The sequence below is a fragment of the Miscanthus floridulus genome, chromosome 18 (assembly GCF_019320115.1).
Source record: "Miscanthus floridulus cultivar M001 chromosome 18, ASM1932011v1, whole genome shotgun sequence".
Lineage (NCBI taxonomy): Eukaryota > Viridiplantae > Streptophyta > Magnoliopsida > Poales > Poaceae > Miscanthus > Miscanthus floridulus.
In genome coordinates, this window is record NC_089597.1 from 114,531,455 (window position 1) to 114,603,543 (window position 72,089).

General features: G+C 44.5%; 1 long non-coding RNA gene and 3 pseudogenes across 1 annotated transcript; 2 read left to right on the top strand and 2 right to left on the bottom strand.

Moving 5' to 3' along the window:
- LOC136524414 (uncharacterized) overlaps positions 1-2,429 on the bottom strand; it is a 2,558-nt pseudogene extending 129 nt beyond the window's left edge.
- A 30,422-nt stretch (positions 2,430-32,851) lies between these two features.
- LOC136520179 (uncharacterized) lies at positions 32,852-33,374 on the bottom strand. The gene is made up of 3 exons (XR_010775182.1): positions 33,128-33,374; positions 32,986-33,048; positions 32,852-32,867 (listed from the first exon to the last, which is right to left on the bottom strand). It is a non-coding gene; the product is annotated as an uncharacterized lncRNA (long non-coding RNA).
- Positions 33,375-34,912: 1,538 nt separating this feature from the next.
- LOC136524415 (poly(ADP-ribose) glycohydrolase 1-like) lies at positions 34,913-37,355 on the top strand (annotated as a pseudogene).
- A 635-nt stretch (positions 37,356-37,990) lies between these two features.
- On the top strand, positions 37,991-41,573 carry LOC136522629 (transmembrane E3 ubiquitin-protein ligase FLY2-like; annotated as a pseudogene).
- The last annotated feature ends 30,516 nt before the right edge of the window (positions 41,574-72,089 follow it).

The following is a 72,089-nucleotide window of genomic DNA, read 5'->3' on the forward strand; positions in this document are numbered from 1 at the left end:
CTGTGAGTACCCAGGGCGGTCCATAACATAGCCATAAAGATCTTGATGCACCTCATTGAGCTGTGGAGTCTTGAGGGCATCTCCTACAGACTCCACAGCCTTGATCATTCCATTCATGAGGTCTATTTCCTCTAGGGCAAGCTTCCTTCTTTTGCCACCCCTTTTCTCCTGGCCCTTGGCATCAGAACCCTTAGAGCCTTCCATACTAGAAGGAGTTCCCTTTCTAGAATCAGCCTTTGTGCCACCTAAGTCAGTGATGTCCTCAACGGTATCAATATCACCTTGGTCAATGTCTGTTGGAGTACCCAGAGGCTCATTTGAGCCCATTGCATACCTACCTGTGGCATGGTTACCACCAAAGATGGCCTCCATCTAAACATAGTTCTCTATTGGTGTGTTCAAGAACTTAGCATCAGCAGGATGGTCCTAGTTAGTGAAACATATGTAACTATTAGACATAGGGGAGCAAAAGAAAAGAAAAGAGATAGCTGAGGTGTTATCCAAATAGTTTCTAACCTTGGTGTGGCCAAGAAGGTGTTCATCATCAAGTACTATCATATGGTGGTCATCATCCCACATAGCACCACTCAAATCCTTGAGCCTAACAATCTTAACCCACCTTTGCCTCCACTTTCTTAGGTGATTGTAAATCTGCTGGGTGCTCACATTGACCCCAGCAAACTCAGAGACCATGAGTGCAACCTGCCTAACATGTACCTCCTTGAACCCTTTCTCAGTTTTGACCCCCTGCCCCACCAAATCATGGAACCTCCTAAGCATGAACCCAGACTGGATAGGACTCCAGTGCATAGGGCCATTGGGCTGAGGGGCTGCTTGGTTACCATCAGCAGCAGCAGCAACTACCCCACCCTGTTCCACCACCAATGTTAACAACCTGGTCAGGCATATTGTCCATTTCTTATCCACAACCAGTATGTAAGGAAAACAAATTGCATGATATGAAATACAAGTTCAACAGATCAAATAGGCAGAAAAGGAATAGGTACTACATCATTGCAAAGTGCCATAGGTCTCAGTTAAAATACAAGTTTCTCCAATGCTACTAAATAGTACACACACCATGCCACTACACCCTAGAATTCCCCATGTTTTGCCACATCTGTGCAGCCCATGCCTCCCTCTATTATGCCCAGGTACCATTGTCAGGGACATGATCTGGTTGTGAGGCATTGCCATTGATGTTAGGAGTCCATGTGGATTCAGCAGGCACATGCTCGTCCTGCCCATGCTTGAGGATCCAATTGTGAAGAATACAAAAAGCAAGAACAAGCTTAACTTGGGTCTTGTATGGGTGGAAAGGTTTGTTGTCCAATATCCTGAATCTATTCTTTAGAGCCCCAAAAGCTCTCTCAACTGTTACTCTAAGAGATGAATGCCTTAGATTAAAAAGCTCTCTTTGATTTTGAGGTCGGTTTGAACCAAACTCCCTCAAATGGTACCTTGTGGCACGAAATGGTGACAAGAAACAAGGCCTCACTGCATAGCCAGCATCGACAAGATAGAATTTGCCTAAAAATTAGCAGATAGGAATATGTTTTAGTAGTTTCATTTAGGATTAAGCAAAGTGTCAAATGTTTTTTTGTTGTTTGGATGATACCTGGTGGCACTCTAAGGCCATCAACTCTTTCAAGAGCATCAGACAAGATAAGAGCATCATGTGCAGATCCCTCCCAACCAGCAAGCACATAGGTGAATCTGAGGTCAAAGTCCACGGCTGCCAACACATTTTGTGTGATGGTGTGCTTCCTGCCTCTAAAGGCAGCTTGCATCTTCATAGGCACTCTAGCTAATACATGAGTACCATCAATTGCTCCTATGCAGTCCTAATTCAACAAAACATAAGTGCAAGTGAACATTGACACTAAACTGATAATGCATGAGACCTATGTATGACAAGTTATGGGTACCAACCTTAAAATAGGGGTACCACCTTCTACTCCCAAGGATCCTAGGATGGACATTGGTAGCAGGAGGGACAATCAATTCATTCCTCAGCTCTCCTACCGCATATAACACCTTCTAGAAGAACCTACTAATTGTCTCTGCAGACCTCCGGAAGGTGAGGTCAACTACCCTAAACCTCTCATTGTGACCAACAACATGCAAGACCATGGCTACTTGTTCTTCAACAGATGCATGTATGCTGTCAGTGACTAGCTCTCTACTACGAAAAAGGTCACAAAGTTGAAAAAAGGGGCCCTCTTCATTCTAAGAAGGTTGACACAGTGCACATCATCAGATTCATAGATGTATCTAAGGTTGTTCGTCCTCTATTTATCCCTCTCAGCCAAGGGACCATAGGTGACTGAGCGCAAATCTTCAACTCTTCTCCTAAACCACATGAAAAACCAAGCAGCCACTGCAACAACCACAGCAGCGGCAGCCCTTCGCCTAGCTTCAAATGCCATGTCTACCAACAGGATGGAGGGCAACATTAGAAAGGGAGCATGCAACATGGGTGTGTACTGCTTAGCAAGCAAAAAATCAGACAAAATGAACTATGAAAGACGCGGCTACCACACCAAAGGGTGCTCCTCCAGCGTATACTGTTACACAATCAATATCACTGACCTCTAGGCACTTTGCTCAGTGTGTACAACAAAATAGGCATCAACATGTACAAGATCTACACAAAACATGAGGTATAAACCAAATACGAAGCTTCATGTACAGATCTGAGCTAGGAACAGGTAAATCAGGTATAGCATCGTACAGATCTGAGGATGTCGTACCAAGCACCCTAATTTCTTGGCATTTTAAGCAAAATTCACCAACAAATCAACAAAATCGACAATGAAGAAAGAGGAGGGGAAGAGCGCAGGTGGCATATATACCGTCCAAGCGCCGGAGGACCGAGAGAAATCCACCGGCGAGGGTCGCCTCGGTAGGGCTACCGAGGTCGAGGGGGAGCAATACGGGAGTTCGCACCGGAGCTATGGCTGAAGGAGAGGCGAAGAGTGAGGGCGGTAACCCTAGCTGAGACACGCGCGCGCTTTTATTGCCTGGACGGCCTCATCTCCCGCGCTCGGCGCGAAGGTTCCCGCCAAGCACCGAGCGAGCCTGCACCGAGAGGGAAGTGGGGATCGAGAAAACGGCACCGTCCAGGATGGAGGAGGGAATCTGCACGGGAGGAAGCAGGAGAAAGATGCGAGTAGGGCAACCAAACACAGACGAATGCACCAAAGGATGCGGGATGGGCCAAATGACGGTCCGGTTCGGGCAACCAATCATGCCCTATATATATATATATATATATATATATATATATATATATAGTAAACAACACGCGCGGGTCATTGGATCCACCGGTCAGTGAAGCAAAGGATCCTGAATCCCTACGCTCCAGCTCAGATGGTTTCCGTGCATACTAACAAGATGGTACTCGACTTATCAAGCCCGTATACATGACAGTGATAAATATGAATGGATGCTAAAATGCGAGAAAGGGTTTGTCGTCCGAGAGCTTCCTCGCCGACGAGGAGCCATCGTCGCCGGACGACCTTCTCAACGAACCCAAGACGCCGTCGTGGCTAGACGACCTGCTCCAGTATATTGCATAGCTCGAGAGAAGAGTTCAGCCCTTACAGGTAATCCTTTTTTCGCGAAACCAACCATATTAGTCGTTTGTTGCATGAGTTAGAAACCTAAACATCCTATATAATTCTTAAATTTTTATGATTGCAGACAGATGGGATAGAAGTAACTGCTTAAATGGATTTTCTCGGACATCAAAATATCATGTTAGACTTAGAAAATAAAGCCTTGAAGCAACTGCTTGAGAGTCTGTCTCACGAGCATTTCATTAAACACTGTAAGTATTCCACTTTCTTTCCCAGAGTTTCTTTGGTGACAGATGTCTTCTGTACTTAGGAATTATGATAGCAGTTAGGTTTCTGATCTCTGAGTTTGGTGAATGGATGTTATATGTTAAAATTTTATTTTGAAAATGATTCTTGTGATGGAGCTGTAGATATGTTAGGAACCTGTAAAAAAATGCTTTTTGTTGTAAACTAAGTGCCAACTATATGTCTACAGTTCACATGTTCTTATAATGTTTTAGTTCTAGCTAAAAACAGAGAGGATTACCATATTTCATCATTTTCATGTTTCTGTCATAGGTTGTCAATCTTTTTTAATTTACTGAAGTTATGATAAAATATACTGGGGACCTATTCAAACAATATAGCTGTTAACTACCTAATATATTTTTAATGACAAATTATAGTACAGATGTAGCATATAAAATATACAGGGGACCTATTCATACATCACTGGTATACCAAGGCCACCCTTCTTCATATTTTAGATAATAACATGCCTTCAACCATACGCCGTGACCCACCGTGACTGCGATTTAACGCTCGAAGCCAATCATCACCGAATAAAAAAACGCGTTCAAAACCTTCCGGGGCGCCACCGCGCCGTTCGACGTTGAAACATTCCGATCGCCCGCGCCCACGCCCACACCCTTCGTGGAGAGGAGGAGGAAGCCACGGTGCCCGTACGCGCCCACGCCCTTCGCGGAGGGGAGGAGGAAGCCGCAGTGCCCGTATGTCGTGGCGCGGCGCCGCCGATCGCCCGCGCCCACACCCTTCGCGGAGGGGAGGAGGAAGCCGCGGTGCCTAGTGAGCTGGGTCTGAACGACGGCGAGATCCATGTGACCGTCGGCAACATTGCCCAGGTACTTAATTATAAGTGCAAATCTCTCAGATATGCCATGAATCTTAGTCACTGCAATTTGCAATAGCATCTTGCTACTCAGAGCGCCGACCTTGTGTCGTCGCACAATATCTGCCTGAACGACGGCACGCTTTCACTGTTGTATTGCCTCAGTTTGCCGGACGTGGTGAGGAAACCCTGCTGCCCGTCGCTACTGTCGGCCGGCCGGCCATAACCCCGGCGCCGCGACGAACGCGCAGCAGGCCACTAAACTCGGGCGGCCCGGCTGCATCTATGGACTAGCCGGCAGAAGATCTGGCCGGCCACATCTCATTATCATCGTAGGTACTTCACAATGTCTACTATCAGTATCATAGGGACTTTGAAGTCTAATCATGAACGATTTCCAATGTGACAAATACTTTGCATTTGTTCTAAAAACTCTGGGAGTGAAAACTTGCAAAAAAATAGCAGCGAACCAAAGGAGCTTGATGGCTTGACCCTGGCAGCCTGGCCTGCAGTTAACACACTATGTTACTACTAAAAAAACTAGAAAACATGTGCTCTGTCTGGTTTCAGTTTCAGTTTTAGTCATGTGCTAGAATCTGATAATATGCAAAAAAAAAATTGCATTGAGTTCAAATAAAGTATCTTCGTAAATATGGAGCCTTTTTCTTTCTCAAGTTTTTTCATATCAGAAGTCACTTCTTTTTTCCACCATCTAATGGATTAGATGTCAACAATATTTTTTCATTCTAGATCAATATGTACCAGTGCCAGTGTGCAACACTGCAACTTGACTGATATAAAAAATACTAAATAATATTCATGTGTTGCAAATATCAGAATTCCTTTTATTTGTGAATTGAGGTACTATAGAATTCTATATACAACTCAATTTACCGAAACCAAAAGTTCAGTATTCAGATGGGACAAGAGTAATTATCCCATGATCAATAATCCTGGTTTGTTCTAATTGTTCTGAATTTCATTGTATGACTATGATGAATGCTTGAGCTACATATCAGTACTCACTTTTGGGGTCTGTCTATATAAAAGAAAAATAAGTAGAAGGAAAGAGGAAAAAGATATACCTCCCTTGCATGTTTTAATATCCTACTATGTGGTCCTCCTTGACTTTCATGCTTTGAAGTTCCAGTCATGTGCTCTGTCTGATACTCTGGTTACAGATTCTGTCTTAGAGTTTAGCTATAAACAATTGCTAATACTAATCTAATCATTAAACACTACTGAAAAACGATTTTTAGATTGGTCCATAATTTTTAGGACTACACTACTTGATTTATGGTGGAGGCGGTCGCCTGCTGGATGCCCGACGTGCAGCACCAGGATCGCCGCTGCCATTGCTTGCTCTTTGCGAGTTTTACTGATGGGTACGATTTATGAATGGCAGATGTCATGAACGGTTACGACGAGGAAATTAATAATTTAGCTTATTATCTGCCATGTACAGCTATCAACTTCACAGAGGATGAAATTCTTGGCGGACATTTTGAAGAGCCGTGCAAACGAATGTTTTGACAGCTTCCCTGAAGATCTTCGAGTCATGATTAAGGACTTAGGCAGAATGTAACTTAGATGGTTAATATGAGAAATAACTTTACTGTCTTCTTATGCAAAAGTGTTTCTCAGATTGTAAACATGCTCAAATACAATTATGTAAAAGTTGAACTATGAAAAAAAATCATTAGTTATTTTCATGTGAATCCTCAAGATAAAACTGTAGCGTTAACACGGGCATTATACTGGTACGTATACACCAGAGAACAACGGAGCCGGCCCATTCGGCGCAAAGCTAAAGGTCCTACATATATTAAGGTGGACGTGCATGCATATGCATGTATGTCGATGTCAACTAATACGACAAACAAGGAGCTGATGATTAGCTGCATGCAGTGCATGTGGTTTTCAATCGGCAGAGTACATCGTGCACCCAATCGATGAGCGCCGAACTGAGAGAGTTCACGCAAAAGAAGCCAAAGATTCTTGCTCGGCCGGGAGCACGCAGTAGCTACCTAGTGAGCCTAGCTTGGTTTCTCCTTTTCCCAGCTGCTTGCTTGCTTCTGCTTTGATCATGTAGTCCCCGATCGAATATATCCTCATTGCCCTGTTGCTCCCACCTCTATAGGAGTAGAGCCTAACGATTTTTAGCAACGGTTCGATTTTTTTTGTAGGAGCGGCTGGTGATGGAGCCGTCCCTACAGTAGCGTGCTCGGGTGCCCCTACAGTAGCGTGCTCACCAGCCGTCCCTATAAATGAAACAGCAGGGGGGCTGGTGTTACGAGCCGCCTCTACAAATGGGGTCTAATTTGTAGGGGCGGCTGGTGATTGAGCCGCCCCTACAAATGGCTCCGTATTTATAGCTCCGATTTGTAGGGGCTCAATTACCAGTCGCCCCTACAAATGCCCCTCATATAAAACAGATGCAGCACATTCTTCCTCCTCGGGTCACTCACTCCAACCCGTGAAAGAAAGGTGGGGAGGCATTGGGCACCTTCCAAAAATTGCTCTACTAAGGGGGAAAGGTTTTGGTCTCAAATCCTTTGGTGGAGAGGTTGTAGAAGGTAAAAAAATACTATTCCACACTTTTTTTTAAGTTTTAATGGTTGGTTAGTGAGTAATTAGAGTTTTGTTTTTCTCTCTCTTCTATGGTGCTTGAGCTATTTATGAGCAAATTAGACCCAACTTTTAAATGTACTAGGGTAAATTAGGGAAGGGAACAAGATCATACCCTTATTTGGTCCATGTTTCTTGATTTTAGTGAACAATTAGTTAGTTTTATGGATGTTTCATGTGCATGTGATCTAGATCTAGGGTTTGATTTTTTTTATTAATTTCATTTTTGTAAATTTATGTTTGATAAAATTGGACTAGGGTTTGTATGAAAGATATTGGGTAAAGTATAATTATTGCTAATTGTTGTCTTTGAAATTGTTTATTGTAATCAATAAATATGTATTTTAATTATTTATGGATAAATGGGCCATTAATTAATTTTCCTCTACCCTGGTGTGTTTGTATGCTTCATGTAATTATATTAGATTTATATTCATATATATCTGAAGTATATACAATTATTCTCAAATAATTATTACTTTGATTCATTTTTATATATATCTGAATAAGTAGTCCTTTAATGTTTGTTTTGTTGTTGTTGTAAAAGATGGAGTACATGAACTCTTGGATGTATGGTTCGTTAAGGTTCAAGGCAGGTTTCCGTGAAGAGGTGGATAAATTTATTGAAGCCGCAACGAAGCATGCAACGACATTGAAAGAGAATAAGGATACAATTATTTGCACCTGTAAAGATTGCAAGAACCGTATGGCATGGACAGATGTGACTATCATCATATCACATTTGATTATGCGAGGATTTGTTGAGGACTACACAGTGTGGATTTATCATGGTGAAACTGTTATTGTTAACGACGAGGATGAGGAGGAATATGACGACAAAACCATAGAATCCATGTCCCAATATTCGGCAGAGCTTGATGCACGAATGGATTTCAAGTTTGGTAATGAATAAGGTGGTGATGCTGGTGGTTGGGATGGTAACGACGAAGGTGGTGCCAATAATGATGGTGGAGCACGTGTTGGAGATGAAGATGATTTAGAGGACATGATTCGTACCCTTGGACCAGAGATTTTACTAAATAGCCCAAAAGGTCTAGAAAATTTAGAAAGAGTGACAAAAGCATCGAAGGAGACTATGTATGGTGTTGAAAAGGGCTGTCCGACACATTGGACATTGCTACGTTTCGTGCTTGAGCTGCTCATCCTAAAGGCTAAGTACGGCTGGTCAGAATGTAGTTTCAATGATCTATTGCATCTCCTGTCATGGGTGCTGCCACAACCAAACTCAGTTCCCGCCAACACATATCAAGCGAAGAAGGTCATAAGTCCATTGACAATGGGGGTTGAAAAAATACATGCATGCCCCAACCACTGTATACTTTTTCGTGGCGAAACGTTCAAGTCACTGGATAAATGTCCCCGGTGTGGGGGTAGCCGGTACAAAAACAATGACCTTTACGGTGGGGACGAACCCTCCACGGGGAAAAAGAGGAATAAGAAGGGTACAAAAAAGGTGGTACAAGAATCTCAGCCCCTAGAGGACACTCCATTAGGCAACGATGCAAAGTAGAGAAGAATTCCTGCCCTGGTAATGTGGTACCTACCAGTGACCGACCGCTTGAGACGTATGTTCCTAAACCCTAAAGAAGCCGCACTCATGACATGGTGGGATGATGAGCGCAAGGTGAATGATGATAAGATTGCATACCCGGCTGATTGTAGTTAGTGGCAAAGGTTTGATGAGAAGCACAAAGAATTCAGCGATGACCTAAGGAATGTACGGTTTGGCCTGAGCACCAATGGAATGAATCCCTTCAATGAGAGCATGAGCAACCACGGCACATGGCCAGTGATCTTGACCATGTACAACATCCCAACATGGTTGTGTCAGAAGAGAAAGTACCTTCTCCTCACTATTCTTATTTCTGGCCCTAAACAACCAGGCATTGATATAGATGTGTTCCTCGAGCCCTTGATGCAAGAAATGGAGAGGCTATGGAGGCATGGGGAGCAGATGTATGATGCGTTCCGAAAGGAGGACTTCATATGTAGAGCAATAATATTTGTTGCTACCAATGATTACTCCGCGCTGTTTGCTTTGTCTGGACAGATCAAAGGGAAGACGGGATGCTTGGTTTGCTTGGATGGTACTACATGGGTGTACCTAGATGCATCCAAGAAGATAGTTTACCTAAGGAACTGGCGCTTCTTAAAGACAAGTCACAAGTACCGCAGCAAATTGTTCTTTAGATTTTATGACAACGCCCCGGAGATTGAACCCCCTCCGGAGAGACGTCATAACGGAGAACATGTGTACAGAATGGTGAAAAACATACGCGTCGTCTATGGAAAGAAGAATCCGGATGGGACGAACAGAGATAGAAGCACACCTCCTGTCAAAGGCGTACCTTTCAAGAAACAATCGATCTTTTTTCAGTATCTGCCTTATTGGCCAGACTTGGAGGTCCCCCATGCCATTGATGCTATGCACGTGCAGAAGAATGTCTTTGAGAGTCTCATTGCTACCTTGATGGACACGGGCAAGTCAAAGGATGGTCTGAAAGCACGGAAAGGCATGGTGCAGCTAAACATGATGCCACAGCTTCACCCGGTACCTGAGGCTAATGAAAATACACTCTGCCCGGGGCGTGCTTCAACCTAACACCAGACGAGAAGAGAGCTATATGCACTTTCCTAAGGGGGATCAAAGTCCCGACTGGGTTTTCAGCAAATGTGGAGAAGCTAGTGTCGATGAAGGACTTGTCAATAACACACTGCAAGGCTCACGATTGCCATGTGATGCTGACAGTGTTTCTACCTATTGCAATCAGGGCTATAAGGCTAGAGTTCTTGAAAATAGCCATCACCCGCATGTGCTACTTCTTTTCGAAGATCTCACAGAAGACGATTGGCAAGGAAGAGCTGAGTGACCTACATGAATTTGTGGTGGAGACACAAAACCAACTGGAGATGTGTTTACCTCCTGTTTTTTTTTTATATAATGCCACATCTCATGATTCACATGGTTCATCAGATACAGGCGCTTGGCCCTTGCTACTTGCATGAAATGTGGTCCTATGAGCGGTTCATGTCGGTTTTAAGTCGATACGTGCATAATCGAGCATACACAGAGGGCTCCATGATAGAGGGTTACAGTACTGAAGAAGTCGTCGAGTGCTGTCAAGAGTACCTAAAAGTACAGAAAGGGATTGGTAAACCTGATTCTCGTCACAAGGGTAGGCTGGCTGGGAAGGGCACTAGTGGTAGAAAAGTGTTCATCGACCATGATTACAAAGAGGTGAGTCGGGCGCATTACAGTGTCTTGCAGAGTACACAACTGATGCAACCGTATATTGATGAACACTTGGCTATCATTATGGCAGAGAGAAATGGCCATTCGGATGATTGGGTCATGAAACAGCACAAGCAACGACTAACTACATAGTTGAAGGACCAAAACATACCGTCTGGAGAAACCATAGACTCTATTACCATCAGTAGGTTGGCGGAGGGGCAATCGAGACAAGTAACATCTTGGAATGCTTATGACATCAATGGGTATACGTACTATACCCACGTAAAGGATAGTAAATATGTGAACCAAAACAGCGGCGTTCGAATAGAGGCTCTCGATGGATTAGGGCGAAAGATCCAATACTTTGGCATCATTGAAGAGATATGGGAACTTGACTATGGAAGGGATATAACGGTGGCCCTGTTTCGATGCCGCTGGATCAAACAACACCAACTGAACGAGATCGGATTGAGAGTCCTGGACCTCCAGAATCTAGGCTACCAAGATGACCCTTGGGTGCTCCCTTCATGTGTCGCACAAGTTTTTTATATGTCTGACCCACAAAGTAACCTCCCTCCGAAGAAGAAGACAAAGCACGTGGTTGCCTTCGGGAAATAACACATTATTGGAGTTGATGGCGTGGACGATGTTGAAGCTTACAATAACTACGATGAGATGCCGCTATTCACAGACTTTCCTAAGAAGATTAGTGTTGTCGAAAAGAACCTCCCCAAAGACATAATGCCATGGGAACGAAAAGGTGTCAAGGGGAAAGTCGTTACAGCGGGCTAGCTAGTTGTTGAACGTGGAGTGTTTGTGTAAGTGTGTGTTTGTAAGACTTCATTTATGCATGCGTGCGAGACTATATATTTATATACGTGTGTAAGACTACATATTTTTGTATGTGTGTGAGACTACATTTTATGCATGTGTGTGAGAATACCCTTTGCAACATCCAGATGACTCTATTTGAACATCCACTCTATTTTCATTTATTACAACATTTTCATTTTATTTCATTTAATGTCATAAAATTGTAGTCAAAGTTTTAAAATTAAAATTTTTAATTTTTGTTTTCTATATTGTTTTGACTACAATTGTTTATATATATATTTATTCAAATATAGAATAATACAAAATATTATATTTGTGCATATACACAATTTTTTTTATATTACTTTGTGTTTTTATGATATAAAAATATAGAATTTATAATTTAAAAAATAGAAACTATTTGTAGGGGCGGTTGGATCAGGAACTGCCCCAACAAATGTATTTGTAGGGGCGGCTGGATCAGGAACCACCCCTACAAATATATTTCTAGGGGCGGCTGGATCAGGAACCGCCCCTAGAAATAGGAGGGAGTATTAATAGGACGGCGCACGGGAGTGATGTCGTCTGGGCGCTGTCTTCTTCCACCGACGACGCCGTCAGGCTGCCCGCGCGCCTAGGGTTTCCGTCGCCGCCCCGCCGCTGGTCTCGCGCCCGCCCGCCCACACCCAACCCCCGGCGTCTCGCACCCGGCCCCCGGCGCCCGCCCCTGCGCGCCTAGGGTTTTCGCCGCTGGCCACGCCGCCGGTCCCGCGCCCGCACCCGGCCCCAGGCGCCCGGCCCCCCACGTCCCACACCTGACCCCCTGCGCCCGCCCCTGTGCACCTAGGGTTTCCGCCGCCGGTCCAGCGCCCGCACCCGGCCCCAGGCGCCCGGCCCCCGGCGTCCCGCACCGGCCCCCGACGCCCGCCCCTGCACGCCTAGGGTTTCCGTCGCCGACCACGCCGCTGGTCCCACGCCCGCACCCGGCCCTAGGCGCCCGGCCCCCGGCGTCCCGCACCTAGCCCCCGGCGCCCGCCCCTGCGCGCCTAGGGTTTCGGCCGCCGGCCACGCCGCCGGTCCCGCGCCCGTACCCGGCCCTAGGTGCCCAGCCCCCGGCGCCCCGCCCCCGCACGCCGACGACGCACGCTCCCGGCGCCCCACGCCCGGCCCCCTGCCCCCACGCACCGACGACACATGTATGTTCCTCCTCTCCCTTTCTCTGTTGTCCATCCCCATCTTGAACAGAGGCTGAAGAATCCTCGCAATTCTATTTGCTCTTCTTAATTGTATTGCTTATGCAATTCTATGCCTTCGCCTTCAGACTTGTCGTAAGTTAGTATGCTTGTGTTTGCTTCAATTAGTATGAGATTTGTCGTAATGAGATGTGCTAGATTGCTTGTCAAAATATTGCTGCATTGTTCTAGCATGCTGGCTTGACTGTATTTTTTTATGAAAACTTGTGCTACTTGCTGGACTATGATAGTAAAGTTGTATTACTTGCTGGACTATGATACTTGCTTGACTGTATTAGTTGACAGTTTCGATTTAGGTGATTGTCGTCCACACCTAGCATGTCAAAATCAAGAACTAGACGCACAAGCAAAAGCCAACTCCTAATATAAATAATACAAAATGCTACTTATCATGTTTGACATAGAAGCTGGAGGATATTTTGTTCTATGTTTTGTGTTTGGTTTTGATTGGGCTCCATGGCACTTACACTGCAGACTTTCAACTGTCTTGATGCTTACTACTTTGTTATCTGGACTGCATGCTCTTTGTTATACGTATACTGCCACTGGCCAGGTGCTTCTTGCTCCTCCTAGCTTTGTCGTTCCTTTTTTGTTATAGGATGACTAGTCTATACCCATGATGAACAAACAATAGGACCATTGCAATGAAGTACATGCTTCATCTCACTCAAACTTCATTGCAATGGCCAGCACTATTGGGCAAGTTTGTAGTGTTTACAAGAAGTTTTTATTCTCGTTTGCACAATAATAGCAATACCTCATTGGGATGGGCGCATTGTGCACCCAACCGAAAATTGCTAATATCTACTAGTTCTTAATAAATGATTGATGAGCCATTTTTTGTGTGCCTTTTCCCCAACTTGTGGTGGTAGTTATTGATGGTAAGATCCTTAATCTCTGCCCTTTTGAGGCATAGCCAACATGATCTTGTGTCAGCATTCTCATTTCTTCTTGCAACTGGGAATGCAGACCCTCTGTCATGAGAAGAGTTGCTTCAATTTGCATACGACTATGGCATTCATCTTGCAGCTTGAAATGGACACTGTCCGCTTCTTCTTTCTTCTTTTCAAGATCTTGTGTCAGCAATTGTACTTTCTGCTCAGTCTCATCTAGCTCTGACTACAGCTTTGAAAACTGAGATTCGAGTACCGAAACCTGCTCCACAGATTGCTGGTGTTGAAGCACAGCTGCATTCTTCTCAGTGTTTAGCTGTCAAATGATGCTCTTAAGGCTTTGTATTTCACTGTGAAGTTCATTCTTTGAATCCTTGAGTGTATTTATCTCGTCACCAAGTTTCTGTATAAGCACCTCAGAGGACTGGTTTTGTTCTGTAAGGCGCTCAACATCCTTCTTCAGCTCATAAACAGTGTCCTCAAGGACCTCCTTGGTTTGCTTGAGCTCATTCAACTTTTCATTCGCTGCCTTTATTTCTATAGCCAACCTCTATACTTCTTCATGAGATTGAGCAAGTTCCTTCCCCTAGGAAAGTAGAGCACTTTTAGCCTACATGTGCTTTTCATGCTCCTCCTGGAAGCTTGAGCGGAAACTCTCCAATTCCTTAAGCTTTTGTTCTAGTTCTTGTTGCTGCATCTTCATCTTCTGATCCAAACCCTCAGCCTCAGACTGTATTGTGCAAGTACAGCAGCCTGCTGTCTAGTACAGATGGTGTAGTTATTCAAATATGTCCTTTCTCTACTCTACTTCAATGCTGTAAAAGAGGTTTGCAGTATGCCACTGAAGTATTTGTAGTAAAATAAAATGCAAATAATATTTGTCTGACTTAGAATCTTCCTAGCTTATGTGCACGGTAAGCTCGAATGGCCCCCTACTTATAAGTAGCTGTTGTTTTTTGCCACCTTTCCTATCCTCTATGTTTGGGAAGCAGCTGCTGCTTTTTTTTACACATTTTCCTCTCTATGTTTGTTAAGCAGCTGTTGCTTTTTTTTGCCAAATCTCCCCTCTCCTCTCCTCTTCTTTGTTTTGCCGATGATGAAATTGTCCAAGTCCATACATTATATGGAATATGAGCAGATGATCAAGAACTTGTGAGGAACTTGGCATCATTAGCAGCCGCCCCTACATTACCTTCTCCTCTCTTCTCTGTTATGATGCTTTGATGCTCCAAGTTCAAGATCAAATGATGATTGATATGTTTCTGAGGCCTCTACTACTGCTACTACTAGTTTTTTTTTGATATATTGTTGTTTTATAGGACTACTTTGGTTTATAGCCCTTTTTTATTTCTTATACCTTCTCGCGTACCTAAAGCACACTTTCTTGCATCTTTTAGAACAAAGCGTGAAATAATGTCGCGGACAACAGATAGTGTAGCTCAATGCCCCGAGCATGATGAGCAGCCAACCCTTAAGGAGCAAGCACTAGAGGACCAGCTTACTCAGGAACAGTTCGATAACGAGGTAGAAAAGGATCTAGAAGTGATGCTTACTCAGGAGGAGTGTGACGAGGAGGAAGGCCCTGAAGGAGAGGCTGCTGAAGGCGAAGAAGAAGAGGATGATGCGTCAGAAGAGGGATATGAAAGTCCCAAGGATCCTTTCCCACCTGAAGCAAGAAGGAGGCCAATGGAGGAATATTTGGACAAGGATTTTGACCCGAACGAGGAGGTAGGGAAGAAGCCTTAGCTTGTAAATTTTGCTAAAGCTTTGGCTGTGTTACCTCTGCTAACACTTTGATCTGTCCTATATACAGGTCCCTCCTGAAACTCAGAAAAGACGATGTCGACGTCCGTGACATCTCGCTAGACAAGACGGAGTAGAGGAAAGGAGAGCAGAGGCAACAGCCACAAAGACGAATCACGATGCCTCTGCTCCACAAACTCAAGACACAACCACGACTACCAAGCCTAAGAGGAAACGAGAGGATAGAAAAGGAAATCTATATCCAGATAAGGCTTGCTATGTGATAACGGAGGTCGGGCCAGTAGGGGAGATCCTTGAGTCAAAGGAATTAAGAGGACGATTCTGTAATGCGATCGGGGCCCTAGTAAGAGATAAATTGAACCCAGCAATCCCTAACTAGAAAGAGGTACCAGAGAACATAAAGAATGCACTATGGGATAGGCAACTGAAGGTCAATTTTAGATTTCGGGAGGGTAAGCACGAATTGGTAAAAAAAATGCTATCAGGATGATGGGAGAGTCATTCCGACATTGGAGGTCGGAGCTCAACACGAAGTATATCCAAAAGGGGTTAACTCCCTTCAACGAGTTCGGTAAAATAACTCCTAGTCAATGGGAGGAGCTCGTGGCTCAGAAGACTTCACCGGAGGCATTGGAGCTCAGTGCCCGTAACACCGAGCTAGTGAAGAGGAACAAACACCACCATCATCTAGGCCCCGGTGGCTACTATGCCAAGGAAGAGCAGTTTAGGAAGATGGATGAAGAGGCCACAGCTACTGGGAATATCGATGTGACGAACTTGAAGGTATGCTCAAGGAACTAGATATATGCGAGGAGTACATAACCATCCGGTAGTAATCTTAAGTTTGAGAAGCCGGAGACCCAAGAGGCGGTATCAAGGATACTGAAATATGCTGAAGATAAAGAGACGGGCTCATTCAATCCTTCCAGAGAGAGGGATGAGCTTAGCCTTGGCTTGGGAAACAAGGAGCACACAGGCCGCACCAGGGGGCTAGGGAAAAGGATGACCTGGAAGCAAGGATTCAAAGAGGACAGGCATATGTACAAGAAACATGGCCGAGACCGGGAGACTAGTCTTGAGCTCCAAGTGAAGGCTCTAGTTGCGAAGGTGCTGGAGGAGCAAGGACTATCTACGGAGCCACAGATATTAGTGACGCCGCCGGGAGAACTGTCATTAGTTGGCAGCCCTCCGAAAGTTCCTAGCAGCCAAGATTCCACTGCAGCCACAACCCCAGTCGATCGCATACAGGAACCAACTAGTTGCACCTTGGTGTTTCTCAGCGGCCAGCAGAACACTATGATGGAGGTGGCAACGGGTGTGGCACATCCTCCCGGTGGCTTACACCACAATAATAAGATACCGTCAGATTACACTAGGGTCGAGGTGCATACAGTGAAGCCTGAGTTCATGCAGTGGAGGATAGACTACACAACTCCCGAGGGGCTGGTGTTACTCGAAGACGTTATGGGGTAGTGAATCCTCTGGCACAAACAGGACATTATATTGACTGCTTCTTCGCTGCCTCCCCTCTCCCAAATTTGGAGCGAGTTGTTGAGGTCGGGGAGATATTTTCACCGTCTCGTGACCCCCACATTCCTGAGATGCCACATTCTTCCCCGCCTCCTATCGAGCATGTGCCTGATGTGATGCCACAACCTTCTCTAGCTCGTACCAAGCAAGTGCATCATGAAATGCCACAGTCTTCTCAATAAGCACAACCGATACATGAACAACGAGTGCCTCCTGAAGAAGGTGATGCACAAGAAGATGAGCACGTGCCTGAATGGGAACTCCGAAAGAAGATTCCAATTAGCATAAGGCCAGTTTATGTTCTGATCAAAGACGTCTCGTCGGTGTCCAAGTGGTATTCCCATGACCAGTTCAAGCCTAAAAACCAAGTTAAAAAGTCCCATCACGGGGTTCTGAGGAGGCCGTCAGTAGCAAACTCCACCAAATTGCAAAGCAGTATCCAAATGTTGATGCCATCGAATAGTCAAAGGATTGCCCGAAAACATATGAAAGAGGCAAGCCCTTCCTACCAAACCAGGACATCCAGCGCCTGGAATGAGAAAGTTCCATGATTGGTACTTGTGTGTTCTCCCAACGAGCATAGATATCATACAAGCATGCTTTCCCATCGGCACATTTGGAAGCCCAGCCGGGAAAATTGTGTTTGACTTCAATGACATGCACACATGCTTTCACCTGGGAGAAATGGAGATGAATCTAATTCGCACGTGGTGCTTGTAAGTCCTTGTCCTCCCGATATGATATGAATGCAATCTTTGAATTTTGTTGTAACTAACCCACGCCGTGATTTGTAGAATATAAGTGCACATTGTCAAACAAATGCCAAGTGTGAAAGCCGGGTATGTAGACCCTCAAGCTATAGCCCAAACAAATTTTAATTACCCTAAACGGTGGACACTGTATGCCAAAGAGCTAGCAGCTGCAAAAACTCTTTGGGAGAAAGAGCGCATCCATAGTGCGAAGCTAAGGGAAGAGTCCCTTGAGGTTGCGGCATACATTGCCTTGGCTTTCAAAAATCTCCAACGCCACTCTACTATATGGCTACCATACAACTTCGAGTAAGCTCAACTCTGTACTTAAAGCTTTGTTCGATATATTTTATTCGATGCAAAATGGCTTATCTAGTTCTATGATTAAATCCCTGCAGCAACCACTGGATTTGTATAGCCGTCGATGTCGGGAGGAGCATGGCATGGGTCTTTGATTCATTAGATAAGGACACGGTGACATACAAAGACTTCATATCGATTCTCAAGACGTATACATATCGACAATCCTCATTAGCTTATATGTTTGTATACATACTTGTAACGTTCACTTTTGGATACTAACAAGTTGTATTTGCTAAAATAATTCGAACAGGGCATTTAGGTTCTATGTCACTAATCATCATGGAAGGCATGATCCAGCAAGGAAGGAAAAGCTGGCTATAAAAACACTATGTGCGGTAAGTGTAACTTACTTCTTTAGTACTCCGTTACATGGCTGTCAAAAGCATTACTTAACATTTTCATATGCAAAACACACAGTGCCCCAAGCAGAAGCCTGGGAGTGCACATTGTGGATACTATATATGTTCTATAATGGGTAACACCGGTGCCTACAGGAGACACCCCTTAAGGGTAAGTTTGAACCTCTTCACTCGTAGTATAAAAACTTCATAAATGGTATGAAATACTAAACCGAAACTTGTTTTCTTGTAGTGGAGAGAAGAGAAAGGAATGAAAAGAGACCCATACAAGGATGACCAACTCTTAGAGCTCGTCGGCGACCTTTGCAACTTCATATTAGACCAGAGTGTACACGTCAGAGGCGCCTACCATGACCGAGAGTCTGAGTTAGGTACAAATCCTCAGTACCAACACCTTCGTGAGACTGAAAGGCTAGCTCTAGGACGTTGATAACAATGTGTATGGAATTTGTATATTTAATGATGGATTGTATATATTCTTGTGAATTGGACTTGTAATTGTAGTTTATAGAATACTCTTATGCTTGTAGTCGCGGTCGCGGGGTGTTCGGCAACGCGAACGCGGTTCGAAACGTTGGTCGCGGGGCGTTCGGCAACGCGAACGCGGTTCGGAATGTTGGTCGCGGGGCGTTCGGCAACGCGAATGCAGTTCGGAACGTTGGTCGTGGGACGTTCGGCAACGCGATTTTGAATTGTAAATTTGAATTTTTTTTTGCGGAAAACATACTATAGGGGCGGTTCTAGATTGAACCGCCCCTACAAATACCTGTTTGTAGGGGCGGCTGGTACTACAGCCGCCCCTACAAATCGATTTGTAGGGGCGGCTGGTGTTTCCATCCGCCCCTACAAATTGATTTGTAGGGGCGGCTTGGGAACCGCCCCTACAAATGCATGATTTGTAGAGACCCTTGCGTAGGGGCGGCTGGGCAAACCGTCCCTACAAAGGGTTACCAGCCGTCCCTAGAAATGCTTTTTGTAGTAGTGTAGATCAGGCCCCTACAGGCTACCGGAAAGTGCTCATGTTCGTCCTTCCAAACTACGATGCACTAGGTTTCAGAGAATCTGAACCTTAGAGTGCTTGCCTTTGCTAAAACAACGGACGAAAAAGTTGATCAGGCAAGACAATGACGATACATACATACAGCATTATACATAAATTCTCAAGATCCATTGTTTCTTTTAAAAAGTGATAAAGAAAATACCAAAAGCACATAGCAACAAGAGCAACACACTGGCCTAGGAGGCTAGAACAAAGTATGAACAATGGGACAAGAATAATCCCAAAAAGGGACCTCTCATGCAAATTAATTAAAGGAAGGAGCTTTTCGAAAGGTTGATGTGGAACTAGTTCCGCGGGAGGAACCTGGAAACATTCTTGCACATCCATCTCTCTCTGCACCTGTTTTGATGCATTGATGCACTTCAAGATGAACCTTGGGAAAGTTGAAGTGGTGTGGTAATATACTACCCCTTCACCTACTTGGAACAGGCTTTCTCGATCATTGCAAATAGATCGATCTCTTGAACAGAATGCTGAATCATCAAGTAATTAATTTGACCATATCATTCTTGTGTGAGAGAGAGATTGTTGGCACATTTTCGATCATCAGACTCATTAATCAGATATCTAGCAAAGTGAAGTTGATTTTCTATCCACAACAATACAATAGTTTTGAGTGCCACTATTTTACTTGCTCCTATCTATATGACCAAATAAGGATAATATCATACTCCATCGATCTGTGCCTCCGTCACAAATTATAAGTCATTCCAGCTTTCTTAATCAAAGTATCTCAAGTTTGACCAAACTTATATAATGAAATAATAATATTTGTGATAGCAAAAAAGTATTATTAGATTATTCATTAATAATATTTTTATATTATACATATTTGATGTCATAAATATTTGCAATTCACCCTATAATTTTGGCCAAACTTGAGGTATTTTGACTCTTCAAGAAAGTAGGAATGACTTATAATTTAGAATGAAGAGAGTAGTACATATTGGTGAATTGAGAATGTTGGGTGTCTCAGTGCTCCAATTGAATGACAGAGTAAAGGAAGCAAACAAAGACACAAAGTACACCTGGTTAATTAAGTGAAGAAAGGCATCAAACAATTAATTAGAGGATGATATAGAATATTCGGATTAAGTTTTGGCAAGAAGCTCAAATTATTAATGGTGATATAGTACGTGTATGTAGGACAAAAGTTGAAGAGAATATAGTGTCAGAAAATATTATTTTTCCATTCACAAAGAAAAGAAAAGATTATTTTTTTTAGTAAATGTTTGGCACAAACCCTGAAGGATATGCATGTTTCGTTATCCTCGTGGTCATCACTAATTAGTGTTTTCTAACTATTTCTGTTCCTCCTTTATCTATTCTTCTCCTTTTATGTGCAGTGGAAGTGTTAATTTGATGGAAACTACTCCATTGTTAACATAAGCATATATATTCTCTTTTTCTTGTAACTAGACAACCTTAACTAAAATGCTTGTTTCCTCGTGAGTTTTTAGAGAACTCGGCCAGGAAAGAGCACCACATGATATTGTTTAGAAGAATAAACATCGGCCTTTAACCGACCAAGAAACCTTTCAACTTGACATTGCACGCGCTGTATATAGTCGTATTGATATGGGCTTGGCGGCATGCATACAAGTTGCCTTAAATCTCTTCCCCATCTTTTTGAAGTTGGCTCCGGGGTTTTCAGAAGGATCTTTAACCAATAATTATGTTGGGCGCAACAGCTACTTATTGGTTGATTTAGTTATGAATAAATGATTTGCTCTTAGAAAAAAAAAACTTGTTTATTCTCCCTTGCATGTGTTTTTTCGGTAATCCGTTATCTTTGTACATGGGTTATCCTCCAAAAGCCCTACACACGGTCTTTGGTGTTGAAGGCATCACAACAATTGATGCAAGCGGCTACCATGTTTTTCTTCCGGGCACATATGTGACAATCTAGTCTTAGAATTGATAGCCATTAGTGTCGGGCTTTTTTCTATTAGGCTTTGTGTTTAGGTAGAAGCCAGAAGTGAATTCACTTTTATTGTATCATCTCGATGTAATAACTGTGAATTAATAAAATCCTTCCTTCATAAAAAAAAATATAGTGCCACATGTTAACCTAGGCTAGCACCATAGCCATTTGATTCAACGCCCTATCACTACCCTGAAGTAGGATCACACCGCTCGCATAGGCCGATTGCAACTACCACGGTTAGAGCATCTCCAAGAGTACCCAAAAAATTCTTTCCAAAATCCTTAAGTTTTCTAAGTCGCCAAAAATAATTGGGAGCAACAAAGAAGGTCTCTCCAACATTTTCCAAAAAGTAACTCCTAAAATATAAAAAAAATAGAGAAACATTGCAAACAGGTCCTTCTTCTTCCTTTGGGGTCGCGGGGGTGGCTCTGGCCGAGGATGGGGCGGCAGCTCTGGCTGGTTTACTGGCGACGACCGCGGCACCCGCGCTGGGCGCTCGTGAGCCTGCACTAGGGCCAGGCTTGGTGCCACGCGTGTAAACACAAGGGGTGGCAGCGTGGCTCGCTGTGCGGGTAGAGGCGGCGGTGGCGTTGCTCTGCAGCTTTCACGGTGGCTGGAACCAGGGGGCCCGCATGCGGCCAGCGAAGCCGGATATGCACGATTGGGAGGTGGGAGTCCGCGCATTTATCTGTGCATTGGGTCATTTTTTCCCCAAGTGTCAAAAGATTGGTAGGTGATATTGAGAGTTCTTGGAGATGTGTTTTCTCAATCTTGCCAAAAATCAAAGGATTGGGAGAGTGTTTTGTAAACTCTTGGAGATGCTCTTACCATCACTATTAAAAACCACTACTAAAAAGACAACTTAGGAGACAACCTATTTGATTAATAGAGTCGAGCAAAAAAATATTCATATTTCTGAAAATACCCAATGATTTTTAGAGACGATGTCTCATTTATAGAGACAGTCCTACCTATAAAAATAAATGCTATTATCAGAGGTGGACTTTTTAAGAAAGCCCATCTCTTTGGTCTGGCCGCTCTAAAACCCTGCCTCAATGCGCGGTCTCTGATTTTGAAGGCCCCCAGTTATCAGGGAACTAAAATCTGACACAAATACTAGTCCAAAAGGCTAACGCAACGGATTTATCTTGAAGACGTACATGAAAACAACCAATATTTTTTTTCATAGTTCAACTTTTACACAATATCTTTGAGCATGTATACAATCCAGGAAACTAAAAAGTCATAGTAAAGTTTTTTCTCATATAACCATTTAAGTTACATTTTATTTAAATCCTTAATCATGACTTGGAGATCTTCAGGAAAGTTGTCAAAACATTCGTTTGCATGGCTCTTAAGAATGTCCTCCAAAAATTCCATCCTTAATGAATTTGATAGCTGTGCATGGTAGATATAATAAGTTAAGTTATTAATTTTGTCTGTAGTATACGAAATATAGTTAGATAATATATGCTTATAGTGTTGATCGGTGGCAATCTTACACCATCCCATGACTTCATAAAATTGTATACAAGGAAGCCTCCTAATTTCCTGGAGATGAGCATTTGTTTGATTTATTGTACATAAATCAAATAACTATTTTATGATAATAAGAAAGATGAAACATATTATAGGTGATTACCAGTCTTTATGTTTTGGAACTTTTGTAACACATGCAGGGAATATTCGCTTCCAGTAATAAATATTGTCGTCCCACTTAGAATTTATTAGTTTCATAGCGAGACTGAACCTTTTAGCAATAGTGTGAAATATAGCTATATATGGCATGATTTGATCATAACCCTTGTAACATACATCATCTGGGATTGGATCCATAATATGCACATTTTTCTTTTGCATGTCCATTATGAACAAAGTATATAGTCCATCTCGATAATATGGCAGTAGAATCTAAAAACATAGACATAGAATATAAGTGTTTAAAAAAACTATAATATATATAAATAAAATATAAAGGAGTACACTGAACATATCTTACATTGCTGCAATCTTTAATTTTGTATTCCATGTCAGGCCAGCACTCGAGCACTTTTGCCAGTTTCTTGTGGTCTAGTTTGCCACAACATCGCGGATCTCGTCCAAACTGGGTTATGGACTGTGATTTTGCAAAATTTATAAGTATTTGATTAATTATAGAATTAACAATTAGATGAACTTACATCAAACTGGAGATCCATAAAGTGGTATTTTTGTATTGATTCTTCATCAACAAGAATTTGTTCTGCGCAGCCATCCGAATTGCTATATTGAAGCAATCATGATCCATCTCTTTGTTCCCATCTAAAATATCTCTAATGTTTCTCGCACTTAAAGAAATTGGATATGGTCGTGTGCTTCGGATCCATTCTTTGCTAAAAAAACAAGAACAAGCAACAAAATGCTTATTCTAGCAATTCTTTCACGGGCAATGGAAATATCCAAATTAGAACAAAACAATTTTTTTTAGAATGACTTACTCCAAGTTTGAAACTGCAGTATCATCTAGACAGTAGGGTTATTATCTCATAGATTAAACTGTAATAGTGCAGCAGTAAGCCATGTAGACTGGTTTTTTTGGTCTTTATTTGTTTTTCAGTCTCAGAGCGTATTTCTTGTACATTCCTAAGTTTGTGTATGCCCACTCAGCAGCCATGAAATTTGATAGAAAGATAGAAAGAGAAGGAAACAGCAAAAAAACACTGAGTGTAAATATCAAATAATGTCATATACTGCTAACTCATTAGTAAATAAAATAAAATATTATGCTCGGCAAGAGTATTCAATAGAAACGATTCTATATCTTGCACTTCAGCAAAGCTTATCGACCATAGCATAAAAAGATCTACAGCTTAAGATGGAAGAAAGCATATATGTATCTTTGCCAGTAATGCATCTGCAGTCCTTGAGCCAGCAGATTTTTCCAGTCCTTGAGCCGGCAATGGCAGAACCACATCTGCAGTTGCCTATCTGTGAGCCCCAACTGCACGGACAGCTCGACCTGCATCATCTCATTTGGATATGAATCCTCTGCACCAACACAACGCAAACAAAATCCCCATGAAAACCACATGGCAATCAAATACTCGCAAAACAAACCCGAAAGATTCCGAATGATCAAAAGTGTATTCCGAATGATCAAATACTTTGTTAACAGACTCTGTCAAAGCATTGTAAACATGTCTCTGAGTGGTCTTACAATTGCGATATTCAAGTTCACATAACTGATAAAAACATATTTTGAACTATGTTAAAAGACCCGGAAACAATTAGAAGAGAAAGTAAACCTTTTCATGCAGCTGCTATGTTATTGCAACTTTATAATATGGAAGATTCTCTAAGAAAAGTAAACCTGCAATTAATTTTAGTGCCCTCTCCACCCTATCAGATAATTATTGCATCAGAGAACCATTCATTCAACACAAGCAACCAATATTTTTCTATGATGGGCAAATAGTATGTCATGAAATATGAGCACATTAATTGCTTAACTCATGGAAGGAAAATAATATGAGGTTGACTCAAACCTGTAGTTGCCTCTTGTATCCTTGTGCCTGCAGCCACCATCCATGCGTACGTGTAGTCTCCCTTGTAGTGCCGAAATTGAATACAGCACATTGGCATCATCAACATGCTAAAATCGGATGAAGAAGCCCAACAACCCTAACCCAAATGGGCATAACAGCAATCTATATCCAAACAACCTGATTGTACAGGCCTGCAGCTGGTTCCAGCGCTGGATCCTTTCCCAACCTTAACGCAATGAGAAAATTTAAAAAAAAAATGAAATTGAATATATCAATCAATAATCAAACATATGGAATCATCTAACCTGAGCAGTGACAAGTACATGAACCTTACAAAATATATGCTGTAAAAAGATTCATCTCAGTCCATAGCTTCTTTTCACCAATTTTGTACCGATCTGAGGGGTTTGAATTTACCTAGCAGAGAAGCAGTGTATCATGATACAGACGGTCGAAAGCCTTTCCCCCGAGTAGGCAGTAGCAAATGAATTATTAGCATCTTCCATCACTGAGAAATCAATACCGAAATTAATGTAATAAATAAAAATAATAAAACAAGATCACAAGTCAATCGGAAGGGACAAAAAAAGAGAAGCCTGGCTGGCTGCGCGCTGGATCAACTTCGGTGGTGGACGTATAGGGACAGACCATAGGTGGGGGACGTACTGAGCCGGACCGCCATCGCCAAAACCGCGTACGCCTCCTCCTGGGGCCATGGGCCGCCACCACCGTCCGTCGCAGATCTCGGTGGGGTAGGGGCGCCGCATACTACGGAGCGGAGATGAGGGGAGGATCACTGGCGCTGGTGCGGGTGACAGCGAGGCTGCGGGTGCTGGCGCCGGTGGCGCGCGGCCAGGGCTGTGGCAGCCCACGTCGGCGAAGGATCCCATGCGCGAAGTGATACCGGCGGCATCAACAGAGGCGGCCCGACGTTTCTTTTTTTCGCGAAAGAGAAGAAAATAGGGGCACGGGGATGGGAATCGAATCCTCGCCGCCTGAGCGCCGCGCCGTGCGGGTGCGGGTGCGGGTACGGGGAGGAGCGTTTCCGTGTTGAAGTGCGAGCAGGGCGCGGGGGTGAGAATGCGGGGTGAGAAGCCCGACACCCACATCGAATTGTGGCCATCGGATTTGGTTAAGGTATTTGATTAATCTTTGATTTTAATGATGCTGACGCATAGTCTGTATTAATCTCTATCTGTTTGTGATAAATTTATCGGTTACAATATATGTATTTTATCATTTAAGATTGTACCTTTGTGAGTTTTTAATACCTTGCTCTGGAGGAGACCAGGAGAACACGTTTTTTTTTTCCTGTTTAGTTCCCAAAATTTTGTAAATTTTTTCAAGATTTCCCGTCATATCGAATCTTTGGACGCATGCATGAAGCATTAAATATAAATAAAAAATAAAACTAATTACACAGTTTAGACGAAATTCACGAGATGGATCTTTTAAGCCTAATTAGACTATGATTGGACACTAATTGCCAAATAACAACGAACGTGCTACAGTATCATTTTCTAAAAAAATTCGCCAGCTAAACAAGGCCTTTGTGTGTGTGTTTGGGGTGTGTGTGTGGGAGTTGGGGGGGGGGGGGGGGGGGGGGGGGGGTGTGGCTGGCATAGACGGGTTTGATGGCAGGATGCTGGAGCGTTAGGTTGACAAGCTAGTTCAGCCCGTCAAACCGTCACATCACATGGAGGTTCACATCAGGTTCAGACCATCTCAAAGCTTTCAAGAGTGTGGCCGTTCAGGCACGAAATGCTTTGTCTATGCCATTAATTTTATACTATTATTACTGCTCCAGCGCTACTCCGGTGGTACTTTTCAACGAAGAAATAATGTTTTTTCTCGTAACAAATTTTAGCGAGAAACGAAAAGGGCAAACACTACTGCTGCTGCTTATGCTGATTTGTGGTGAGAGAAAACACTATTTCTTCACTGAAAAGTAGAGTAGTGTTGCAGAACAGGGCGATCAACTTCGTTCCTTGTTGGCCAACCCATCCATCCATGGATTCCATTTGGCACGAGTACACCTCATCAGTAATCACTCATCTCCTCCTACTAACCGCTATGATCTCCTTATTTTTTGCTTCACCTTTCCTCTAGCTTAGCCTCCTTTCCTGCTAACGGCGTCTGGCCCATGCCGCGTAGGCACACACAGAAAAACTCAGTCGTACTCCTAGAAGCCAGCGACACTACTTGCAAGTTGCAAAGACATAGCTTCTGAAATCTTGCAACAACATTACAGAATCCATAATTCCAAACACTGACTCCGTTTTCTCTCTAGAGAAAAGAGGTGGCCGAAGTCAGTGACTTGGCCTCTTTCATTGCGCTGCCGTCTGACTGTTGACTGCTTTGACTAGTACGCAATAACCTTTTTAAGGTTGTGTTAATAGTGTACTTGTTTTCTTTCTAAATTGTGTTATTTTATTTTTTCTATATATATAGTAAAAACTACTGTACTTGGAAATGCCAAAACGATTCACAATTCGAGATAGAGGGAGCATTAAGTTAAGTGTCCACCTCTTTTAATGTTACCAATTAGGAACCTCTAACTGCATTATACACATTATTCTCATGAGACGCGCTAAGAGAAAATGTCAAGTTTTAGAAATTATCAAATAATTAGAAATATATGACATTTCATTTGGTACAATCTAATCATTCTTGCAAGGAAAATCTTGCTATGCATCTATTTTATTTTCTAAAAAATTATTCACATTTGCTATTATTTAAAATACACAAAATGACTCTAACTTTACATCCTAAATGGTACCACCTCTACCACTATGAAACATATTATAAAGTAACCCTTTTTAAGGTACTCATCTCTCTTATTATGACATAATATAAATTAAACCCTTAATTTGCACATAAATTTTGCACATAAATTATACACCTCTGTCATTATATAGTATAAATTAAAACATCTCTCAAATCTACACCTAATTTATAATATAAGTTATTATAGAAAATGATTAAATAGTCATAAAGTGTGCTAATATGTTTCTAAATTAACAGCATCTACCGGTGTTAAATTCAAAGAAAATAAAATGTTATGGGTGCCACTATATTCGATTGAGCCTCGACATGAAACCCCACAAGATGCGCTAGAAAAAAGATAGACACTCTCAAAATAATATGAATCATCCTAACCGTTTACTCCCTCCATCCCAAAAAGAAAGACGTTATGGGATGCGTGCAAGCCAAACTTTCTCAACTTTGATTAGATTTATAAAAATACGTGCAACATTTTTATCTCCAAATAAGTTTATTATGAAAGTACATTCAACGATCTATCTAATGATACTAATTATGTATTATAAATTTAATATTCTTTTATATATAATTGGTCAAAGTTAAAAAAAGTAGACTTCTCGAGAAGCGAGAATGACTTCAATTTTGAGACAGAGGGAGTAGTTTAGTAGATTCTTAGTCACTATTGTAATAAAAGGTCCTCAGTGGAGGCTCTGTGGTAATCCTCATGACACGTATTAGGAGGAAAAGGTAAATTTTAGAAATTCTTGCCATAGTGAAAAATATGTAGCATTTTATTTGGTAAAAATTTAGTCATCATCGCAAATAATAGTTGTTGGATCTAGTTTGTTTTTATTAAAAATATTGCCCTCTATTATTGTGAAAAAATACATGAAGTGGCCCAAAATATCTCAAAAATACTCTATATATTTCTAACTTACACATGACCGAAGTCAGGCGATTTAGTTTATTTAGCAGTCAAACATGTGGATATGCGATCTACTGTATCTTGTTTAGTGGCAGCGCTCAAGTCATATCAGCAACAACCCTGCATTCTTGGCATGGAATAGATTATGGCTTTCCTAGCGCCTGGATGTCTGGCGCGCAGATGCGTCCGGACGCCGCTCCCGTTCGTAAACCCGCTCGCCCCATCACGTAAAATCGAATAGAATTGCATCCACCGCACCCCTGTCCCCGTTCCCCCACCGTGCCCTGTTTCCCCACCGCGGTCCTGTCCCAAAGAGCACGAAACACTTCAAGTGCAACATCGCAAATTATGTAAACTATGTAGTACAACATTAGAATATAAATACTACAACATCGCAAAACTATATAGTGCAACATCGAAAATTCTGTGCTACAACATCGAAAACTATGTACTGCAACATCGAAAACTATGTACTGCAACATCGAAAACTATGTGCTGCAACCTCTCAAACTGTAGTACTGCAACATCGCAAAATCATCCATAAAACATGGGAATGGAAACATCTCAAACTCCTTTTAGTGCTGCAACATTTGATAAAGGTAATTTCAACAATTAAAATCGCTTGCCACAACACGTAGAAAAAAGTTAAAACTCACAAGTTGAAACATTAGGGGAAAAATATAATCCAAACATTGTAACTTCCTTTCTGCAACACATGAATCACATATTTGCAACATTCCAAAATCATCTGTCACGGAAAAAACAACAAGGCGTACAGAGGTGCAGGATGCTCCAGCCCCTAGCCCATCACCTTTGAGCTCACTGGAGGGATGAGGGAATAGGACCCCAGAGCTCGCCGGAACCGTAGCCGCCGCCGCGTCCCTCAGATCCAGAGGAGGGGGAGGAGGAGGGCTCAGATCTAGAGGAGGAGGATGAGAGCTCAGATCCAGAGGACGACCGACCTACCTCGTCAGAGCCGCCGCTGTCGTCCTCGTCTCCGGTGGGGCGAGCGAGAGTCGGGTCGCTGGGGGCGCGGGGTAACAATGGAGGTCGTGGAGGGGGGAGGGAGGGAGGGAGGGAGCGCGGGCGGGCGGGGCGGCAGCGAGCTGGGCACGGGTGCGGCGTCCGTCCAGGTGGCGCTAGCTGGCCCGGAGCGCGGTGCGGGCGCGGCGACAGTGAGTTGGGCGCAGGCGTGGCGTAGAATGGGAGAGGCGCAAGCGCTGCCGGAGTGAGCGGTTGAGGAAAGGATAAAGCGGAGTGCGGCACGGGTGGGTTGGATTCTGGCGGGTCAGGCCCGTCCGTCCGTCCGGACGCCCGCTGTGTATCGTTATCGAATGGATTAGCCTTAGCCTAAAAAAAGACAAACATGTCGTTATCCGCTAGTGCTGGTCCTAGCTTGCATCCTAAGCAGGAGGTGTAATGGGCCTTGTTCTCGTAATTATAGTCTCCACGAGGTTTGGGCGTTTGCCGGTTTGCCCCTGACTGAATTCTGCTGCTTCAGTAGAGAACTAGAGGCCTAGAGCTGCAACTTGTCCTGGTTGTGACGTTAAGAGAGATTCTTCTTGACAGTTTGTTTTGTTCATGAAAGAAAGAACTAAGAAAGTTACATTTTTTATGGTAAACTAAGAAAGCTGGATTGTCAAATCCGGCAACTCGCATGTACAGCTCACTGTAGATTTGGAATTTGAGTGCTGCAGCACATTTTTTACGCAAAACCCTTAAAATGCTGTCTTGCCCAGCGATTTCCCAAGTCAATTTTACAGCGGAATGAACGGAGACTGTAAGTCTGTAACAGAGTCGGAGTGTAACCTCGGAACTCGGAAAATGCACAAACCCAAAGAAATTTGATAGACAGGCCAAATCCATTTTTTTTTTTGGAGGTCAAAGACCGGGAGGATCACAGATCCTCACATGATATATTGCCATCCACTGATGCCGGCGAATTCAACAGGCCAAATTCACAAATAGGAAACCTGTGATAGTGCGCCCAAACCACAAGGTGCGCGCGCCAATGGAAGCAGAGGGAAACAGAGCAACACATTGCAACACAGCGCAAACCATACATACTAACGGCTCTTAATAATTGAGTAATTTTATTGCTACAACGGCGCACCACAAGGTGCGCAGCGCGCATCAGACCATGGAGCTAGCTAGTTCGGCGGCGCGAAGAAGTAGAAGAGGACGGCGTTGGCCACGGCGGCGCCGGCCCTGATGCACCTGGGAACTGGTTGGCCACCGGCGAAATTGTGATGAGGAACACGCCGAGTAGGAGAAACGCGAGCCCGACGAGCGCGTGCTCAGCGTTCGCGGAGCGGTTGCTGATGGTCATGGTGTAGGTGAGGACGAGCCAGCCGCCGGTCACAAGGATGCGGCCGGCGTAGAGGAGGCGGCGCTGAACGTGATCGACGGGCACGGCGTGGCGCGCGATCAGCTCGGGCTCGTCGACCTGAGGCGCGGTAGGCGGCCATTGTGTGCGTACGTAGGAGTAGGGCACTTCACGTAGTTTTGTTGAGTGTGTATGACTGGATGCTTGTGCTGTGTTCCTGTACTGTATTGGAGCAGACGAGTAAAGAGGATCATCATCATCAGCGTTTTAAAAAGGCAGGAAAACGGCAGAAAAGCCTACACGAGCTAGGGGAAACAGGCCGAAAAGCGAACGAGGGGAATTCGGGGGGAAAAAAACTACTGAAAAATACGGAATGATCAATGCTGAGGCATGCTGCGTCGTCGACTACTGAAATACAGTATCTTGGTGGAAAATGGAACAAGGGGAAAACATTAGGTGGCGGGGTTATGCGTGTAAAGGATTCGAGAGGAAGAAGAGGGTGGGAGAGGAGAACAGACCAGCGCTGCGCCTGATTTTGCTGGCGGCGGTTGCTCTTGTTTGGATGGATGGATCGCCGGCTGCGGCGGTGGTGTGGCGGGTGGGGGCGTTAGCCCGGCGCTATATATATATATATATATATATATATATATATATATATATATATATATATATATATATATATATATATATATATATATATATATATAGAAAGAGAGAGAGAAAGAGAAAATTTCTTATTTGACACCGAAAAAATGAGTCGTTTCTTTTTTTTTGGCTCTGAAATCTTTTTCATTCCTTATTTGACACTCATTTCAACTTTGGTCCCTAATATGACACCGCAGTCAAATCCACTAGCTAACGGTGTTAAGTGGCTGTTAAAAAGACATTTTTGCCCTTAGGCGCATGCAGACGCTGGGCCCTAGGGGCCTGTTTGGATAGAGACCTGGGTGACTTGCCTGGCAAAAAGTGGAGGCAGGCTGTATGAGTTTTGCCTGGTGAGGCAATGTGAGAGAAAGTCTGTTTGGTTGGATGCCTGTGCCCGAGAATGCTTATGCGAGTGAAATTTTACTTTTTTATTGTTTGTATATGATTAATGAACACTACTATGGTGTGTTTACTAGAATAATAACTTAGGTTAATTATCTCTTCTTTGCTAAAAAAAATAATTTAAATTAATTTTTCTAATGAAAGATCTCTATATGTATTTAATTAAAGAGTAGAAAGCTTCAGAATACAAACTATGTTAGCGTTTACATGGAAAAAGGAGAGGAAAAATCTGTTGTAATCATGGTCTTATGGACTTAATCAAGTGACCATTAACGTCAATTAAGAATAGAATACTTTATTGCGTCCAGGCAAACTACGGAGCCTCAGCCAGGCGGACGTTTTCCATCGCCTGGGCGTGCGCACGGCTGCCTGGGTCAGTCAAGCTCTCAGGGCTTCATCCAAACACTGCACAGGCAGTTTCCAGGCGAGCTCCTAGCCAGACATCTTGCGTCCAGGTTCGTATTCAAACAGGCCCTAGGTGCATGCATGCAGCGTATGTGGCTGCTGGCTGCCCTCTTCTTTTTTTCTCAATTTTGCTAGACACGCCCCTTGCAGGCTGGCGGCTGTTTTTTTTTCTCTCTTTTTGCTGGTCGCCGGTGTGCAGACGCTGGGATGCCGTTTTTTCTCTTTTTTTTTCAACATGATACAACAACATGATTTGTAAGACGTTTATACAACATTTTTTTCAACATTTACACAGCATGATAATGACACATGATATAGCAAGTGCATATGAACAAGGGGGTTAATTCTCTTGTGTTACAAATTAGTTTGCCAAAAGCTAAGTAAAATAAAGAATAAATAAAGGGACAAAAAAGGGGGTTAATTCTCCTATAATCAGTTTGCAGCTAACTGTAACTGTCCCTTGATCTGTTTCTCTGGGGCAAAATGTCTTCGTTGTCTTCTGCCTCTCTCTTGTGGCTGTTGCTGTCGTTTGTGAGGTTACTGCATTCGTTGCTGTTGCTGTTGCTTTGCTGGTGTTGTTCCTGGTAGTGCTCCTGCAAGTGTAAAGCAGAAGGTGAACAACCACTGGCAGTGTGAATTTGACAGCTAAATGGCATTCATTTGCATCATGAGTACTCAAAAGCGCAAAAAGAGCAAAGGAACTCTACTTACATGCCTGCAAGGTGATTACCTTCAGCGAGTTGCCTGTGCTTAGCATCTGTAGGCCATCATCGTCTGTAAACAAGCAGCAGACCATTGTTATGTCCTCCAACTTCTCGAGAGTGGAGAGTGATATAAGGGATTCATTGCTCACCTGCAAAACCTGGGCGCGGCTTTGCCGCGCCATCTTGATCACCGATGTTATTTTATTGCGCTATAGTTAAACAATAGAGTATTGGAGCTCAATAAGGAGGTCTAAGGTGTTTGATATCTTCTCTCGTTTTGTTTGGCTGCTGTGCTCTCATTCTGTAGTTCAGCAATGTCACCCTACAAAAGCAGTGTTGACAATAAGTAATCAGTATCTGTCAACACTAACTTGGGAACACCTCCCTATCGCCAGAGCAGAGATGCATTTGACCCCTTCCTGCAGAGATGCATTTGACCCCTTCCTGCATGTTGTTTTTCCTCCAACAAATCTGAGTGTATCCAGCTTTTATACGTCTCTTTGGCTTATGAGTGGCCAATGATAATACCTACAACTTTGAAACCATGAACTGAGACCAAGGAAAACACAGTGTCTAATAGTACCAAGATAAATGTGATGGAATTCCTTAGCTCTAGCTGTAATTCTTAACATGACTTCTGCAGGCTAAACTAGCACATTAAAGATATGAAGGCACGCCGAATCGGCGGCTTTCTAGACTGTCCACGTCAGTTCTTTTTATTTGGTGTGTTCGATCGAGATTCCACGGCTCAGATGAACCGCGTTACAGCCAGCCTTCGTCCATGTGTTCCGATGGCTTTGTCAGCACGCATGCGAGTACGCGTGCTGGGAAAGCGCGGGTGGTCGGCACCGTCCATTCCATGAATTCTCGGCATGCATTCAATGAACTGGGAGCATGCGTACTATTTGGGTGACTTCACACTTATCCTCTTTCTCTCTCGTGTAAATGGCAGGCGGCAGCAGCTGCTTGCTCCTCTACTCCCTCCCTCACTCTCAGCAGCGGCGCAGGAGCTCTGGCGCGGCCAGGCGGTTCCGGCGCAGCGGCCACCGGCATAGGAGGACCCCAGCGCGGGCGAGGCCTCGCTCACGCTGCCGGCGTGCGCCCTCGCCTAGGGCGGGCCCCACGCGGCGGTGGCGCGGGGGGAGCGCGCAGCGGGCGTGGCGGCGCAGCGCCGCTGTCCGAGCGGGGCTCCCACGCGGAGGCGGAGGCGGCGTTGCTGCTGCGGCGCGCGGCGAGCAGCTGTTCTAGGCGCTGGCAGCCGCGGGCGGGCGGGTCTTCTCCGCGCACCAGGACGGTCGCGTCCGCGTCTGGCGCGTCTCCCGCCGCTCCCGCTCCGAGAACGCCTTCAAGCTCGTCGCCGCGCTGCCCACCACCAGGGACTACCTGGGCCGGGTGTTCCGCTAGCCCAGCTACGTGCAGACGACGGCGCGGCGCAGCCACCGGCGCCTCTGGATCGAACGCGCCAACAACATCTCCTGCCTCGCCGTCGCCGCCACCGTGCACAACGCCGCGTCCTCCTCCGACTGAGATCACTGCGCGTGCCGCCGGCGCCATGGCCACGCCACCGCCATCGCCAGCCAAAATCCACTAGCAGCGCGTCGCATCGCGGGTGCACCTGCGGCCGATCTAGGTTCGTGCGCGCTGCCACTTCCCTCGCTTTCTGCTCCCGCCGGTGTGATCTTGTAGCTCCAGATTGCATCTCCCTCTCCTCGTTCTTTCGGCTCGGGCGGAATGCTTCTTTCCTTGCTCGCAGGCTGCGGTTTATGCTCAAAAGCGCGATCTTTACGCTCGGAATAGCTTCGTTGCAGGAGGCAGGGATTTCTTCTCGCCCTTTTCCTCGCCTGGCGCTGTGGAATACGGGCCTGGATTTGCTCGTGAGTGAGAGGACGGGTAATAGAGTGAAGGAGGCGCACGGGGAGAAGATGGCTGCGGAAATGGTGAAGGCGGCGACGAGCGACAAGCTCAAGGAGATGGATTGGGCAAAGAACATCGAAATCTGCGAGCTCGTGGCGCAGGATCCTGGGTATGCTTGCCATTCCCCCCTTTATGTTACCTTTCTCCCCCTGTTTTCCCCTTTCGGAACCATTGGTTACCAAGTAGCATTGGAACTTTGCTGGTTGAAGGCTGTGACGATGAATTAGATATTGTACTCTCTTATTATTGTTGTTTCTTTGAGTGTACGGTGAATTGATCTGGAAGCGCTACCAGTTTTTCGTTGCCAGTTGGCTATGTTTTTTTTTTTGCATATAAGTGGTGGTTCATGGGTTGCCATTTGGAAAGGGTGTTTTTTGTTTACTTGAATGATGTGTTAATTTTCTGTTCCCTGTTACTGTCACCAGGAATGCCTCGAGTACATCCGCGCCCACGACGACGCGGGGTACCTATGTTCATGTTCTGTTCACTGATTGCAGGGCGCTGATTCACCGATCACAAAGCCAGGAGCACAAAGTGAGGTGCCTTGCTGTTTCGAGATGGTGACTGATTCTACACCGACTGGTTTCGTTTCGTTTGAGCGCAAAGTTCTTCCCCACCGAGGCCTCTCTGATAGCATTCCCTACCCTGACATCCATGCGTGGTTGGCATCTAGTGCACCCCTCTGCCAATTCCAGGTAAGAGACCACTGTATACTGATTTACTGATACTGAGTAATATGTTTGTGTTGTAATGGTTATAAAATTGCTTTCAGGTTATAAATTTTTCTGATTATCTGGTTCCTTTTCATTAGTAGGTATTTTCCTCAGGTTTTATAGAAGATGAGGAACAAGAAGCTCTTCAAGTTGACTTTGCAAATAAATATTTGGGAGGAGGTGCCCTTTCCAGGGGTTGTGTGCAGGTACCTTTCTTTTGATTGGCAGATTTTTAGTTTACCCAATCTTCGATTTCGTAGCAACTACTTTGGTTAGGGTCTGTGTGATCATGTGATGCTGTTCATTTCTAAGCAGTTTTCAGATGAATTTGTGCATCAGCACAGTATGAATTGCAATTTATCCACCATTTCCTATTTGTGCTTAAAAAAGTCCTTCGCGTTCTGCTGTGAATTGAAAACTTTTCAAATAGATTACATATGTTACAATGCTCTCTTGTGGTTTTGTGTAACCACTCTGTGTTTTCCTCTATGGTACAGGAAGAGATCCGCTTCATGATAAACCCCGAATTGATTGTGGGTATGCTATTCATGGCTTCTATGGAAGATAATGAGGCTATAGAAATTTTTGGTGCACAACGGTTCTCACAGTATATGGGGTTAGTGAAAACCCTATCCACCTTTTGCTTAATTTAGTTCATAGATTCGATGAAGTGACTGATATGATCCTTGTATGATTTTCCTTGTGTGATACTATGAATTCAGTACCTGTTTCTCCTTGCAGTTATGGTTCCTCCTTCCACTTTGTCGATGACTATTTAGATATCGAACCCTTTGATTCAATGGGGAGACGGAGAACTAGGATAGTGGCAATTGATGCTTTGGATTGTCCAGCTAGGTTACACTATGAATCTGGTTGTCTCCTAAGGTAATAAGTTACTTTTTTTGAATGTCACAGTTGTCAGTGATGATATCCTTTGTAAGCAGATAATATTTATGGTTCCACTGTTTCTAACTATCCTTTGTTCAGGGAAGTGAACAAGGCTTTTTTGTGGATTTTTCGTTCAATCAAAGACCAGCTTTATGTGAAGCTTTTCCAGGTTGTTTAACTAATCACTCCATTGAGTTTCACTCAACAACGCTTTCCTTTTATTTTTGCAGCCAATATGGCCTTAGTCAACATTGCAACTTTTAGTTTCTTTCTTGTGTTCTGCCAATGATGTAACTAAATGCAGATGAAAAAATGGCACTCTGGTGCTGTAATCTCAAGAAATGCCCAAACATTAAGCCTGTATATGCATAGCATCAGAGGTATGACAGATATGTCATATATTTGCTGATTATGTTTTCCATTTTTAAATATTGTTCAGGATTCACACAACAAGGGTGGCTTTCCAAGTATCAATTCCAATGAGTACATAGGAGTTTCAACAGGAAATTGGGGTTGTGGTGCTTTTGGTGGAAACCCTGAAATCAAGAGCATGATTCAGTGGATTGCTGCATCACAGGTACAGGATACATGTGTTTCCATTTAGATGCAGGTGGTTGATTGATGCATAGGGATCAAATAAATCTATATGCCTCTTTTCTTTTGGGGGTGAAATCTGTATTTTCTTAATCATGTAGGCTCTCCGCCCTTTTGTTAATTACTACACCTTTGAGGATGCATCTTTGGAAAGATTAGAGGCGTACTATACATCCCTTCCACATTTTTTTTTCTTACGCCACATGATTAGAAAGTTAAACTCTTGCTGTACAACTTCTAAAGTTGGTGTACCCTTTATAGAGAGTGAGGATCCTCGTTCGGTACAGTTTAGTGGAGCCTCTCCTAGAGATAACTAACAATTGGGCCTGATACATTTTTAGAAGTGCAGAACAAGTAGCTTGTACGATGCACAACAAAATTTATTTTGAATCAATTACCACGAGCCTCGCTAATTTTTATGATAAAAAGAAGAGTTACAAAGTTTGCTCCCTCCGGTGATGAGGAGGATCCGTTGCAGGGGCGCCGTGGATTGATCCTCTTTGAGCTCCGGCCTTCATCCTCCACCCCATCGATGGCGTCAGCGGCCCTCACGCTGCCGGTGGCGTCTCTGCGTCTGCGTGCCGTGGTTGGTGGCGGCACTGACGGGCGGATCCCCCGGCTTCCCCCGCAGGAGGCCGGACGCATCGGCGACGGGTGGCCAGCGCTCCGAAGCTGCTCCTCCTCTTCTGCGATGGCATGCCCAGGCCCGCACGCTCGGCGTTCCCTGGTGGCGTGGTCTCCTCCGGCGGCGTAGTCATCGAATCGCGTTCTCAACCAGGACGGCATGGCTCCCCGGCGACCGGCAGTGGCCCTGCACGGCTGCACCACAACAGCGATGGCGGCATCGTCCTGGTTCTCCCCCGGTAGCAAGATCCGGCGTCTTGGGTCTCTAGTGGCCAACGGAGGAGCAGATTCTGTCTTTTCTTTTTGCGAATAGCATCTCCCATCCTGGATCTGAAGAGCATCGGCTCTCTCTCTTTCTCTGTCTCTCTCTCAACTGCTACTGATGTGCTTGATTTCAGATATTTTCTTTTCACGATGAATCTGATTGTTTTTTGTGCAAATGTGATGAATCTGATTGTTTTTTGTGCAAATGGCGGGGGAGGAGGAGAGGAAGCGGGTGCTGGTGACCAACACTTGAGCTAACTATGATTATGGATGTTGTTGCAAGATTGATCCTTTTCCTCAGTATGCTGTACTCACTGGTTACTTTCCTTACATGTTCAGGGTTCAATTACATTCCATGATGTCATTGACAATGCCCACGATGGTGGAGTGGCTCAAATAAGGTTAGAAGGAGTGTACATATGGCCTTTTAGACAACTCCGCATGGTAGCAAACAGGTAACTGCCTTATTTTCTCTTTGTAACTGAAGGTCTGTTTGAATTTCATTCTCCCATGGAAAGTTTCTTGTTAAATATAAATATTTTAGACGCCCTCCTTTTGTTGTATGACCTAGTGAAACTTTATTTTGTCCTTTTTACTTTTTAGTGGCACAGATGGTGAACCACTTCAGGAAGAGGATTACTTTTTGTCAAATCCATACCATTTGGTAAGCTCACAAATTTAGCTTGTTTTGTTTTTGATGAGTAGTACATATGGATATTATTTCATAATGTATCGTTCAAAATTCTGTTTTTGCTTCCTGAGTTTTCACAAGCTTCTTGGTATCCATCTTACCTTTGTCTAAGTTGTCTTCAAATCAAATGTGCATTTATCTAGTACCCAGAAGATCTCTTATAATTAATGAGCATGTTTATGAAATATACTTTTACCTGGTTGATTTGTAACGGCTACGGATTTTCTCCTCTCAAGTGTTCCAAGAATCTTCTGAAGAGAAGAGCCAAAGGAAGAATTGTAAGATTCAAATTGTACACTCAAATACTATATATCGCCTCCTGCAATTTTTGATGTGTGTTATTTCCACCTTATCATCTCTCACATATGACATGGAGAAACATTGCAACACAGAAATAGCTGCTAAGGTTGTTCGTGTGTCATCTAACCCAAATGGTATGTAATTCCTTTATTCCACAATCAATTTGTTGTGCTTCATCATAATTTACATGTGGCAATACTAAACTGTTAGTTGGTAATTTCCTCATATTCAGTTACAGCTGAAACAGTATGTGCTTTTGTAAAAACTTTTTGTTTAACTAGATGGAGAACACGAGAAGTACCGGTTGGAGGGTTTGGTGGAGAGTCCAGCTGTCGATGATGATGGGGAATGCTTCTCTCCTATCTTATTGAATGCAACTTCTTTGAATGTTTAAGTTTATTACAACAAAGCAGTTAGCTACACACTGATGGTCACTTTTGTATCCTCTGTGGCTGTTTTTTTTTATGTTGGTTTTATCTTTATTGGTCTGTCCAGTCTGTGAATTCCTTAACTAGGGTATGGTAGATCTCTTTCCTTCAAGTTTTGCTGCTGATTAGACAAATGGAGCATAGCAACACTCAATCCGTAAGCGCTTCTTTTCCCTTTGTGAAACATTTAGTAAAACAAAACCACTTGCATTACATGGCTTCCAAGCTCATTTGCTTGGGTTGCTTATGTATTGCTTACAGGGAGCTGCTAAGGTTTCTATTTTAATGATTGGCCAACAAGCTATCATGGATGCATATCTCTGTCTACTTCACCTGACTGCTGGGATATTGGTTGGTGAGTACTGTGACTTGCATAATTTGTTTGTGCTCTGTTCTCTGACTTGTAACATCTGCTAATAAACTAAAACATGACCAAGTAGGATTTCAGTTTTTTTTTTGTTCAAGAATTTGTGCCTTTGTGGTCTGTATTTGGTTATATTTTCTTCAATGTTCAGTTCCCTTCTGGTCAGTCACTCAATGCATTATTCTAAAAACCTGGTCAAAGTTAGAGAAATTTGGCATAGGACAAAGCTAAAGTGAACTATATTGGGACATGGAGGGAGTATTGGCCTGCTTAACTTTTATTACCACTTCTGCATTGTGATTATAATTTACTCGAATAACACTCTTATGTGTTTAACTTTCTACAGAGTCAATCTTTAACGCCTTCGCAACGGCTGCATTCTTCAAATTTGTTGTATTTTCTATTTTTGAAATGAGGTACCTTCTCGCCATATGTAAAGCAAGTAGGCCTTTAAATAGTGGAGAAGGTTGGGAGATAATGAGGCGAGAGTTGTCTGTACTTTACAGCCGCTTTTGTAAGTAGTAACTATGCTCATTTGGTTTCTTTTCACTAAGAATCACGCCGATTGGAATGAATCCTAATCAACATAGTTTGCATACAGAGTGGTGGCATGCTTCTTGCCATATATTTGTTTCTATTAGAACTTACATGTGCAATCAATCTGACCTTTCCCCTGTTAGCTGGTTCTTGTCTACAGCATACCTTTGTTGCCCCCTTACCTGCTGCATGTAAATCACATTTACCCATGTTTTAGTTGGTAGGTGAAGTACTTGGTGCTTGCTATAAATGGAAACCTGGATATTCTGTTAGAGCTTTTAGAGTGTTCATTTCCTTTGTTAACTTGATACAAGATATCTTAACCCCCCCCCCCCCCCCCCCACCAAGGGAAAAACACTTGAAAGAACTTATAGTAGTATGTCATTATTTCAAGAGATGTGAGCTTGTTTGCATCTTCCACATATGGTACAAATTTTTACCTTTTTCTTATCCAACTTTAAGGTATTCTTTAATTTGCTTTGTGCTCTGCAGATGGCATTCTTTTGGGAGGAATCCTTCTAATGTATGAGCTGCACAATTTCTTACGCCCACTTCTTCTCCTGATGTACTCCTTTTGGGTACCTCAAATTATCACAAGTGTCATCAGGGACACAAGAAAACCTCTGCACCCGCAATATATTTTAGGCATGACAGTTACCCGCCTTGCTATTCCATTGTACATGTTTCTGCTTCAGCACTATCTTGGTTCTCGCTGCTTTATTCCTCGCCAGGTATTAACTATATAAGGTTTACCATCGCGCATGCATTGTGTTCTGCTGTATCATAGATGCATTTTAGTTGCCATTCATGCAGCTAATCTGTTCCTTCGAAGGCTGTTTAGGTTGCCACTGCTGTATTGAGTTGTTCCTTATATTGATGTTTATAGTGTATTTTATTATATCAGTTTTTAGAAGTAATCTATTGTGTCCACTTTCTACTTTTTTCAGATACTGCCTGAGAAATACTGCTACCACAGGAAGGTAGAGGATAGCACGAATCAGCCCATCGATTGTGTTATTTGCATGACTACAATCGACCTTACCCAAAGAACAAGTGAATACATGGTAAATTGTGCAATATTTTTGGCATTTCACTTTGCAGGCAGCTTTTACTGGTTACTCACCGTCCTCCCTCCCACAGGTGGCGCCTTGCGAGCATATATTTCACTCAGGCTGTTTACAACGTTGGATGGACATCAAGATGGAGTGCCCAACTTGCAGGCGCTCCCTACCGCCAGCTTAGATGAGGCTTTGTACCATATAGTTAACAAGAAGTAGGTAGCTCAGCTTATACAAGGGATCATGACATCCTGTACCTTTTCCCCCAGAAAATCTAGTTTCCGTGCCCTCCATTTATTGTGTACGTTGATGTTTATAGGTGGGAACTGAGGTACAACAAGGTGAGGCTGCAACCGTATGAAAGCTATCAACATAACTGTAGAAAAGTTTCATGCTATTGATTTCAAGAGGTCTTGTGTTGTACAAACTATTGTATCAAGCATCCCACGGAGAAATCGTCCTTCCCCGCCTATTCGGTTTTCACTGTTGCATGCATTTTATAAATTAATGTTGCTATGCCTATAATTTTTTAGGAGTTAAGTACACTGTCGGTCCTCAAACTTTTGGTGTTGTGTTATTCTGGTCCTCCAAATCTCGGCTTCCTCGGCTCGGCAGAGGCGCTTCCTCAGCTCTGAGGCCTGTCGGTCATACTGTTCACCAGAGCAATCAAATACGTGGCCAGATGTACCACAATTGGGTTGTCTTCTTGCGCGTGCCGCCCTTGCAAAGCCTCCATGCGAGCCCTTCATACCCGTCGATTATTTTCCAAAGGTGGAAAGAACTTCATGGGGATACGAGCAATTGGCTCTTCATAGATCTTGCAAAGATGTAACCCACGCATTTCGACACGTATCAGCGATCACAAGCACACGACAAGCTAGGGAACCAGATAGGGCTGGACGAACTCGTTTTTCTTTTAAAATGAAAAAAAGATTTAGAATGACTTTGACTTCGTCTCGGCTCATTCAACTCGGTTTGAAGTTGATAATTCAGGAGACTATAAATAAAATTATGCTAATTTCGAAGAAAGCTCAAAAGAAGTGTTCTTGGTTCGTTATCCAACATTAGAACTAGCATACTACAGCTATTATTATGGGCATCTCAAGTTTCTGACAGCGTCAGTCTCATTTGCCATCTACGCAGCCCGCCTCTCACACAGAGGTAGGTCAGTCCCCGCCGGAGAATCAAGGAGCCGCGGCGCCCTTGCCGCTGCCGTTGGAGTGCCTGGGCTCCCACAGGATGGTTGTCTCCGCGATCAGCGAGGTCACCACGTACGGGTCCATGTTGCACGCTGGCCTCCTATCCTCCAAGTAGCCTGAGGCAAACCAATAAAACTCACAGGGTTCAGTTCAGCCGCAAGAACCAACCGAAGCAGTAGAAGGCCGCACTAGAAAGAAAGAAACTGGTTCCGCTGCCTCTCACCTTTGCCTTCCTTCTCGGTGTCGCGGGCCACCCGCACCGACGCCCCGCGGTTCGCGACGCCCTTACGAGACAGACAAGAACATGACACGAACACACGGCCGATTAGAACACGAAAGATCGTTAGCATATATAGATGCATGCATTTTGCTTGCATATATGATGCTCATTCACCAAGAATCCAAGATTGTATCAAGGGATCTTTCGGGTACATTAATTAAATTTAACCCTGATACTTGTAGCTAGGAGTGCCATTGGTTATAGTTTATTTCATGCTTAACCTTGCCGTGCAGTGGCGAATCTAGGATTTTAGCTTAGGGTATGCCGCTCAAAAATTTTCATATACAATTCAGTAAATCCATTTTAGCAATTCGATAATAATTATAAATTTTACAATATGATTCGATAAATTCAAGGATTAGATTCAGACCATCCACTAAATACAATATAAATAGTTCAAATATAGGCATAAAAGAGTACTAGAGACTTACAATGCTATTTTTCTCACCGGTTTATTCGACGCTTACAAAGGGACATGAATGTCTTGACTATATCATTTTCATCAACTTTAAAAAAATTTCTCGTTGAACGAAAGTGACTGACAATCATTCAAAAGGCTAAACAATAATTTTCTATAAAAACCTGGGCCTTGTTTACATCACCTCCAAATTCCAAGTTTTTTCACTCTCTCTCCATCACATCAATTTTTGGACGCATGCATGGAGCATTAAATGTAGGTAAAAAAAATAACTAATTGCACAGTTTGGTTGTAAATCACGAGACGAATCTTTTGATCCTAGTTAGTCCATGATCGGACAAAGTTTGTCAAATACAAACGAAACGTGCTACAGTGTCCAGATTGCAAAAATTTGCAATCTAAACAAGGCCCTGAAGAGCAAAGTTTAAATTACCATAAATATTGCAAACGAGACATGCAAGAAATAGACGGCGATCCTCCAATTCAGAGCAGGGCGGAGGGCGGCAGCCGGCAGGCACCAGGGGCCAGGGCGGCACCGACTCGACTCACCCGGTCAGGGCGTCACGCGCAGGCGGTCTATTCCTCCATGGCTCCGTACTCAAATTAGGAAACTGAAACGTCGTGTACAGAGTCGGAGACTCAGAGCGCGCATACCGTATGGGTTCACTTGCCGAGTGGACCGCGTTACATGGGCCTCCCGTCATCAAGCGATGGTGTCCAGGTATGCTTTTTCATTTTTATTTTTTATAAATACAGCGTATACACTATATTATATAGTATATATATACTACTTGCCGCCGGTTTTGCAGGGTATGCCGGTGCATACCCGGCATACCCTGCGGCTCCGCAACTGTTGCCACGGCTAAGCTTAGTCAAGTCATCAAGTGTAACGAGCCACACTTCTTATGGCGGAGAATTTGGACTCCACAAAAGTGAAGTGTAACGTGCCACACTTTTTGTGACGAAAACTTTGGACTCCACAATAGTGAGAAGTTGTGGCTATAAAATAAATCTACAGCATGTGAGACGGTGCTAAGAAAATATGACAGCTGAAGTGGTCAAACAGTGCAAAGAATCAAAGACTAAAGATTGCTCGGCGAGTTTGCCCATGAGCCCATGAACCAAACAAGTCCATTTAGGGGCTGTAAAACTCTTATCCAATTATTTTACTTGTAGAAAACGAAGAGAGAACATCCAACCGTGCAACTCAATTGTTAAATGACTACTAGAATTGCTCAAAAAGAGTTGACCACTGCTCCCTCCAATCCAAATTATAGTTTATTTTGCTTTTTTTCTAAGTCAAACTTCTCTACCATGAACAAATTTATTTTGCTTTTTTTCTAAGTCAAACTTCTCTACCGCTATAAATAGTTATGCATGCATAGGTTCATGCAGTGGGCAAGGTGATTGATGGCAGCGGGTGACCCTGGTCTGGTCTACCACACCACAGCACGCCATGCATGCACCTACAACTGGTCGGTGTAGAGGCGGACCAGACCATGCACCTCGGGGCGACGCGCGTGGGACTCCGGAGCACGCGTCGTGCACAGGCGCGGGAGGCTGTCCGTGCTGGATCGGTTCTGGATCGTACCCGTAGAAAATCGAGTGCTCACCGCTCGAGAAACACTCGAGTACGGTATAGTTTTACCGAAAAAAGGTAAAAAAAAGATGTGGGTATCAGGGTGTGGTATAGATAGACAACAGAGCAAAGCAAAGGGAGCCATGCCTGAACAGAGGTCACTGGCATCCTCATGGTTCAGATAATTCTGAAAAGATGTTGCGATCTCACTTCATACAAAGGTTGGCGCATATTGTGGACAAGGAAGGGAAGGAAAGAAGAACACCTAGGAAAAGTTAGCCTTGGATAGTAGGGAGTGCTTAGAAAAGCCTGAGTGGATGTCAAGTCCCAAGCACTGTGCCCAGCTCGACCACACTATGCACGTCGGGTCACTGTCACCGCGTGCCCTGCGGACGCCGTCGGTGTCGGGCCCGTTAGCACCTTGTCCTCGCATGGCCACGATATCATGCCGCACTCGTCGTCCTCGTGCACTGTGCGCTTCTACTTTTCCCATCCTCTAGTCCGCTTTTGATACTCGCCCTCGTCCCCGTACCGGACCCCCGTTCCTTCTTTCTTCTTTTGGGGACAAGGCCGCCCGCACGCCTCCCTCATCGAGCGAACCCTCTCTCCTCTCCTTTATCCCTCCCTCCGCTCGCTTACGCAGGAAGCACGCCATGGCCGGCTGTATCCCCACAGCGTGAACCAGCAGTGTATCCCATCCATGCCATCTCCACTTTCAATGCGCTGCGCCCTATCTACGTTCGCCACTATAAGATGCCCTTGGTCCTTCCTCTTCTCCTTCATCCTCGTCCCTCTCGAATCCGAAGTAGAGCTAAGAGATCCAGTCGTCATTGTGGAACTAGGTTCATCTGACAGAGGTGATGATGTAATCTGAGAAGAAAGAATCTGGTTTTCAAAGAAGTTCAAGTCTACCATTGGTTAGTTTGGTCTTAGGATTAACGATGTTTTACTTCTCAGTCTCCTGTTTCTGGATCTGTTGGTCATACGCCATGTTTTGGATAATCATTATCTTGTTGTTTCTCCATTGTCCTCGTCTATCTCGACTTCTGGACTAAGCCTTGGTTGTACTAGGTTGCTCTTAACCATGTAACTTTAAATCCTGGTGTAATTTAGTGTTCGACGCCGTGTAATCTTTCGTGTCATTTCAGATTTATGAAATATGTTGTAATTTCGCCTAAGGGGAGTGGATCCTAATTCACTCTTTTGTAAACCCTCACGTTAAGAGACATAGTTGTGTTGTAGTTTTTGCTCTTTCCACCTATAATGCAATCCTAGCCAATGTTGTGCTTTGAATCTAAGTGTCTTAGTTGCTTGAGCCCAACTCCATCAAATACTTCTTTCCACTAACATGTCATTGATTTGCTGGCCTACAATAGGCACCATATAATGACAACCAACCTCTATGTTCGTTTACAACATTGTAATGAAAAAAGGCATATTACATTTCCTTCCCATATTTACCCGTTTAATGTACCAAATAGACCAACCTTTCGTACCAACGCGATGAGAAACATATTAAACATATGAGCCACCTATACCAAGCACATCACCCGCAGCGAAGCGCGGGCAGCAGTGGCTAGTTCAGATAATTTTAGGCATGCACAAAGGTCATATTGTCACAAAGCTATAAGCATGTGAAGACACCTTCAACTCTACCTTCTAGAACAGGATGTCAACATATTAGCTTCCTGCCTTCCCGGGATTACCAGCTAGCAGAAACAAAATACTGAAAGGAAGAAAAGAAAAAAGAAAAAAAAAAGCACACCTTGTGTTCATTTCATTGAACACCTTTAGGGCATCAGCATGTAGGTATTGATAGCTTCGTTGAGGTGCCATGGCTGTGGCAGCAAAAGCAGCTCGCTCCAGAAGTGCAAGTGCTCCACGCCGTGTGACCCTCTTCTCCACGTGAGGCAGCCGGATCGAGCTGCACCTCTGCACCAAATCTACAGCGCACAGTGAGCCAAAGCAGATTCTTGTGGGGCGACGTCGAGGAAGATGGGGGAGAGGTAGAAGGGCCGCCGGGCCGCACTCGCGCCGGCGCAGCGCCCGCAGGGGCGCCGTCGCCTGCCACCCGCCGCCGCATCAGGGGCGCAGTCACCTGCCACCCGCCGCCCGCAGGGGCGCCGTCGCCTGCCACCCGCCGCCGCAGGGACACTTCTTGGCGAGCCGCTCGATGCCAGTGTCGGAGATCTCACGGCACCACTTGACGCTGAGCTTCTCCAGCCCGGGGCACCCGACGGCGACCTTGGCAAGCCCAACGTCGGTGACACCGAGGCACTTGTCCATGACGAGCTCCCTGAGCCCCGCGGCAGCGGCGAGGGCGGCCATCTCCCTGTCCTCAGCGGCGACGCAGTGGGACAGGCCTCGGCTCGCGCGAAGGCGCGGCTGGCGAGGCGGTAGGACTCGCGGTCACGCGGGTCTCGCACGCCCGCCAGCGCGTGCGCAAGCAGGTCCAGCGACAGCGCGTCCACGCCGGCGCCGGCGCCGGCGGAGGAGCTGCCGGGGTCGTCGTGGCTCATCTCGCGGGGCGACGACGGTCGAGATCCGATCCCGCCGGTCGAGCTGGTTGTGGGGAGCGCCCGCCGGCCGACGGGGCTCGCGCCCGCAGCCTTCGCGCCCCGCCCAGGGGGGGCTCGCCGCCGCCTCTGCAACCAGCCCGAGGGGGCTCACCGGCCGGGGGGGGGGGGGGGGGGGGGGGGGCTCGCCGTCGCTGCCACGCCCCGCCCGAGGGAGCCACCGGCCGGATCCACATCCTCCCCCGTCGGATCTCCTAACATCAAAGAAACGGAAGTCACTATTTTAGTTTTTTTAGGGAAAGTCACTATTTTAGTTCATCATAAAGAAAGAAGGACAAGAGGGACCAGGACACAAACAGGCCCAACATGTCCAGGCAACCAAACATGTCTTACCTCGTGGAGCCTGGCTGGAGTGAAGGCAGGAAACCAAAGAGACCCAACATGCCCACGCAACGGAAGTCACTTCTGTTGGGCATGTCGGAGTTTGGATCCACCTGGAAAATGCCCTCCTGGTTACCCACCGCATCGATTTCCGTCAACACGGTGGCGGAGTTGGCTCCAAAAGCACCGTAGACTACCCTTCGACACTAGAGATTAATGTGGCACAAGGAAAAACGGCTCTGGCTTTTTTTAATAATAAAATATGAAACGGTGGAGCCAAAGGAGCTGGAGTTTTAGGGTTCCAATCGGCTCTGGCAAGATTTCAATTTGGTATAGAATCTCTTACTGAGGTGCTAGCTTTTTGGCACGGCTTGGGCTTCTCCAAAATTAGAGAAGCCAGGAAACCACGTTTTGATAGTTTCTAGCCGAAAAAGGCTTGGGCTTTATTACCACTTTTTAGTTACAGTAGCCATTCTCGTGTGTGTGTTTTTGGTTTTTTATTAGACTAGTTTAGAAGCCACAACAAAAACCCTATCAACAAAGAGGACATAAATGACTAGGCCATAGGCGTGCAGTATTTTCCTCAAAAAATAAATTGCATCGAGGGCCTGTTTGAAACGCAGGAATTAAAAACACGGGAATAGGAAAAAACACAGGAATGGGGTGAGTGTGTAGTGGTAAAACAGAGAAAAGGAAAAACGCGGGAAATAACTAGAAGGGGTGTTTGGAACGCATGAATCCATAACACAGGAAAAACGCAGGAAGTAACATTATTTTTTATTTCTCTTCTCTTGCTGTCTCGGTCTTCGTGAATCCATTGGTTTGGACTGGATGTTTTATTTCCCGTGAAATGAATGAAGGTAGGAAACTTTTCGTTGTTTTACTGTTGAAGTTTCCTTCATTCCAAACACCAAAATGCAAAACATTTCCATAGGATTGGATTCCTCCATAATTCCTTTGGATTTCCTCCAATCCAAATAGGCCCTGAGTATATAAGAAATCGCCGAATAGCATCAGATTACAAACTACTGGAGTATATAAACTGTATTTTCCAAGCAGTGGCAAAAGCACAAAAAAGAAAACCTCATCTGCCCAGTTGTGCATTGGTCCCATCGATTCCATTCGTAGCAAGCCTGCCTCCAATGGGCCAGCAGATGAACAGGGTAGGCACCGTAGCTTGTTGTGATAACTGAAAGATATGCTAGCGCCAAAAGCTTATAAAATATTTAGTGGACGTAGGTTGCAGGCTCGCAGCGCATCAGGGCGTCCTCAACAATCTAGCTAGCTTGCTAGCGATTTGATCAGGGAGTTCTTACACGCGAGGTCTTACACACAAATTCATCTGCCCAACGGTTATTTTCAAAGCGCACTATCCAAAGCAACATCGGTGCTATTTTTAGGCCCCATTTGGTAGGGCCCTTGGAGGCTCCGGCTCCTGCACTGTAGCGTCCTGCCGGCCGCACACGAGCCGATAGGCGATCACTGTAGCAGGAGACGCAGGAGCTAGGAAAGTGAGCTTTCTCTGGCTCTGTGAACAGTACCCCGAGTTCCGAGATACATTGTTTCTACAGTGATATTCACAGTGATTGTCAGGCCGGAGCTGCTAGAGCCATGCCAAAGGAGGCCTTAGATTTTTTTTATGGCGTCTTGAGAAGAGTGGAGGGAGAGACAGGGACACAGAGTAAGACCTCATGTGGCGTGCCAGATGCCTCGGGGGCTCGGGGCAAACAAAACGCCTGGTGAGGAACTCGTCGCTAGGGTCAAGGTATTTTAGACCTCTCTCTCTCCGAAGGTGGCGAAAATCCAACATCAGCTAGCTCGGAGCTGAGATGAGTGTTAGGCTAGCTGGTTGGTCGGCTTATTCGCACTGTTTCATACTGTACCTACAATGCTTTTCTCTCTTGAGCGGGCAGCAGCCACAGCCCCAACGGCTGGTTGACAGCAGCCGAACACAGCGGGACGTATTTACGGGTGTGTTTGCAGCGGCAGCGGCACAGCAACCTACTACGCTCCATTCATCTCTAGGCCTTGTTGGCGCACGTATTTATCTGAATCCACGTATGTTGAGATGTATTAGAGTATAATTAAAATAAATTTTATTCTATTTCACTAACATACGTGAATTGAGGTAGATACACATGTATACCTTAATGAAGCATTAGGGCATCCTCAACGGTGGAGAAATCGTCGGCTCTCCTCAATTTCTATTGGCTACAAGGACTGACAGGAACTAGCAAGCGCTTCCCTCCTCGCTAGTCTCGTACTTTCTCCCAGAAAACTCTCTCTGCAGCAGCACATGTCTCGAGATCACTAGGCGGTATCTTAAGCCCCCTCCTGGTACCCACCATACTAGCTAGATGAGACACACAAACACCTGTTTTTTTTTTTTTTTGAGCAAAACACACAAACACCTGCTGTGCTGGGCTAAAAAGGGGGGCCGGGTTATTTGGGGGAGGACCCAGCTAACACACGCACACGGCACACCCAACCCAAAACACACGCACTCAACGTAAGTGGAGACGAAGACACGCACAAACTATCGTCATGTTTACTTTTATAAACCGTATTTTTTTAGCTAATAGATAATATTTTTTTTCTCACAACAAATCAGTCAACGGTACTTTTAGTCATGACTTATTAACCAAATAAACAGGACACATGCTCGACAGCCAGCGGGTGGACTCCCAGGCTCCCAGCAACGTGCCTCGTCATCACTTACAATAAGGCCCCGGGCTTCTCATCCATGATGCACAGAGTCTTTTTTTATGACTTGGGTGTTCTGGTGTTTATATGGGCTAGTGGGCTCCCTTCCTTAGTGGGTTGAGTGTTCCTTTTCTATTTGTTATTTTTATACTACTAAATCTTCTTATATGTAGCTGATGGGTAAACGTTTAATCACGTTTAACCTACGTTTACGCGACCTAGGCGCTAATCGATGTCTTAGCGCCACCCTAGCGTCTAGCAGTGGCGTAGCCAGAATTTTAATCTAGGGCGGTCCGGTTCAATATAAATTTTTGTTAACAATTTAGTTTTGATTGACATGTCAACAAACATCTTGGGTTTCTTGCTACAATACACGGAGGAGCTAGAACCGATGAAATAAAAATAGTGATTTTAATAAATCCTGTTTCATTTTAACTGAAATAAAAACGGCTCCATGCTCTAGTGTATGAAGGAGCTGACACTAAAGCTGAATGGAGCTCTTCCAAATAGGTCTAAATGTAGCATGTCATTGTCCAAAATATAAATTACTGAAACATAAGAAAAATACATAAAAAATTCTTACAAGTATTTTCAAAATAAGTAATAAACTAAAAAATACTTAAAATAACTTACTATCTAAATACTTAATAATACTTTGCTCAAAATTCTAGGGTGGTCCCATGGCCCACAAGGACCACCCCTAGCTTCGCCACTGGCGCCTAGCATTTTCTTGAACCTTGATTTCAGGTGTCTGAATTTTAAGATGATTTTAAACAACACTCTTGTACCATCAACTAATATAAGTATAAGTGAATTGTTACTCTTGTGATTTGTTATTTGTCTTTTATGTCATAACATATCAAATTTTTTATCTTTGTCTGACGGTACAAACAATTGTTAATTGTCTTTGTGCCAACACAAGTCAGATTTTGTTGGGTTTGTAGTTTTGTCTAACGTATTTTTTATTCTCGGAACTGAAAATAGCTGATTGTGCCTACAGAAATTGTATATCGAACTAAAGTTACAATTTTAATATATAATATATGTAATAACTATCGTCTAAAAGGAAACTAAAATTTAGGCACCTGAATCTTAACAAGTCCCATAAAAAATATAGATAAAATCAACATTGCAATTTACAAATCATCTTAGGCATAAAAGAAGAAAGAAGTATATGCATCACGACGATACAGATTGAGATGTATTCAGTAAGCGCTAGATATTCGGCACTACTACAAGTCTACAACACTTGATGCCTTGCTGGCACCACCGAGTTTGCCCTCTACATACTACAGCGTGCGTTCTGCCTGCCATTGAAGAGGCGGAGCCACCTACAGCCCCCCACGCCCCCACCAAACAAGCCAAAAGTACGTCGACTCTAATCATACATGTTCTTCTTGTAATCCTGGTCCCCAGGACTCCACGTTGAGGTTTAGGCGTGTATGATTAGACCAGGATTACAAGAAGAGCATGTAGATAAGGAGCCGGAGGAGATTTACCATCTCATGATGCTCTGTGTTTTCAGCAGATCGGTTTGGGCGTTGGTTCTTCAGGCGCTGGGGATGCTGCACCTCGCCCCGCAGAATCAGGTCTGTTTTTTTTTTGGGCATGGTGGCTGCAGGCTAGAAAGCAGGTTGCCAGGCCGGCACGGAAATGATTTGACTCTCCCGTTGCGTTAGTCGCATGGTTGCTTAGGAAGCAAAGGAATGACAGGACCTTCAACAGCCGGAGCAGCTAGGTTGACACTTGACACCGTCTTTCAAGCAGTCGTCGAAGAGTGCAGGATTTGGGACTTAGCTGGGTTCAGCCATCTGCGTTCTTTTCTGCCATCGTCATCAATCCGTGTATTTTCATAGTCAGCTAAAGTTCTTTTGTGCGTCTCTGGGGTTGCGGTAATCGCTGGTTTACCGCTTTGAGTTTTTAAAAAAACATTCAACTTCCTTTTAATGAAATATGTACCTCGTGGTATGGTCGGGAGAAAAAAAGGTTTAGGCGTGTCTGGCACCGAATTGACTTGCTTCCCTTCAATGGAGCATGAGGCTTGCAACGACCCATGATTGTCACGTAAAAACAATTTATAGTTTTCCATGGGGTTTTTGACAGTTGTTTTTTTCATAGCTAAACAAGGACGGATAAAGTAATAAATAACAGGGCTATCACAAACCTGGCAACTCGGATGCATAGCTCAATGTGGACTAAATTTTTTTTTTAGTGTCAGAGTTCACTATAAAGAGCATATTTTTATGCCAAATTCCTTTCACAGGGAAGCCAGTTTCTCAGTAAGGCAAGCGGAATAGACATACTGTAACACAATGACGATACTATCTCTGTCCACAAAAGAATGCAATTGTGAGAACAGTGCCGATAAAGCTACCTCATTTTTTATCAACGCTATAGTAAATAGTATTAGCATTTATATCTCTGGATAATTTTATTATGAAAATATATTCTATAACTAATCTAATGATATTTATTTTATATCACAGATGTTAGTACTTTTTATACAAATTTAGTGAAAGTTCAAGCTATTTGAGTCCTCGAAAAGCGAGAATTGCATTATTCTTTTGTGGACGGAGGGAGGACGAAACCTCGGAATTGGAAAACTGCACAAACCCGAAGAGATTTGAATAGAAGCCGCGATGACAGTACATAAGATTCACAGATAGCGCATACCTGTGATAATTGTAATACTTAAGCAAGGGTACAAACAATACGACGTACAAGACAATACCACACGAGGTTCGCAAGCCTCAAAGCAACAAGGAAGCAGAGTGAAACAGGGCAGCTCAATCTAACAAACTAACACACAGTGCAAACCATACTAATGTGGCGCTAGCTAGCTTAATACAAGAAGTAGAAGAGGACGGCGTCGGCAACGGCTGCGCCGGCCCCTGCCGCTCCCGGAAACTGGTTGGTCACCAGCGACAGCATTGTGAGGAAGACGCCGAGTAGCAGAAGCGCTAGCCCGATGAATCCGTGCGCGGTGGTTGACAATCTAGACGGGAGTGTGCTTTTCATCTAGGACAAGTTCCACTCGGACCAAAAATGGAATGGAGCGGTGGTTGACAATCTAGGAAGTTCAGCCCACCAAACCGTCACATCACATGGAGGTTCACATCGGGTTCAGACCATCTCAAAGCTTTCTAAGAGTGCGGCCGTTCAGGCGCGAAATGCTTTGTCTATGCCATTAATTTTATACTATTATTATTGCTCCGGCGGTACTTTTCAGTAAAGGAATAGTATTTTTTCTCATAACAAATTTTAGCAAGAAACACAAACACTATTGTTGCTTATGCAGATTTGTGGTGAGAGAAAATACTATTTCTTCACTAAAAAACACCGCTAGAGTAGTGCTTCGTTCCTTGTTGGCCAACCCATCCATCCATGGATTCCATTTGACACGAGTACACCTCATCAGTAATCACCCATCTCCTACTAACCGCTATGATCTCCTTATTTTTTGCTTCATCTTTCCTCTAGCTTAGCCTCCTTTCCTACTAACGGCGTCTGGCCCATGCCGCGTAGGCACACACAGAAAAACTCAGTCGTACTCCTAGAAGCCAGCGACACTACTTGCAAGTTGCAAAGACATAGCTTCTGAAACCTTGCAACAACATTACAGAATCCATAATTCCAAACACTGAGCTCCGTTTTCTCTCTAGAGAAAAGAAGTTAAAGAAAGGTTGTGTTAATATTGTACTTGTTTTCTTTCTAAATTGTGTTATTTTATTTTTTTTCTAGATATATAGTAAAAACTACTGTACTTGGAAATGCCAAAACGATTTACAATTCGAGATAGAGGGAGCATTAAGTTAAGTGTCCACCTCTTTTAATGTTACCAATTAGGAACCTCTAACGCATTATACACATTATTCTCATGAGATGCGCTAAGCGAAAATGTCAATTTTAGAAATTATCAAATAATTAGAAATATATGGCATTTCATTTGGTACAATCTAATCATTATTGCAAGGAAAATCTTGCTATGGATCTATTTTATTTTCTAAAAAACTACCCACATTTGCTATTATTTAAAATACACAAAATAACTCTTACTTTACATCTAAATGGTCCACCTCTACCACTATGAAACATATTATAAAGTAATCATTTTTAAGCTACTCATCTCTCTTATTATGACACATAATATAAATTAAACCCTTAATTTGCACATAAATTACACACCTCTTTCATTATATAGTATAAATTAAAACATCTCTCAAATCTACACCTAATTTCTGATATAAGATATTATAGAAAATGATTAAATAATCATAAAATGTGTGTAAGGAAAATGGACCCTAGACCCATTTTAGTTTAGATTTTGGTGTTTGATGATCAATAAGACCAAATTAGACTAGCTTATTTGCAAGTGTTTATTTTGTAGTCCAATAGGTTGCATGGCGGACTTGGACCAAGAATGAAACTTGAAGAAAAGGTTCAACACTCAATGGAAGACAATAGATGAAGTGTTGAAAGCATAGAAGGGAAGCAAGAGGTCCAAGACATAAAGACAAAGAAGGCCGGTCGAAGAAGTAGAAGCGGGCAGCTGAGGAGGTGGCACTGAACATGGCGGTGTGCAACGCCCTGGTCACCGCCATAGGGGTGGCGGTGCACCGCCGCACCTTTTATTCCCGAGAGTGGGGAATATTGCTTCTGGTCACCGCCCTAGGGGTGGCGGTGCCCACCCTGTAACAGCTAGTTCAAAAACTAGTCGTTGGAGGGTCACCGCCCTAGGGGTGGCGGTGTGACACTAGTGTGTCCGGTGCCCACATAGGAAAAGTGGAGCTCGGTCCCAACTGCTAGTTCTCCACTTGGGGGCTATAAAAGGGACCCCGAGCGGCCATTTGAAGGGTGTGGGAGCTGAGGGAAGATAAGAGGGTGCTTGTGCACCACTTTGGAGCTCTCCACTTGCATAAGGCATTAAGATCACAAGGTGATTAGCGTAGGTGCTCTGCGAAGCGCTTATGTTAGTTAGACCATGCTCATATGCACTTGCTCTATGCTTAGGTCTAGTTGCTAGTGAGGTTTGCATACCTCTCAACCAAAGGTGCTTGCGCTCACCGCATTTTGTACTCAGTGGGGCTTGTAAGTCTTGCGAGACCACACCAACCGCGTTTGTAGTGTGACCGCCACCGTGTATCCAAGGGAATAAGGCCCGCGGCAATTCGGTCAAAAGCTTTTTTTGCGGTGCTTTGCGAAGCGCTTAGGTCAGTTAGACCACGCTTAGACTACGCTCATATGCGCTTCCTCTAGGCTTAGGTTTAGTCGCTAGTGAGGTTTGCATACCTTTCAACCAAAGGTACTTGCGCGCACCGCATTTGTACTCGGCGGGGCATGTAAGACTTGCGAGACCACACCAACAGCGTTTGTGGTGTAACCGCCACCGTGTATCAAAGGGAACAAGGCTCGCGGCAGTTCAACCAGAAGCTTGATAGTGAAGACGGCGGGGAGCGGTCCGGGAGAGGCACTCCAGAGACCCACTTGCTCGTGGGGAAGACCTGGGGCTATCCACGGAGTTACCCCGACCGGGAGCTTGACCCTTGTGAAGGATTCCTTGCGAGGGGCTCCAACGGGGACTAGGGGAAGCTTGAGTGCTTCTCGATACGTAAAAATACCAAAGTCGTCGATGGGAGTTTGCATCTCTATCACCCTTTTACCTTCCGCATTTATATTGTAATCTTGGTTGTGTACTTCATCTTTCCCAGCATAGTTGATAGGATTGGAACCTAAGTTGCATAACTCTTTTGCGGTAGAGATAGCAACACCTTAGCAAAACCGTAGTTGCACATTTAGATAGATTACTTTCTTGCATAGGTTTTGCTAAGGTGAAAATTAGAGGTCATAGTTAGAAGTAGAATTTTAAGTTGTCTAATTTGCCCCCCCCCCCCCCCCCCCTCTTGGGCGTCACGATACTTACTGTATGCTAATATATATTTCTAAACTAACTGCATCTACCGGTGTTAAATTCAAAGCAAATAAAATGTTATGGGTGCCACCATATTCAATCGAGCCTCGACGTGAAATCCCACAAGATGCGCTAGAAAAAAAAGTTAGACACTCTCATAGTAATACGAATCATCCTAACCGTTTAGTTTAGTAGATTCTTAGTCACTATTGTGACAGAAGGTCCTCAATGGAGGCTCTGTGGCAATCCTCATGAAACGTGGTAGGAGGAAAAGGTAAATTCTAGATATTCTTTCCATAATGAAAAATACGCAGCATTTAATTTGGTAAAAATTTAGTCATCATCGCAAATAATAGTTGTTGGATCTAATTTTTTTATTAAAAATGTTGCCCTCTACTATTGTGAAAAATACATGAAGTGGCCCAAAATATCTCAAAATACTCTATATGTTTCTAACTTACTACACATGACCGAAGTCAGAGATCTAGTTTATTTAGCAATCAAACATGTGGATATGCGATCTACGGTCTTTTGCTCAGTGGCAGCGCTCTAGTCATATCAGCAACAAACGTGCGTTCTTGGCATGGAATAGATTAGCCTTAGCCTCAAAAAAGACAAACATGTCGTCATCCACTAGTCCTGGTCTTAGCTGCATCCTAAGCAGGAGGTGTAAATGGGCCTTGTTCTCGTAATTATGGTCTCCACGAGGTTTGGGCGTTGGCCCCCTTAACTGACTGAATTGTGCTGCTTCAGTAGAGCACTAGAGCTGCAACTTGCATTGGCTGATTGTCCTGGTTGTGACGTCAAGAGATTCTTCTTGACAGTTTTTTTTCTTCATGAAAGAAAGAACTAAGAAAGTTACTGGATTGTCAAATCCTGCAACTCGCATGTACAGTTCACTGTAGATTAGGAATTTGAGTGCTGGAGTTCGCTATAAGCAGCACATTTTTTTTTTTTTTTTTTTTTGCGAAAGCCTTAAAATTCTGTCTTCCACGGCCATTTCCCAAGCCAATTTTACAGCGGAACGAACGGACACTGTAACAGAGTCAGAGTGCAACCTTGGAACTGGGAAAATGCACAAACCCAAACCCAAAGAAATCTGATAGACAGGCCAAATTCACAATTAGGAAACCTGTGATTGTGGAAATGTGAAGCAAAGTACAGGCCCAAACCACAAAGTGCGCGCACCCGGCCATGCAAGCAGAGCGAAACAGAGCAACTTTTTTTTTTGTGAACTTGAAACAGAGCAACCCAATGCAACACAACCTAAACCATACTAACGGCGCTTAATAATTAAATAATTTTATTGCTACAACGGCGCACCACAAGGTGCGCAGCGCGCATCAGCGCATGCAACGATACAGCCGTGTCGTACCAGCCTCCCAGGAGCAAGCTAGTTCGCCGGCGGGAAGAAGTAGAAGAGGACGGCGTCGGCCACGGCGGCGCCGGCCCCTGCCGTACCTGGGAACTGGTTGGTCACCGGCGACAGCATGATAAGGAACACGCCGAGAAGAAGAAGTGCGAGACCAAGGAGCGCGTGCGCGGCGTTCCCGTCGTGGTTGCTGATGGTGTAGTTGATGAGGACGAGCCAGCCGCCGGTCACGAGGATGCGGCCCGCGTCCAGGAGGCGGCGCTGAACGTGTCCGAGGGGCACGGCGGGGGCCGCGATCAGCTCCGCCGGCTCGTCGGCCTGAGGCGCGTTGGCCATTGTGCGCGCAGTCGTATTCGTACGGCACTTCACGTAGTTTTGTTGCACTTCCGGAGTTGGATAGACGTGGATATGACTGGATGCTTGTGCTGTGTCCCTGTAGTGTGTTCGAGCAGACGAGTCAAGAAAATTATCATCAGCACTTTAAAGGTGGGAAACACGGCAGGAAAGCATATACGAGGAGAAATCGGCAGAAAACTACTGGAAAATACGGAATGATGGGCCATGCATGCGTTATACAGTGAGGCAGAAAATTGAACAGTAATATGGGAAAACATTAGGTGCCGACTGGCGAGGATTTGGGAGGAAGAGGAGAGGAGAGGAGATCAGACCAGCTGCGCCTGCGAATTGCGATCGGTGGCTGCTGCTCTTAGTTGGATGGATGGATAGCTGCGCTGCGGTGGTGTGGCGGGTTGCCTTGCCCGCCGGTGCCTTATAATACTAGCTAGAGCATGTGCGTGGCCGGTCAAAAGTTTCTGTCACGCTACCGCCGAGGCGCGTCCCAGTCAGACCATTTTGCCTATAAAAAGCCCAACAACTGCGCGTCCTGTTGAGAGACCCCAGAGCGCTCCATTCTAAAGGCGTGTAGCCGAAGCCCCTCCCCCTTCCTGTAGCTGATCTCCCTCTGCTCTGCTCATCCGCTGCCTCCCCCTGCTCGGAGTCGGAGCTTGGCGGCGGCATTCGCCAGCCATGTTGGGGATCGCCGGTGAGTGCTCACCGCTCAACTCTACACGACGTGGACTTAGAAGAACACGCAAGACACAGAATTTTGGTGTTGTCAACTGGCAGCTTTTCAGGTTTTGCATTGCTGTTTAAATAAGGAAAGCAAGTGCTATTTACACGGCATTCTCGGCCACAATGCGCGCTGCGCGATGGAGCTCACAACGTGCGCCATGACGCTCTAGCTCCTGTCCGCGCTATCCAAGACGGTGAGCTCACATCCACACAACATGAACAACTAAAAATAGCAAGAGCCGCGCAGGACTCTGACGTGCCTCCGCATGAACCAAGCGCATGCATCAGGCTAACAACCTTAACTGACGAAACTGAAATACAGACCGAAAGCAAACACTGAATGAAAGACTGACTCTGAAAAACAAGATGACGGTAGACAGTAGTAGTAATGAGACTTTGGTTTATCTCTAGTATATATATGGTTTTCTATTTACGATGTATTCATTATCGAATCTTGTGTGATGATAGATATATGTGATGCATTAGTAATACTAAATGTAAAATATCAGACAAGTTTGGTTCGCTCTACTTCAACCTTTGCAGCTCGACGCACTGATGCCGGAGCTCGACGTCGACGTCGCTTCGTGGTGGCTGCGCCAGCGATCAAGGATCGTCTCGTCGGACAGGCAGTTGTTCGACTGCTTGCTGCTGCTGGTCGCTTGGTCCCTCTTGAAGGAGAGGAACGTAGGGTGTTCGGCAGGCCAGCCTTGAACGTGCTCGATGTCGTGCGCGCTTGTGCTCCATGAAGGGGAGGAGTGGGCTCTTGGTGGTTTCATGCCATTTGTGGCATTGTCTGAGCTTTGGTCGCGCCAACCTTTAACCATGTAACAACTTTTGGTGTATCCGGTAGTCTAGGTCTGATCTGCTCGGCTCTGGGTTGCTTGTTCTTGTGGTTTAAACTCCTCCCCTCTTAATGAAATACGGGTAAAATCCCGCTCGCGAAAAAAAAATCAGACAACAACCTATATTTAAATGTAATAATAAAGTATATAAAAATAGAAAAATAAATGTCATTGGTGGTTGAAGTTTCGACCCTCACAATATCACTATCAGGTAAAACATAGAACCGGAAGTGATATGACACTATCATCGATGAGTGGAGAACCGGCAGTGATAGTCGAGCTCTATTATTTTGGCCTATTTCCTGCAGTAATGATGGGTTTCAAACCGGTACTGAAAACATTTTCAGCTTCGGAAGCAGCATGATTGGGCAAAAAATTGCAGCTTGAGCACAAAGTTCATGCCATTTTATCTGGTGCCAAATTGAATGGTGGTCATCAACGGTTTAAAAGAATAGAAGCACTGGAAACCAAATCAAAGAGCGTGTGTTTTAGGAATCATTTATTAGGTGCGGTAATGTTTGGATTTCCGCTAGCTTTATACTTTAACAGCTCTTCTTTCCTCTCAATGAAATACTTACCCCGTGATACGGTCGACGAAAAACCAAATCAAAGAGCAGCATATGTGATATGCTGAAGGGTATCAGTGGTAAAAAAAAAAATAGAACGAACCATCATGAAAAGAATTGCTATGCGCAGCAACCAAATTTTTCGGGAAGGATTTGATGCAGAAGTGAGGGGAAATGATTCTTTTTTTTTTTGGAATTGGAGGGAAACGATTCTGGAAAGGGGAGAGGGGGGGGGGGGGGGGGGGGGGGGGCAAAATACGCAGTTTAAAACGGCACCAGGAACGGGATGAGATGATTGTTGGGCCTCTATCTTTCTTATCTGATGACCCGAAGAACGAAAGACACGAGTTTGCTTTTTTTTTTGAGGACACGGCCACGAGTTTGCTGAATGCTTAAAAAGTTGTGCCTCTATCTTGCTCACAAAATGGGCCGCTACGAGTTATGTAGGTCCATATGAAGCCCTGCAACACTGCGGCCCAGATGTGTGCAAGGCCGAAAGCGAGGATGAAAGTCCAACATGAAGGTTTGGAAGCCACCATATATATTGATTTATTTACATAATTATATGAAAGTATGGTTGACCTGAATCGAAAAGTCTGAAGAACCATATTTTCATCATGTATGTAAAGGAAAACAAGGGACTTGCTAAAATTCAGGTTCTTTTCAGACGACGATTATTGCATATATATTTTATACTAAAATTATAGATTTTGTTCATTGTGCAATCTTCAATTTTCGTACCGTGAAAAAAAAAACCCGTTAGAGAAACCACAAACCCGACAAAATTTGATTTGTGTTGGCACAAAGACAATCAACAATTTACGCTTATTTCTATAGGTAGACAAGGATAAAAAAATTTAATATGTTATGTCACAAAGACAAATAACAAATCATCAAAATGATAATTAATTTGTACTAGTCGGTGGTATAAGAGTGTTGCCTGAAATAATCTTAAAATTCAGGCACCTGAAATATGGACGAGGCTAACGCACGCACGCAAGGCACAACAGCTTCTTCCTTTCCTAAAAAAAGAGCGGATTCTTCCTCCACCAACTCCGGCGCCCTCGCTCCCGCCGCCGTCCACTGCCCTGTCGCAGCGAGCTAGGATTTCGCTGGAGCTCCGTGGCCACGATCGCGTCCGTGGAGCTCCGGCGAAACCCTAGCTCACCCGCGGCGCCACCTTCTTCCCCTCTCCCCGCCCCCGCCGTCGTCGCTGTGGCCACCACCGCCGCCTTGGCCATGGCGCCCCCGCACCGACCTAGCCCGGCCGCCTCCACCGCCAACAGGGCCCCTAAACCGCCTGCCGGCATCCCCACCGCTGCAAGGTCCTAATGGCTAGAGGGGGGGGTGAATAGCCTATTCAAAATTTCTACAACAACACTTAGCAAACCTGTTAGATAATTATGAGGCGAAGCAATTGTTGCGCTAGCCTACTAAAATTACAAGCCACCTACCACAATTCTAGTTTCTATAGTCTCTATCCACACAATGGCTATGCCACTACACTAAGTTAGTGTGCTCTCAAAGGCTAACTAAAGAGTCTGACAACTAGTTTGCGGTAATGTAAAGAGATACAGCAAGATGGTTATACCACCGAGTCGATGAATGAACCAATAAATCACAAGAATGAATATAAATGAAGGCCAATCACCTCGAAATCAAATGATGACAATGATTTTTTACCGAGGTTCACTTGCTTGCTGGCAAGCTAGTCCTCGTTGTGGCGATTCACTCACTTGAAGGTTCACGCGCTAATTAGCATCACACGCCAAACCCTCAATAGGGTACCGCACAACCATCACAAGATGAGAATCACACAAGCCACGAGCAATTTACTAGAGTACCTTTTGGCTCTCCGCCGGAGAAATGTCAACAACCCATCTCAATCACCACGATCGGAGCTGGAGACAATCACCAACCTCCGCTCAACGATCCTTGCTGCTTCAAGCCGTCTAGGTGGCGGCAACCACCAAGAGTAACAAGCGAATCCCGCAGCGAAACACGAACACCAAGTGCCTCTAGATGCAAACACTCAAGCAATGGACTTGGATTCACTCCCAATCTCACAAAGATGATGAATCTATGATGAAGATGAGTGGGAGGGCTTTGGCTAAGCTCATAAGGTTGCTATATCAATGCAAATGGCCAAGAGAGTGAGCTAGAGCCGGCAATGTGGCTTAAATAGAGAGCCCTCACGAATAGAGCTGTTGGCTCTCTATTCACTGAAAATTTGGGCGACCAGACGCACCGGTCCGATTGACCGGATGCAGGCCTCCAGCGTCCGATCGCGCGATGCACGCCACGTAGCCCCTGCTTCAAATGCTGATCACCCGATCTCAACAGTCATCAGTGCACTTAAGTTGTGACCGGACACTCTATAGTGTAGGGCCGGACACAGGACCCCAGCGTCCGGTCACTTCCAGTAAGGTTCCAGTCGCGACCGGACGCGTCCGGTCATGCCCGACCGGACTCGTCCAGCGTCCGATCACTTACCCTCTTCTCTGTGCATCGCAACATTAGCAGGACCGGATTTACCCTCTTCTCTGTGCATCGCAACATTAGCAGGACCGGATGCTGAACAGTGTTCAGCCAGAGTCCGGTCGCCTGCGTCCGGTCACAGGCCGAGAGTACCACTTTCTTTTATAATTGACCAGACGTTGCTCTCCAAAGTCCGGTCAGGCTCTGCTGACTGACCGACGCCTAGGTTTAGCCACTGGACGCGTCCGGTCCCACGAGGATAGCGTCTGGTGCACTTTGTAAAACCCTGTCTTTTTTGTACAGGGCGCCGGTGAAGTTTCTTACCCTTGCTCCCAAATACTAAACACAATTTGTATCACCTTTGTACATATGTATTAACATCTGTGTTACCCTTACTCTACGGACATGCTCCAAGAAAAGGGTAAAGCTAATTTTTCCAAAAAAAAAAAGGGTAAAGCTCATGCCTGTCCTGTCAGGGGCAGGGTGACCATACTATATTACCGGAGATACATGTCAAATGGGCTCTTTCAGAACGATGGTCGATCGGGTGCAGTCATGAGGCACTAGGGGTGACCAAATGCCGCCATGGCTGCCTGGCAGGAGCTCTAGCTAGTACATAAGGCACCGGCGGGTGGTACCTGAACGCTTGAATACGATGCATGAGTGATGTTGCAAGTATATATCACAATCAAATTAAATATACTCCCTCCATTTTTGACACAGCATACTCTATAGCAAACTCCTGGATCCACTGAGTTTAAATCGAAAAGAAATATAGTATCTCAATTTCAAATTATAAGACGTTTTGTCTTTTATAGATAGATAGATTTTGCTACGTACTTAAATATATACTATACCTATATATAATGAAAATAATATATTCAAATATATATACTATATCTATGTATACAGTGAAAACAATATATTCAGAAATGCCAAAACGTCTTCTATGATTCATAAGGACGGAGGAGTAGATGATACTAGTAGTACAAAAGATAAATCATAAGTCACCCAGCAGGGCAGCCAAAATGGCCATGTCGCTGCTGGCTTCGACCAGGGCTGGCCGTTTCTTTGACTTCTTTTCTCTAGACTAGAGAGAAAACGGAGCGCACGAGTCTTTGGCTTCTGCAAGCAAGGAGCAACTTGCAAGTAGGGTCGCGTAGCAGAGCTCAATTTCTTTTCTTTTCTTTTTGTATAACGAATGTAGCAGAGCTCAGTTTCTGCGGGTGCAAGATTCATATTGAGCTGCGCCCTCCCTGTCGTTCAAGGTTGCCCTTTGGCTTTTGCGAGTATTTCGGCGCCTACGCAGCAATGGCCACACACACCCACAACTCAACCGCCCAAAATACCATCTCAGCACTCCACGGTCCGCGCACGGACACGGAGGCAACCTGGTCCGGAGATCTCCCCACCTGGGGTCTTTTCGCGCACTAGACGACGCTTGGAGGGAGTAGCTGTTAGCCTGTTTGGCGTCTCGTGTTGGCCCAGAAAGTGAAGTTTGCATTTTGCATTGCAGGGCACATGCTCTCCCCCGCATGCGACATGCGTCCACCCACAGGCCTTTGTAATGTTAAGGAAATCCCACATGATCCGACGGGTGCGGATAAAATTCCTCATGAAAAAGACAACAAACACTTCGATGGTCTGACTGGGATTTGGGACAGGGCGCCTTGGAGCAAAGAGTGCAATAAGTAGTGCAACGATCGGCTACGCTGACGCCACTCGGCGATGCTGACGCCACTCGTGACTCGTGAGAGGCTGAGACGCAAATCGGTCCTGCTCTTGTAATTAAGGTGGCTAAGATGAGGTTCGGTCGTTTGGCCCCACAACTCATCGAACTGCCTTGCGTCAAGTAGAGCGTCAGAGCTGCAATTAACCTGTCTAGCGGATTGATTTAACAGAGTGATGATACGAAACACGTGAATTGGAAAACTGCACAAACTTAACCCAAAGAGATTTGAACAGAAAACCACGATAACAGTACATAAGATTCACAGATAGCAGCCCTGTGATAATTGTAATACACAGGTCCCTGGTAATACATAAGCAAAGGTACAATACCACACGAGGCTCGCAGGCCTCAAAGCATGCAACAAGGAAGCAGAGTGAAACAGGGCAGCTCAATCTAACACATGCAAACCATACTAATGGCGCTAGCTTAATACGTATTATTTTCTTGCTACAACGACGTACCACAACGTGCGAACGCGCATACAACGTCGTACCAGGAGCTAGTTCGGCGGCGCAAAGAAGTAGAAGAGGACGGCGTCGGCGACGGCTGCGCCGGCCCCTGCCGCTCCCGGGAACTGGTTGGCCACCGGCGCCAGCAAGATGAGGAACACGCCGAGTAGCAGAAGCGCGAGGCCGAGGAGCGCGTGCTCTTCGTTCGCGGCGCGGTTGCTGAAGGCGTAGGTGAGGACGAGCCAGCCGCCGGCAACTAAGATGCGACCGGCGTAGAGGAGGCGGCGTTGAACGTGGTCGAGGAGCTCGGCGCGGGCGCCGATCACCTCCGGCTCGTCGGCCTCAGGCGCGAAGGCCACCGCCTTGTCGCCCATTGCGTGGGTCGTCGGAGTGGCAGGCGCGCTGAATGCAGTCGACTCGAGTGTGGATGCTGCTGTGCTATGCGCGCAGTGTGCTGCGTTCGGGAGACGAAGGCCTGAGATATAAAAAGGGCCAGCGGACGAAGAAAAGAGATGGGGAGTTGGGGTGGACTGGTGGAGCGAAAGGAAAGCGAGGGAGGTGGCCCCCACACACAGAGAATGATTGGCGGTGAGCCTGCGTGTTTGGATTACGACTGGCAGGCAGATTCTCGTCCAGGCAATGATCGTGACGCTGGGATTGCTTGCCTAGTTGGCGGTGAGCCTGCGTGTTTGGATTGTGACAGATTCTCGTCCAGGCAATGATCGTGACGCTGGGATTGCTTGCCTAGTTGCCTGGGAGGCTTGAAACCACCACGATGCATCGCAGCCCATGCGACTGAGCGAGCGAGGGGAGAAGGAGAAGGGGGAATTGTTGGGAAGGAGATCCTGTGAAGTCAGCCTCAACGGCTGCTCTCTACAGTCAGTAGATCCTTGCCGTCCACTGCCATCCAAGCGCCCAGCTTGCACCATACTTCGATACCTGCACTCTCCACACAGCCCAACAGCTCCGGCTCACGCATTTGGCAGAATGTTCAGTCTATACAACATTCTCAATCAATAAATTCAAGTGCTACTGCTGCTGCTCTAGGCATCATAGGGCAGATCCTAGCATTGCTCCGGCGTGGTTTCTGCTGCTCGAAGCCTTCACGGTGCAGCCATATCTGAAGCTAGATGAGCTCGAGCTATGCACAGGGGGAAGGCATGAAGGAGGTGGGCGAGGCTACGATGGGCTTGAGTTTGTGTGGCCTGTTAGTCACTTTGGCGTTGATATCGTTGAATCAGCCACGGACGGCGCAGATGACATGACTGCAGAGTACAGTCGACCGACGCGACTGTATACGATCTGATCCCACTACGTAGAAAACGATTTTTAGCAACGGATCGATTTTTTTATAGGGGCGGCTGATGATGGAGCCGCTCCTACAGTGGCGTACTCGGGTGCCCAGACACCAGCCGCCCCTACAAATGGAACAGCAGGGACGGCTGGTGTTATGAGCCGCCCCTACAAATAGGGTCTGATTTGTAGGGGCGGCTCAATCACCAGCCGCTCCTGGAAATTCTATTTGTAGGGGCGGCTGGTGATTGAGCCGCCCCTAAAAATGGCCCCGTATTTATAGCTCCTATTTGTAGGGGCGACTCAATCACCAGCCGCCCCTACAAATGGACCCCATATAAAACTGAGGCAGCACCTTCTTCCTCCTCGGGTCACTCACTCCAACCCGTGAAAGAAAGGTGGGGAGGCCTTGTGCACCTCTCAAAAAATGCTCTACTAAGGGGGAAAGGTTTTTGTCTTAAATCCTTTGGTGGAGAGGTTGTAGAAGGTAAGAAAATGCTATTCCACACTTTTTTTTGAAGTTTTAATGGTTGATTAGTGAATAATTAGAGTTTTGTTTTTTTCTTTCTTCTATGGTGCTTGAGCTATTTATGAGCAAATTAGACCCAACTTTTAAATGTACTAGGGTAAATTAGCGAGGAGAACAAGACCATACCCTTATTTGGTCCATGTTTCTTGATTTTAGTGAACCATTACTTAGTTTTATGGATGTTTCATGTGCATGTGATTTAGATCTAGGGTTTGATTTTTTTATTAATTTCGTTTTTGTAAATTTATGTTTGATAAAATTGGACTAGGGTTTGTACGAAAGATATTGGGTAAAATATAATTATTGCTAATTGTTGTCTTTGAAATTGTTTATTGTAATCAATAAATATGTATTTTAATTATTTATGGATAAATGGGCCATTAATTAATTTTCCTCTACCATGGTGTGTTTGTATGCTTCATATAATTATATTAGATTTATATTCATATACATCTGAGGTATATACAATTATTCTCAAATAATTATTACTTTGATTAATTTTTATATATATCTGAATAAGTAGTCCTTTAATGTTTGTTTTGTTGTTGTTGTTAAAGATGGAGTACAAGAACTCTTGGATGTATGGTTCGTTAAGGTTCAAGGCAGGTTTCCGTGAAGAGGTGGATAAATTTATTGAAGCCGCAACGAAGCATGCAACGACATTGAAAGAGAATAAGGATACAATTATTTGCCCCTGTAAAGATTGCAAGAACCGTATGGCATGGATAGATGTGACTATCATCAGATCACATTTGATTATACGAGGATTTGTTGAGGACTACACAGTGTGGATTCATCATGGTGAAACGGTTATTGTTAACGACGAGGATGAGGAGGAATACGACGATGAAACCATAGAATCCCTGTCCCAATATTCAGCCGAGCTTGATGCACAAATGGATTTCGAGTTTGGCAATGAACAAGGTGGTGATGCTGGTGGTTGGGATGGTAACGACAAAGGTGGTGCCAATAATGATGGTGGAGCACGTGTCGGAGTTGAAGATGATTTAGATGACATGATTCGAACCCTTGGATCAGAGATTTTACTAAATAGCCCGAAAGATCTAGAAAATTTGAAAGAGTGACAAAAGCATCGAAAGAGACTGTGTATGGTGTTGAAAAGGGTTGTCCGACACATTGGACATTGCTACGTTTCGTGCTTGAGCTGCTCATCCTGAAGGCTAAGTACGGCTGGTCAGACTGTAGTTTCAATGATCTATTGCATCTCCTGTCATGGGTGCTGCCACAACCAAACTCAGTTCCCGCCAACACATACCAAGCGAAGAAGATCATAAGTCCATTGATAATGGGGGTTGAAAAAATACATGCATGCCCCAACCACTGTATACTTTTTCGTGGTGAAACATTCAAGTCATTGGATAAATGTCCCCGGTGTGGGGCCAGCCGGTACAAGAACAATGACCTTTACGGTGGGGACGAACCATCCACGGGGAAAAAGAGGAATAAGAAGGGTACAAAAAAGGTGGTACAAAAATCTTAGCCCCCAGAGGACACTCCATTAGGCAACGATGCAAAGCAGAGAAGAATTCCTGCCCTGGTAATGTGGTACCTGCTAGTGACCGACCGCTTGAGACGTATGTTCCTAAACCCTAAAGAAGCCGCACTCATGACATGGTGGGATGATGAGCGCAAGGTGGATGATGATAAGATTGCACACCCGGCTGATTGTAGTCAGTGGCAAAGGTTTGATGAGAAGCACAAATAATTCAGCGATGACCCAAGGAATGTACAGTTTGGCCTGAGCACCGATGGAATGAATCCCTTCAATGAGAGGATGAGCAACCACAGCACATGGCCAGTGATCTTGACCATGTACAACATCCCAACATGGTTGTGTCAGAAGAGAAAGTACCTTCTCCTCACTATTCTTATTTATGGCCCTAAACAACCAGGCATTGATATAGACGTGTTCCTCGAGCCCTTGATGCAAGAAATGGAGAGACTATGGAGGCATGGGGAGCAGATGTACGATGCGTTCTGAAAGGAGGACTTCATATGTAGAGCAATAATATTTGTTACTACCAATGATTACCCCGCGCTGTTTGCTTTGTCTGGACAGATCAAAGGGAAGACGGGATGTTTGGTTTGCTTGGATGGTACTACATGGGTTTACCTGGATGCATCCAAGAAGATAGTTTACCTAAGGAACCGACGCTTCTTAAAGACAAGTCACAAGTACCGCAACAAATTGTTCTTTAGATTTTATGACAACGCCCCAGAGATTGAACCCCCTTCGGAGAGACGTCATAACGGAGAACATGTGTACAGAATGGTGAAAAACATACGCGTCGTCTATGGAAAGAAGAATCCAGATGGGACGAACAGAGATAGAAGCACACCTCCTATCGAAGGCGTACCTTTCAAGAAACAATCGATCTTCTTTCAGTATCTGCCTTATTGGCCAGACTTGGAGGTCCCCCATGCCATTGATGCTATGCACGTGCAGAAGAATATCTTTGAGAGTCTCATTGCTACCTTGATGGACACAGGCAAGTCAAAGGATGGTCTGAAAGCACGGAAAGACATGGTGCAGCTAAACATGATGCCACAGCTTCACCCGGTACCTGAGGCTAATGGAAAATACACTCTGCCCGCGACATGCTTCAACCTAACACCAGACGAGAAGAGAGCTATATGCACTTTCCTGAGGGGGATCAAAGTCCCAACTGGGTTTTCAGCAAATGTGAAGAAGCTAGTGTCGATGAAGGACTTGTCAATAACACACTGTAAGGCTCACGATTGCCATGTGATGCTGACAGTGTTTCTACCTATTGCAATCAGGGCTATAAAGCCAGAGTTCTTGAAAATGGCCATCACCCGCATGTGCTACTTCTTTTCGAAGATCTCACAGAAGACGATTGGCAAGGAAGAGCTGAGTGACCTACATGAATTTGTCGTGGAGACACAAAACCAACTGGAGATGTGTTTACCTCCTGCTTTTTTTGATATAATGCCACATCTCATGATTCACATGGTTCATCAGATACAGGCGCTTGGCCCTTGCTACTTGCATGAAATGTGGTCCTATGAGCGGTTCATGTCGGTTTTAAGTCAATACGTGCATAATCGAGCATACCCAGAGGGCTCCATGATAGAGGGTTACAGTACTGAAGAAGTCATCGAGTGCTGTCAAGAGTACCTAAAAGTACAGAAAGGGATTGGTAAACCCGATTCTCGTCACAAGGGTAGGCTGGCTGGGAAGGGCACCAGTGGTAGAAAAGTGCTCATCGACCATGATTACAAAGAGGTGAGTCGGGCGCATTACAGTGTCTTGCAGAGTACACAGCTGATGCAACCGTATATTGATGAACACTTGGCTATCATTATGGCGGAGAGAAATAGCCGTTCGGATGATTGGGTCATGAAACAGCACAAGCAACGACTAACTATATGGTTGAAGGACCAAAACATACTGCCTGAAGAAACCATAGACTCTATTACCATCAGTAGATTGGCGGAGGGGCCATCGAGACAAGTGACATCTTGGAATGCTTATGACATCAATGGGTACACGTACTATACCCACGCAAAGGATAGTAAATATGTGAACCAAAACAGCAGCGTTCGAATAGAGGCTCTCGATGGATTAGGGCGAAAGATCCAATACTTTGGCATCATTGAAGAGATATGGGAACTTGACTATGGAAGGGATATAACGGTGGCCCTGTTTCGATGCCGCTGGATCAAACAACACCAACTGAACGAGATCGGATTGAGAGTCCTGGACCTCGAGAATCTAGGCTACCAAGATGACCCTTGGGTGCTCGCTTCACGTGTCGCACAAGTTTTCTATATGTCTGACCCATAAAGTAACCTCCCTCCGAAGAAGAAGACAAAGCATGTGGTTGCCTCCGGGAAACAACACATTATTAGAGTTGATGGCGTGGACGATGTTGAAGCTTACAATAACTATGATGAGATGCCGCTATTCACAGACTTTCCTAAGAAGATCAGTGTTGTGGAAAAGAACCTCCCCAAAGATATAATGCCATGGGAACGAAAAGGTGTCAAGGGGAAAGTCGTTACAGCGGGCTAGCTAGTTGTTGAACGTGGAGTGTTTGTGTAAGTGTGTGTTTGTAAGGCTTCATTTATGCATGCGTGTGAGACTATATATTTATGTACGTGTGTAAGACTACATATTTTTGTATGTGTGTGAGACTACATTTTATGCATGTGTGTGAGACTACCCTTTGCAACATCCAGATGACTCTATTTGAACATCCACTCTATTGCAACATCCAGAAGTCATTTAGAGTTCAAAATACTAGAGTCAAAGTGTTGTTTTTTCATTTGACCAAATTTGACTTGGTCAAACTTGCTCAAATAAGACACTACATGACCTCAGATGAAAAAACTCTGAATACCAAGTTTGATCATCTCAGCAAGATCTACAATTGTTACATAGCTCATTTTCCCATTTGAGAAAGTTTTATCAAACACTAGTCATAAATTCTTGAATCTCATATAGACTTTCTGAAACTATGTCACACACTTGTGAAATTTGAACTACATTTTGTTCAAACTTTCTCAAATGAAAAAATGGACTATATAAGTATTGTAGATCTTGATGAGCTGAACAAACTTGGTATTCAAAACTTTTCAATTTGAGATAACCTAGGGTTACGAAAACTAGTTTGTAGGTGTTGAAATTTAAAATTCACAAATTTGAACCGTCCAAACTTTCTCAAATGGAAAGTTGACCAAAACAACAATTGTAGAAATTGATTCGTTTAACAAACTTGGTATTCAAAACTTTTCAATTTGAAGTCATTTAGAGTTCATAATACTAGAGTCAAAGTGTTGTTTTTTCATTTGACCAAATTTGACTTGGTCAAACTTGCTCAAATGAGATACTACATGACCTCAGATGAAAAAACTCTGAATACCAAGTTTGATTATCTCAGCAAGATCTACAATTGTTACATAGCTCATTTTCCCATTTGAGAAAGTTTTATCAAACACTAGTCATAAATTCTTGAATCTCATATAGACTTTCTGAAACTATGTCACACACTTGTGAAATTTGAACTACATTTTGTTCAAACTTTCTCAAATGAAAAAATGGACTATATAAGTATTGTAGATCTTGATGAGCTGAACAAACTTGGTATTCAAAACTTTTCAATTTTAGATAACCTAGGGTTCCGAAAACTAGTTTGTAGGCGTTGAAATTTAAAATTCACAAATTTGAACCGTCCAAACTTTCTCAAATGGAAAGTTGACCAAAACAACAATTGTAGATATTGATTCGTTTAACAAACTTGGTATTCAAAACTTTTCAATTTGAAGTCATTTAGAGTTCATAATACTAGAGTCAAAGTGTTGTTTTTTTCATTTGACCAAATTTGACTTGGTCAAACTTGCTCAAATGAGACACTACATGACCTCAGATGAAAAAA